At 33.0% G+C, this 72,089-nt stretch overlaps 3 protein-coding genes across 3 annotated transcripts; 2 read left to right on the plus strand and 1 right to left on the minus strand.

Annotated features, from left to right (window-relative positions):
- The first annotated feature begins 9,831 nt into the window (after positions 1 to 9,831).
- Positions 9,832 to 14,948, plus strand: LOC142629279 (uncharacterized). The gene is made up of 11 exons (XM_075803230.1): positions 9,832 to 10,049; positions 10,405 to 10,572; positions 11,318 to 11,704; positions 12,033 to 12,116; positions 12,220 to 12,492; positions 12,736 to 12,871; positions 12,973 to 13,135; positions 13,644 to 13,772; positions 13,856 to 14,050; positions 14,419 to 14,541; positions 14,704 to 14,948. Exons 3-11 carry the CDS (start codon positions 11,422 to 11,424, stop codon positions 14,815 to 14,817), a joined length of 1,500 nt encoding a protein of 499 aa, XP_075659345.1. The 5' UTR covers positions 9,832 to 10,049; positions 10,405 to 10,572; positions 11,318 to 11,421; the 3' UTR covers positions 14,818 to 14,948.
- A 3,813-nt stretch (positions 14,949 to 18,761) lies between these two features.
- LOC142629275 (putative WRKY transcription factor 3) lies at positions 18,762 to 24,660 on the minus strand. The gene is made up of 4 exons (XM_075803227.1): positions 23,910 to 24,660; positions 20,565 to 21,265; positions 20,309 to 20,467; positions 18,762 to 19,436 (listed from the first exon to the last, which is right to left on the minus strand). The coding sequence occupies exons 1-4, from the start codon at positions 24,498 to 24,500 to the stop codon at positions 19,154 to 19,156; spliced, it is 1,734 nt and encodes a 577-aa protein (XP_075659342.1). The 5' UTR covers positions 24,501 to 24,660; the 3' UTR covers positions 18,762 to 19,153.
- A 10,724-nt stretch (positions 24,661 to 35,384) lies between these two features.
- On the plus strand, positions 35,385 to 41,927 carry LOC142626820 (isopentenyl phosphate kinase). Its single transcript, XM_075800533.1, has 12 exons — positions 35,385 to 35,540; positions 36,696 to 36,929; positions 37,198 to 37,295; positions 38,050 to 38,092; positions 38,629 to 38,690; positions 38,827 to 38,883; positions 39,350 to 39,385; positions 39,468 to 39,545; positions 40,406 to 40,472; positions 40,585 to 40,650; positions 41,373 to 41,476; positions 41,565 to 41,927. The coding sequence occupies exons 1-12, from the start codon at positions 35,480 to 35,482 to the stop codon at positions 41,658 to 41,660; spliced, it is 1,002 nt and encodes a 333-aa protein (XP_075656648.1). The 5' UTR covers positions 35,385 to 35,479; the 3' UTR covers positions 41,661 to 41,927.
- The last annotated feature ends 30,162 nt before the right edge of the window (positions 41,928 to 72,089 follow it).

Consider the following 72,089-nt stretch of genomic DNA (forward strand, 5'->3'; position numbering starts at 1 on the left):
TCCTGGTACAACCGACATGATTTGAGCACATATTCAAAATTGGTCATGTGATATGTATTTGTGCATTGAAGCACTAGATGATAGTTTCACATAAAGCAAATGAGCACATTGGATAGTTCATAGGCTAACTCATGATTGATTTTCTTATATTTTTTCAACAATTTTTTTTTCCATGAGTTGAAAGAAGCGGAAAATACTTATAATCACACAAACGTCATCCTTGAAAACAAAAGAATAATGAAAAAAGTCCCCCAGAAATCATATACAAATCGCAAGACTTAAGCATCTGCATTTAAATTTGGATAAACCCTAGTATTTTTGGAAATTATCTTATGGTACAGCCTTATGAAGTCATCCTCTCACATTATATGAATTAATTCTACATATCGTAAAAATTGTCTTATGGAGCCACCTCATAAGATACTTTTTTTTTTTTGAGAGAGTTTCAACCTATGACGTCCACTCCTGATAATAGTTATTTATTATCAGACCAAGACACCAATCAGTTTTTGGTGTAGACAGGGATTGAACCTCAGATCTCTTATACAACTATCAGAGACTTTACCAGTAGAGCTAATTGAAACCCACATATACATTCTTTTTGGGAAGAGGGCATTTATAGTTAGAAATTTTGACCAATCAATTTTTTTTTTTTTTTAGGAAAAACCAATCAAAATAGTATTAATATATGATACTCATAAGTGACCAATTGCTTCTATATATATTTTAGTATTTTAATGTAATGTAGCATAGGTAACCCAATTATTTAATTAAACACCATCATTTGTTACTTCAACTTATAGTATTTGATTTGGCAATTCAATCCCCTCAAAAAAAAAAGAAAAAAAAAGATGGCAATTCAAATAATGCCACTTGACTCTTGGAGATTAATACACGAAGTCACTTAAATTAAATTATGACACCTTCGTGTTGCCAATCTAAACTAGTTGTACGTTATTAAACCTCTTTAAGACTTTTATAAATAAAGGCATCTACTAATTTTGTGTTGTAGACTTGTAGGTCATTTATCAAAAGTTTTTGAGGGAATCAAACTCAAGAACTTCAAATGTCAAAGCTCTACTGGATTCGAGCCCAAAGAACTTCCACATCCAAATCTTTAAATTAGAATAAAATTAAAATAAGGCTCAGTTATACAAATTTTCAAATATTAGATTTGGTGATTTTGGAAACTCCAAGAATTTTAATCATCGAAGTTTAGTTAGATTCAAGCCTATAGTCCAAAGAAATTCCACCCACAAACTTTCGAATATAACTATAACGATCATTCAAAGAACGTGAAGAACGCAAAGAATAAAAAGTTTCTAACAAGCTAGTGCAATTAAGAGCGCGTTTGGATTCACGTCCAGCCCACGTCCACGTTTTGGAGACTTTTTTTTTTTTTTTTTAAAGCAGCCGCACATATTGACTTTTAGCTGTGAACAGTACACAAAATTACTGTTCATTGATCCCAATTTCATTGTAGAGATCGTTCTATTTGTTTTTTAATCAAAGTGAGGAGATTTTGTGTTCAAATGATTGACACAATTTGTGAATCAAAGAGTTTTCAAGGAGATTGAATAAGAAGGTAATTATTTTACAACATTAGCCAAATATAAAGAATTGTACCCACTAATTTATTTGCACAAAATTTACATTTGTAAAATTATATTTTATGGTTTGATTTCCAAACTTATATATTATTTTTCATTTACAAGCATTATTTGGGGTATTTACATCAATAAGCAAAAACTAACGTGTTCCATGCTACCTTACATATTACCAATTTGTAAGTTGACTATCCAGTAATTTTAAATAAAAAATACAAACATTATAAAATGTATTTGAATTACTAAGTATGGATCCCAATTTGCTGTTCATGTGGTTCCGATGCCAATAGGCAGCAATTTTCGGGCTTTAGGCTCACTACAATAAAATGTATTTTTAGCGGTAAAAAATTTTTGTCACTAAATGTCCAGTTTTTTGTTGCTTAGAACTTCTAGCTACGAAATATGTAACACAAGCTATATGAAAGACTTGTTTGGTTTTATTTTTTTATTTTAAAAGAATAATTAATTTATTTATGTACAAATTTTTAAAACTTCACTTTTATTTTACTAAACTTACATTTTTTTTTCACTTTATTTTAGAAGTAATTTTTTTTAAAAAAGTTATACTTTCAATAGAGACGTTCAGTGTTGAACAGAGACATTAAGTATTTGAGCCTTGTTACTTAACTAGTGTCTCCTAATATTTTCAATAGAGACATTCAGTATTCAAATTTTCCTACACCCAATTATCGATGTATCAAAGAGAAAGTTAAACTATTTAAATTTATGAAATGCTAACGAATGCCCTTAGGGCATTGGTTAATAATCCATTTAAAAAAAAATTTTACGGAAAAAGGAAAAAAAAATTAATGTTTTGACAGCTTTTTTCATTTCCCATAAAAGTAATGTCAAAACTTTCCTAAAATGGATTCTTAACCAATACGTTAAGAGCATTAATTAGCATTTCTCTTTAAATTTTAGAGTACATATGTAACATATCCTAACATAACCTAATAATTTGAAAAGAGATCTCCCTATATGTTACCAGATAGCTATAAATTTCAATGATATGAATAATTAAAGTTTTTATTCTTATCATCAATGACGTCACCGTGCTTTAAATGATTTTGTTTTGAGCCAAGACCAAGAGTCTTGTAATTTAACTACCTCTTTTGGTGTTTTCAATGAATACTTCCAAAGCTCAAATATTTCAACGCTTAATTATTGATGTAGAAAAAAAATAGTTAAAATTATTAGAAACACATAGTACAAACCCTAATAATTTGAAAAGAGACCTACCTACTTATGTTACCAGTTAGCTATAAGTTTCAACTACATTGATAATTAAATTTTTAATTCTTGCCATAAATGAGGCCACTGCGCTTTAAATATTTCTGTTTTCTAGGTTTTGATTTTGATATTTATTATGCCAAGCTCTTTGCCTAGTGATGGTAAATCCATTGACCCTACATTTCTATATGCCAAAATCGAAGTGTCCATATTTTGTAATGTTGCATTAATCAATGAATCAAGTACTTGCTTCCATTCTAAGGGAACATAGTTTTTCAAATTTTCAAATCAATATAGATCAGAATTTATACTGTAAGAGATTTTTCTATTGCTTATACATATAACCATTGGACTTGGTCATAGAGCTGTATTATACTATTATTAAAGTGCCTCGCATTTTGTCACAACAAGAATAAAGTTAATAATACCTCTAGGACAGTCTTCATTTTATTACCAATTAATTTATTAGTGGCAGGTTACACTGCAGGTTATGAAAATTACTAAATTAGTTGATTTTGCAGCACCTCATTTAATGACTTTTGATGAATAATTTTTTATTTAAGTGAAATGTAGAAATTTTATTGATTTGAAAAATGTATACAAAAGATTACTTAACGCTCTAAATTGAGTGAAATTCTATGATGCCATTGATGATTGAATTCCCCAAGTTAAACAATCCCTACAGATGGAAACTTGGAGGTACTAATCCCAACTCAGCCACTCAATTAGTATTTTATTAGATGAAGATAATATTTAAAAATTTTATTAATGTATCATTTGAGTTCCTTATTGGGAAGGAGGAAGTGGATGCAAAATAAGTTACATAGGGTTAAAAAGATTGTAATGATTTTTTTAATTGATAATTCGATAAATACAATAAAAGAGAGAGATTTGAATTTAAAACATCTCCGATAAAAACTCCTGAAATGCAAAGTGCCCTATAAAGCTCTCGGCTAAAAGATAGTGATGATTAACACAATTAGACAGATAAGATATATGTATTTCTTCTAAGAACAAAGAGTTAAATAAAATCTCTTTCCGCAGGAGGTCGTAGTGGATGTGCAGGTAACAAGTTTACAAGTGGTCGAGTGTTCCAGAGGCTGAGTGCCAAAGGCCCAAAACACAATGATTGAGTTCAAAAAAACAACATCAAAGTGTAGTTTGGTTCACTTTATGGTTCCTAATATTTAAGGATACCATGTAACAAACACTAATAATGAGTTATGAGTTGACACTCCACTTACTCCTCTCAATAACATTTAAAATTTAGTAGAGCTAATCTTTTGGTTTAGAACTCTAAAAAGTTCTTGCGACAGAAGATTAAAGAAATATTTTCAGATTCTTCCCTTGAATTTTATATATACTTTGTCCCCCAAATGTGTTTGGACATAGCAAGGATTTTATTTACTTAATGATATCTTTTTCATTGGATATTCGATCGCATAAACTAAAGGTGCACTTGAAAAAGAGAGAGTATAAATAAATGGGATAAGAAGTGTGTTTGTTGAGCTTATTTTTATTGATTTGTTTTGTATAAAAAATAAGTAATGCCAAAATATAATTGTATCTAAAAGAACGAGTCTTTTAAGAGTAGGATTTAAAAAAAAAAAATTTAAACCCAAAGAATTAAGGTCACTTAATAGAAAAGTGAATTTTTAGAGTTGTATCTAAAAGAATGAGTATTTAAGGTAGGATTAATTTTAAGTTAAAAAAAAAGATTAAACCCAAAGAAATTAAAGTGACTTAGAGTCCGTTTGGGATCTTTTTTTTTTTTTTTTTTTTGCTGAACTGAAATTTTTTTGCTGAAAGTACTGTAGATAAAAGTAAAAGTTAGCTGGAATAGTATAGTAGAGCCCATGAATAGTATCAAAAAGTGCAGTGGAGTCATGAATATTAGCAAAAATAAGCTGAATAATAAAATAAGTTGTCAAACGAAATTTTTGCCAAACAAACACTTAATAGAAAAGTGTAATCATTGTTTCATTTCTAGTGGAGTTAACCTAAATTTTTGTTATTAGCCCACAATCATTTAGAAAAGTTACAATCAGACAAACCCTTAGGCCTTAGGTATAATATATATAATATATAGCTGATTAATTATTTTGTTTGACTGTATTACATAGTTGAACACTATGAACTTAAATTAGTTTGAAAGCGATGAAATAAGTGTCTAAAATTTCAATACCTAATCTAGTTGCTATGACTTATAAGACATGTATGAGAGTTGAGTTCTTCTTCATTTGATTCTTTCTTCATTTGGTTGGTGGGATAGGGACAAACCAACCTTGACCAATACCAAATCCCCTTATTGCCTAACCACGAAGACCACACGGGTTCAACCAGTCTTCAACTATAATATAATACAATGCCTAATCTCAGCCTAAAACCTCCTAACCATTGTCTTCAAATTTGGTGGACTCAGAATATTCCTATTCCAAGGACCCCCACTTTATAACATTGCATTAATGCTTATTAAAGTAATCTTGTATTGTCTTATGTTTATATTTAATAGTCTTGTACCACAACTTGCAATTTTTAGTGTTTACAATAAAGATATTCAGGGTTTAAATATTCTGTCACTTAGGTATTGAATTATAAAAAAATAAACTTTAAGAATCATATTAGGGACGTAAATATCTTTTTACAACTGTCAACATGACTTATGTTTGTGATTGAAACGTCACTTTGTTTAACCAAATTCACTACTAACACAATTTAATAATGAATCAATCGCAACTGATCATGTCAACATAATAAAATCAATTGTTGTAAAGAATATTGTATATTGTATACCAAAAGTTGTTATATATATAAATATGCACACATGCACCATTTATGAAGAAGAGGGACCATTAGTTCACTTGTTCACAGACAAAGGGCCATGCTTTTCGTGCTAAACATTTTGAAGGGCCAAAAGCGAAAGCTATGTGATTTTTCTAGTTCTTTATTTTCTTAGGTGTTCAATGATGCAAAAGCACAGCTATAAAAGAACTTTATCTTCATAGAGATGAAAAGTTGATAACAATGGACGTGTGCGGTGTCTATTGCCATGCAATCTTTATATTATATTATATTTAAAGTGAAAATTTACTTAAAATTTCAAATTAGATTTTAATTTTATAGTGTCATTCTAATTATACACTAATTTGATGTCAAACGTCTTTAAAATTAAAAATATACCCAAATTTTATGTCAAGTATCCTCTAATTAATTACATTCTAATTTTGTGTTAAGTGTTTTTTTTTAAATATTAAAAATATAAAAGACTAAATTAGAATTTATTATACTTCTATGTAAATACTATAAATGTATACAATTCATTACTTACAAAAGAAAAATATTTCGTTTATATATGTATATGATTATGATTATTCTTTACATAAGAATTATAAACTAGTTATGTGTTAAATGATGATTAAAAATATCAAAACCCAAAAGATTTCATGATTCCATGAGGTACTCAAAAGTCAAAACCCAACTTTACAAATTTTATTTCCTCTCTTAATTTCCTCTCTTAATTTTCTCTCTACCATGAATTGATTTAGATTTGTGTTTTGGGGGGTTTTTGAAAGCAACAAATATGATGAACTGAGCTTAATTACAAAAAGAAAGCAAAAGTACCTCCAAATGGGTAATGACAAATAGATACATATATATCTAATCAGTAATCAGTAATCAATTCACATTTTTCATACTCCATATATATCAGATTATGAATACAAAAATAGCACTAATGTTTTGTATTTTTATGGCCTTTATTAGAAGTTGTGGGATGTCAAAATCAATAGGAATTCTTTTATTCATTGAGGGAGCCACATATTGAGACAAGCCGAGTTTAATTTAGTCTGATGCCAGCTAAAAGATCATTGCCTATAATTCTCAGGACGAGAGGTTGAGGGTGCCACTATATAATCAAATCAAATTAATGGGTCTTTAGAAAGAGACATTATTGTCACCTATCTGCCGCAAACAGAGAGAACTGATTTTTTTTTTTTGAGAATCAGAGAGAACTGAAGTTAAAGTTTGATTACTTGCCACCTTGCTATGATGGTGACCTTCAATGCTTATTGTTCTACAAATATTTCATGGCTTGTTGAGCTAACTTTTAATTTTGATTTGTTCATGAACTTTCTTGGAAATCAAATAATTGTATAAGATACAATAGTTTTTTTTAGGTGGAAGATACATCCACTAGTTTGTTTTTTTAATAGAAAAAGATTTTTTTTTAATACAAGATAGAATTCTTATTCTTGCTTAATCTAAGTGTATATGTGTGTAAAACTCATTTCTGAAAACTTGAACTCCGGCCCTTATCCCCTATATCCCACAAGCACTTATACTTGTGAAGTGACCATTGTATCAAAGGTGTGCGGTGATTGATAGAAAAAAAAAACCTTTAACTTTGGTGTAGATGTTAAAATTTATTTATTATTTTATGTAACAGTTACATGCAATATCACTCTTATATAAATATAGAATTCATTGCATGTGAGAGGAATATTGTATATAATTTATTACTATACTCTTACTATTTCGGCTAAAAGTTGAACAAATTTCGGTCCATATTTTCAAGCAAGAATACGCATTCAGACTTTATGTAGACTGTGTTCTTGTAAGGGTATGAGCCCAATTTTGTGGAATTTTTTTTTTTTTTTTTCCAATCTGTTGAAATTTCTCATCTCCTCTTTTTTTGGCTTCTTCAATAGTATGTTACTCTCACACTTGAGATATTCTAATCTAATGATTGTATGGATGGAACAATTGTCAATGACTCACTTTCCACTATAAGACTCTCTATACACTAGTTGCAAAGCCCTTAGGAGACACAGTGAAACTTTTTTTGTTATCATTTTCTTTGTGTACATTAAATCAACTTAGTCAACTTTATTCTTCTCAAAAAAAGCTTAGTCAAATTTATGCAAACCATCCTAATTAATTTCTCTTAGTGCACTTCTTTTCTTCCTGTATTTTAGGTATGCAATTGATTGAATTAATTACCAATAATTCAGCATAGACCCTTTCATTACACAATCACTAAAATATCTTATTTTATTTATTATTATTATAAAAGAAATCATAAAATATCTAAGTATTAACATTTATGGCTCAGAGGTGGATGTGTGGTTATGATTTAGTGAAGAAAAAAAAAATTATACATATAAATATAATTTGTGGAAGATGGCAGTTTCTTAGTTTTTACATTGCTAATAAAAATGATAAAAAATTTAATAAACTTTGTTATACAATTTGGTTGAAGGTATCATCTATGTATTTGATATAATTATTTTTAAAGGCAGACGACTAGATGAGTTTATTACAAATGGCTCCAAAAAGATAATCCTAATGTAATGGGAACTTTTTTTTTTTTTGGTTGAAAATATATGCAATGGAAACTTAGTTGTGAAGGTATTATTACTATTAATCTATTATTATATATATATATATATAGTATAATGAGGAACAAAGAAAATATTTAATAAAGTTACCATGGAATCAAGAAGATAGTATAAAATCGTGTTAATCATTATTCAATGAACCTGGCCTCAGAATCGAAAGTACCATTCTACACGTTTAAGAATACGAGCCACGTGTGATTAAAATACTACAACTAGAGTATAATTATAATTATAATCTAATTAAAAGTGATTCTTAAAAAAATAATCTAATTAAAAGAAAACAATCATGATTAATGAGTGAACCGTCTCTAATTCTAAACTTCTGTTTTCATAAATGTAGACACATGGGAGGAAGACCATGAGTATTATACACAAAGTTATATTCCTTATTGAAAGTTGTTCCAATTGGATCAAGAGGTTTTTATAATATCTATTCAAAACAAATTATTCAAAGCTCATAGCATCAACAGTAATAGCACCAATATAAAAATTCATTTAGTCATTACATTAAAAGAAAACAAATGAGGTCTTTTAGATATACATTATACACCACGGTAAGTTTCTTTAAAAAAACATTATCTTTTCTTCCCGTGTGTATTAAAAATACTTAGTATTTAAAAAAAAAGAAAACAAATGTGTTTCTCAAAAAAAAAAATAAATAAATAAATAAAGCAAATGCATGTCTTTAGGGGAAGGTAAAATTACAAAACCTTTGTATTGATTGGTATGGTAAAAATTTGATAACTTTGAGTGTACATAGTTGTATTAAAAATAAACTATGTCATAACGTCATTTACCTACGCAATATCTCAGGTGAAATAAGCAACAAAAGCAAAGAAAAAAACAAAAACCTAAAATACAATATTTGTCATGAAATTTTATTACATTTCATATTTTACCCTTAAAAAATTAATAAAATTATATGTTAGGGATAATTCTTATTAATGAAAATATAAGGATAAATTGCTTAAGATGATTAGGTCATGTGCAAATAACAATGATTTTGATTTAAATCAAGTGAGCGAAAGCATGTGTAGTAGGATAAAACAGCAAAAAAGAACAGACATGATCAATCTTAGTTAGAAGATTAAGGTATTTAGTTAAAAGAACCCCAGTTTACAACTAAAAATGTTAGATCCTTTTGTAGTTATACTCTGATTATGTAATGTATTATAAACCCAGTTTAAAACACTATTATTATTTTCGTGTGTTTTCTAATAAGTATTACTGTTTACTAAAAAAAAATGTTGGAGCAATACTAAAATTTATTTATTGCTTTTTTTTTTTTTTTGAGAAAAAGTTATTACATTATTAGTTTTAAAACTCCTTAAAGTATTTCATATGGTAACATATTAAAGAGAGATTTGTAAAATGCCATGAAAATGAAATACCTCCATTTAAAATAGGAACAAAAATCTTTTCCATTCAAAACAGAATAATCTATTTTAAGACCCAAAAAATCAAAGTTATGTTGTCCTTATAAACCAAAACAAATTTCTACCTAAAACAGAGAGAGTTTTAAAAGGAGCACGTAAACTAAGTAAATAAGCAAATAGGATCCCATATAAAACGAAGACTTTCTTTTGTCTGTGTGTGTCTCTGCGTGCCTTTCTCTCTCTTTTTCTCTCTTCATTTTCATTTCTCTCTGGAATTTGTTACCACTTTTCCTGTTTTCCATTGACTTTTTCACACAGACAGAGTGGAAAACAGAGAAAAACAGAGTAGCAAAAAACAGAGAGGAATCCGAGTTCCTGAGTTGGAACGACGATTCCTCTATCATTCACGCATGAATTGCCACCTTCTTCATTTCCCTCAGGTGTCTCTCTGTTTATTTTTATCTTTTTCAATATATACATACATATATTGGCAATGATGCAAAAACAGAATCAGATAGAAATGTTTTTGTATAGAAAGTTTTGTTTTCAAAGTTTGTTGACGTTTTTAAGTTAAAATGAAAATTTCTTTCAGGCTTCATTGTGTTTTTTTCATTATAATTGGTTTTTCATTCTCTTGTATGCATATATTTCAAGGTTCTGTTTGTATTTTTGGTTATGTTATTTACAAGGTAGTGACTTGTTTCTCATATTAGACCTTGCATAGCTCTTCAACCACTTGTTTTTCATTTGATTTAATTTCATTATTATTAAATTTTAATGTTTGGGGTTGTTCAGGTTATCTACTCCAGAGTTGGAGTAGGATTGTGTGATTTGATGGAGGGGAGTATCAATGTGATATATCGTCCATGAATTTTGTTTTTCGCATCTAAACGGTGATTCTTGTGCCAGGAAGCCAACCAAATGGAGAGTCAAGAACTGTTTCTCTCTAAGAATGTGTTGAAGGTTTGTGCTTGGTTTCATATAAAACAAAATGGGATTTTGATTTTTTAGTATTATGTGTAGTCTGTAATCTTCTATGGGAATGTGAAATTCACTTGAGAGGTTGTAGCACTAATAACAAAGGTTTGGCTATATTGAATTAGTTAATCACTAGAGCAATAAATTGATCTGGGGCAATTTTTTGTATAGGTAGCTATGGTTTGAATTTGGTTTCTTAATTGAAGTATGCTAATTTCTTCAAAGGAAATGTGTTAAGGATTCCAGCCTTTTAGCATTCAGTCCAAAATTATACCTATTGAGGAATCAATTTGATGATCCTGTATTTAGGATTAGACAGATTAGTTGGCATTTGAACCAATGAATTTTGTTGTTTTTGCTTAAGTTGATGGTCATTGAGACAATCATGAACTGCTAGTGTGTACCCTTGTTTCCAATTATTTTAATATTTCTTCATGTTGGTTAAGCTGAATTTCTCATGTTTCACATTTTACTAAATTGTTTATCCACTTGAAGGTTTTCCATTGATGGCTTGTAAAACCCTATATTTTGTATGTTTTTCAATCAGCTGGCCTTTCTGAATCCTATGTGCGTATTTTTCATTTCCATAGCTTATTGATTTAATGACTGATATTGTCACTTGTGAGAATGTGGAAAGATGAAGGTTGCTGTGATTTAAAATTGACCAAGTTTCCTGCTTTTCTTTTTGTTCATTATATACTTAATCTAAGATTTTATTGCTGGAATGCAGGGCAGATTTTTGGTTTCACATGGAGTTATCCACTGTGCCTGATCTATCTGTGAAGTTGGCAACTTATACGAATTTATTTTAAGTTGTAAAGTATAGTTGTCACAATGGGTAGCTGTACCTCAAAGTCAAATAGTAGAGTTAAGACGCCGAAGAAGTACTTTCGTAGATACAGAAAAGGCCACAGCAAGGTTTCCACTTCCATTCCTGATGTACCTTTGAACGGGATTGTTGATGCTGGAAATTGTGTAGGAGACTTTGCTGTTGGCAAGTTTGTTCATCTCAATTTCGAGAATGGTGCTGCAACCACCCATAGGATATCTGAAGTTTCTAATAAGGCATTTCATCTCACCCAGCTCCAATGGAACCAAAGTCAAATTGGTGCAAATGGTACCTTCTTTTTTGCTCTCTTAGTATGGCAATTTAACAACCACATAAGAAAAGGAAAAGATGAAGATATCAAGAATGAGTACCTAAACTTCTTTGAATTTTAGTGGAGAGGTTTAGGAGTTGGTTCAATTATTAAGGATAGAAACAAATAAGTTAGTTTAGACTTTACAATGTGAGTTTTTTGAGAGAATTTGAATTTAAAATCACATAAATATGTCAATGGTAGTTCTTGCTGGTTTAGGAATTTGTGGAATGGACTATTTGCGTTCTTCCCTCTAGTTGACGCAAATGCTTTCATTTCTGAGCACAAATAATCAATTAATTTCAGGAATATGCCAAGAAGAAGCATGGTTTGACTCAGTTAGTGTTCTAGAATCTGATTCAGATGAGGAATACAGTAGTTTACATGGAGGTAATAAAATTGCATCTCATCAGAGCAGAAGGATTTTTTTTTTTTTTTTTCATTTTTATATGCTTTTGTTTGTGACTTTGTCAATGGTCTTTTTGGCTGCCAGATTCTTTTCATTCAGCAGGTAATGCAACTCAATTGCTCCAGTATGAAACTGCATCCTGCTTTGTAGATAGTGAATGTAGGTATGAGGAATTTTACGGAAGCTACCTGAAATTAGATGGAGGTGCACATAACCCTGGAGAGAAAGCACAAGAAAACAATTTGAAGTCTTGCCAAACTTTGTCAAGTTCCCCTTCACTACAAAGAAAGCAATCTGCAGTTATCATGTATTCTTTTAAGACGAAGTCGTTAGATAGAATTGAAAAGACAGAATATTGTAAGTACAGAAAGCTTTTAGAGTTAACATAATGTGTCATTAATCAAGAAATTTGGTAAAGAATTTAAATTTCAGCACTATTTTAGATGTCTTGCCAGGAAAATGTAATTGTGCTTCGGCATGTGATGGAGTTTTTTGGCAATAGATATAGGCGTTTTGGTTGTTGAATGTGTTTTAAGTACATGTGTTAATATGTATGAACTGCTAGCTCCTACAATACTAAACATCAAAGCGCATTGGCAGGTGCATCTGAGAAATTTCTATATGGTCCCAAAGCTGGACTGCAGATTCCATGTTCACCAGGAGAGAAGCCAACTTCAGGATGCTGGTCTCCGTTGTCACCTTCAATTTTTAAGCTCCGTGGCGAAAATTATTTCAGGCATGTTAATCAGTACTTCTTTCCATCAGTTGGTGATTTGATCCATTCTTTGTTTTCTAGTGAAGGTTTGACGGTTTAAATATTAACAATCTATTGTGCAGAGATAAACAGAAATTCCCTGCTCCAGACTGCAGCCCATATGTACCATTTGGAGCTGATTTATTTGTCTGCCCTCAAAAGATAAATCACATTGCTCAACACCTTGAACTTCCTTCTGTGAAAGCACACGAGAAAGTGCCTGCATTGCTAATTGTTAATATACAGGTTCTCTCTCTATTTTAAAATACTCTCTGGTGTAACTACTTGAGCTGGATGAACGGAAACTTTCACGTCCGATTTTGAAGGGGGATATCCTATAGGATCCTTCATATGCTTAGTTTTTTATTCCTCAGAGTCGCTAAGGGTCATTGTTAATAGATTGTTTTATAGTTCATTTATTTTCATCTAGGACATGGACCATGCTTGTAATCTAGAGAAAGGGAGGAAGAAAAGACACAATAATACCCTAGTGAATTCGTTTAGATCCTTGTAGTATATGTATAAAACTGTGTTGAATTTATTTTTTCAATGAATTGTTGTGTTTTTCCCAGTGTATATTGCTATGGAACAGTGATAGGGAACAAAATTTTCTGTAATATTGGCAATTGTAGGTTGGTTTGCTAGAGTGGATACTCGGTTTGTAGTGGTTAAATTCAAGTTAAATGCCATTAACTTACGCATACAATAGTGGATCTCAATTGTTTATTGTGAATTGCTTTTGGTGTTGTTACAGCTTCCTACTTACCCTGCTACCATGTTCCATGGTGAGTATGATGGGGAAGGCATGAGCCTTGTGTTATATTTCAAAGTATCCGATCATTTTGATGAAGAGATCTCTCCTCATTTTCAGGAAAGCATCAAGGTACTTACTCATCTTTACATATAATTTCCATATATATGATTTTGATTATCCAAAATTAGTGCTCATGTTGTGTTCTTTCACAGAGACTTGTTGACGATGAGATGGAAAAGGTTAAAGGGTTTGGGAAGGAGTCCATGATTCCCTTTAGGGAAAGACTAAAAATTTTGGCCAGAGTGGTTAATCCTGAGGACCTCAAATTGAGTTCTACTGAAAGGAAGCTTTTACATGCTTATAATGATAAGCCAGTGCTTTCACGCCCTCAACACAATTTCTTCAAGGTAAAGAGAAGTTTCTTTTGTACTTCCAAGTTCACTTTCTTTACCAATAGCATCATACCATTCCCAATGTAATTATTAAGACCTCAAGTACTGTGTTAGATTATGGAATTCCAAGCTCTACTATTTTTCTACTTACAAGTTATAACGAAGTGTATCTTTTAGTTCTTATTATCAGACGTTTTGAGGTGATGAAAGGACTGCTGTAGCCGTGAGTCATTTTTAGACCCTTTAATGTGTCTAAAAAAGTTGAGAAATTTGACCTAACTTGTGCTAATGTTTCAATAGAGAATCATAGTATCAAATCCTATACAAACATCAGGTTCTTAACATGGCATCAAACTAATGTTGCTGTGTCTCTCATTATCCAGGGGCCTAATTACTTTGAAATTGACCTTGACATACATAGCTTCAGCTACATATCTAGGAAAGGATTCGAATCATTTCAAGACCGTTTGAAGTACGGGATACTTGATATGGGTTTAACCATCCAGGTAAAGTAATTGTCTTACCAATTACGTATTGTTGAACAAAATAACTCCAAAATTTGATTTTGGTTATTGCATACCAGTTTAAAGATTTGTTTTTGAGCATTTGATAGCTTGTTCAACTGTTGTTAAAAAATGACCAAGTTTTTCTCTCAATATTGATGACAGGCACAGAAACCAGAAGAACTGCCAGAGCAAGTACTCTGTTGTGTGCGTTTGAACAAGATTGATTTCGTAAATAGTGGTCAAATACCAAAAATAAATTGTAACTTTGAAAGATGATTGATTTGGATAGGCACATGCAGGATAATGCATTTAGAGCCAATGATTTCTGTAACAGAAAAATAAAGAGGCATTTATGATGTAAAAGTTTACCACACATTTAAATGAAATGAAGAGAGAATTAAATAAAATGGATGAAAAATCAATTTTTTAGATGCACAAAATGAGCTGTTCTTAAATTATGTTCAAGTTGGAAACTACATTCTTAGTTATCCGTGCTACAAGATTATTAGTGAGTTTGTTTTTTGGTTTTACTATTGACATACAGTGATTCTAATTCACTTTTACAAATCGCCCAGGGCAGATTTATTTATAAAGCTTAGGAAATTTACTTTAAAATTTTCAATTTTATACTTTTAAATTCTCAAAGGTAAATCACTTATTTCATGATTTATCAATAACTCTAATCTATCTATGAAATGTTAATTAAGCGCCTGTTTGTTTCCCTTTTTTGAACCAAAAAACAAAAAAAGTGAATAGGTGTAGAAGAGATAAATTCGGGGAAATCTTTGTGTTGCTACATTTGACATTGAGGATTGAGTTTTAAAGTGAACTCTGAAATAAGATAGAGAGAGAAAAGAGCGATCAGATCGAAGGGGTGTTGTGTTTGTGTTTGTTAAGTTACTGGTTGTTCTAAAAGCTTAAATTATTGAGATATGATAAATTTAATCATTTAACCACATATTTCTAACACTCCCCCTCACGTTTAGCTAGCTAGTTAGTTGTGAGTTAGTTAGTTGAATACAACTGTCAAGTCTATTAGGGTAGTTACAATTTTCCCGCCCTGGTTTGTGTATATAAAAGGGGCTGAGTTATATTATTGTTTATACCTTTTCATTCAATACAGAATTCATTCAATCCTTTTCTCTATCTCTCTAAACTGCAATTTCATTATACCATTGTTGAAGCTGTGTGTTCTGTATTCTAACAATGTTTATGTTTGTTTGGTTTGGTGGCCATGCGCAGTCAAGCTTATAAATGAAGAATTTTGTGTTTGGTAGGATTTCAACATCGCACGTTTTGGTCTCAAGAAACATAATTCTCACGTTTTCACATTGTCCTTTTTGAGTTGCAATTAGTCGAGTTCTCATTTGATGTGCGGTGCATTTTGTTAATTTCCTCCAATATTTCAATAATTTTACTTGTAAAAAATTGTAATTTTTAGTGTTCTATTTTATAGACAAAATAAAAAATTGCTAAAAACGTACATGAACAGTGCGCGCTTGTCCCCCGCAGCAAAAAAAAAAAAAAAAAACAATACGCAGACGCAGCAATAATAAGTTTGATCCAAACCAGTACTATATGTGTTTACAAATTTGAAAATTACGTGATATTATGACTGATATAGATAAGCTTGTTTCATGCCTATTAAAAAATATAAATGCAAATATCATATTGATAAATAAAAGCATCATTCAATAATTGTTTTTAAAAGCTAACATGGACCACACCACATCACATCAACACTTTGTAAAAAGTTTGCAAGATTGTTTGGGTCTCTCGCATTTACTCTTCTTTTAAATATGGTAAGAGGATGTCACAGATTGAGAAAACATGGGAGTTTTTTTTTTTTTTTTAATGGTTTAGCCACATAAAGAAAATACTAAAATATGATAGAATTTCATAATTTATGGTAATAAATAAGAGAGAGAAAACTAAAACATTAAGTAAGATAGTGTTTTTTAAATAGTTAGATTGCTTAGAGATTTACGATAGATAAAATGTGTAATTTTTGTAAAATTACATCAGGTATAACTTGAATCTATCACTATATATATATATATATATATGTATGTATGTATGTATGTATAAAATTGCTTTTTACATTCTTGGTTTTGTGTAATTAATTTTTTTTCCCATTGTTGGACTTTGTTTCTACTAATGCAAAAGCAACTAAATTTGTGCAAAAATACCATATTTATAATCAATTTTTTCTCATATAAATCTTAGAAAACTGACATCAAAATTTCATTATACTTGAATAATTAATTAATAAACCACTTAAAATAAATAATTTTAAAATTTATATTTATTTATCATATTAGCAATCTTTTTAATTATATAGAATATATACCACAATGTAGGTTATAAATATAATGTTACTACATTGATTATAAATATGGTATTTTTGCACAAATTTAGTTACTTTTGGATTAGTAGAAACAAAGTCCAACAATGGGAAAAAAATATTTTGGCATGTGTATTAAGAGCATGAAGAACATGCAATTCAACGGTTAGATTTTCAAAATATGTAGTAATGTTTATTTTATTGAGTAAGGATGTAATCTTAAGTTACAACCAATTTTGTAATTAAACTTTGACCATACATATATAATTTCAACCAAATGTAATTTACTATTCGATTCATAAACTAATCTTTTATGCATTATTTTAAACTATAAAAATTTGAATTTAAACAATTTATTGATGACATAGCTATTAATTTTTTATCACCTTGAAATTTTCTAAAGTATGGAGAATATACAAAGATAATGTTATCTAACGGTGAGTTTGACAAAACTTGCAGTCAATTAAAAACTATTTGTTTGTGTAATATTGTTTAAAATTACACTAGATAAAACTTGAATCCAACATTTTATATATATAGAGAGAGAGAGAGAGAGAGAGAGAGAGAGAGAGGACTTTTTCAAAAATTCCGAAACATAAAAGATGAACCAAACTTACTTGAAGTTAACTTATATACGAATTGTTTATGATTTTTTTTTTAAATTTTTTTTTAAAATTTTTTTTTTGGGTATCACGCGTAGTGGGTTTACAGCACCCCACTGGGCCCACTCTCGTATGGGTGGACAACCCCTATGTGAATGAGGTGTAGTACATCCCATTGATACGAACTACCACCTCCTAGTAAGTGGGATTTAGTTAATAACTACGATGGTCTTGTAAATTGTCGCCTTACCTAATCATTTGTTGTATGTGATTAGAATTTAGAAGCGATGCATTGGGGTCTATTGTATCAAGTTAGCTCTAATGAAGCTTGATTTCATGTAAAAATATAATATAATATATAATATATAAAAGTTGAAACGTAATATTTATTATTATTATACTCATTTTGACTTTTGAGTCACATCAACATAGAACTTCGGTCTACCTTAATTTATTTTAGTATTCAGTCCATTTGATCAACTTTGATCCATTTCGATTCTAATTCGGTCTATTCAGTCCATTTTGGACTAATTAGGTCTTAAATTGATTCTTTTTGTAAATTGCATCATCAGTTTTTGACTCAAAAATAGCATTATACTTACATTTAGAAAGGAAAAAATATTCTACAATTCTAAACAATAATTTAAACTTACTGTAATATGGAATGTGGGTGAACTTTACATTACATTCTTATAAAATAATTATATTACATTTTTCCCGTCCATTTCCGATTAGTAATAATAATAATACCACCTCCTTGTTAACAGACTGTGCATCACATATTTTACTATCATCTCTTCCCTCACCAGCTTAAGGTCTCATATAATGCAAATGCCATATACCAAAAGTGAAATAATGACATTTAAAAAAAACAATCATATTCAAACAATTGCAAAGAGATATAGCTCATTGTGACATCCAGGGCTTTCGTATTGGTCAAGTGTGATGCAGTTCGGCCTCCTGTTGATCCTTGAATCAGCCCAAAAATAAGATTTATGCATCTTATGGTAAAAGAAATGCAAGATTATGCTGCTGCAGCGACTCACCTTGTTGCCTGAAATTAAGCTGGGAGGAGATGAAGAAAAACATATTGCAAAATCAGTCTTTTAACTCCTCTGTGCACTGCACTCCATTAACTAGTCTACAATTTCATCTTATCCAGTCAATTTAGAAATGAAAAGATTGGAGACCATGTAGATCAAAGGGAACACCAAACAGTCCTACAAACTCACAACAAACAGGAAGCAAAACAAATTTAAGGACACACACTAAAATTTTAAAAAGAGGGAAAAAAAATCCTTGAACATTCATTCATTAAAATATCAATAATGCACAGGCAACTATATGGAAGAAAAATACTTATATTTTCATGTACAAAAGAATGCACGGAAATATAGAATCGCAATAGAATACTGCTGCTTACACTAGTTTACATACAACAATTACAACCTCAACCCAAGTAAGTCTTGTCTTCAACCAACTTCTCTGTTTTCTTTCCATTATCCTCTCTTTCTATATGGCAGTTGGAAAGGTGGGCCTTCATCAAAATTATGGCCTCAAAGTGTGAAAAATCAGATCTAATAAAAGATAACTTACAGCTTTTGCCTGAGAATGGCAAAATTTCATGTTATTTGTCGCCCACTGCTCTCCATGTTCACGAGAAAAACTAAGTTATCTGTTCTTCTTTCAATCGTAAACGTGCTATAGGCTGTTGTTCATTGTTCCCAAGACCCATATTGTTAATTAAGGAATGCTTCTCAGGCAGAACTTTGTCTGGTTTTGACTGTAATGCAATGCTGTTGGCTGTGTTGTGGCTGCTACTTTTAGCAGCTGGTATGTCATGATTATGCTTGCCCTCATATGTTGATATGACAACTTTAGGATCTGATGAAGCCCTCTCAACGTGTTTACGGACGTTGCATCCTACAGTTGTGCATTTATAATACCTTCTGTAGATCAGAAAAAAGATGCATAAGGAATTTCTGGAAAAACAATCCAGGTAGCAAGGAAATAACACAATCATTAAGGATAAATTAATTAGATACAACAGAAGCACACTTCACATCAACAGAATACAAAAAAGCAACTAAAGAGCTCTTATGAAACAAAAACTACATACTCTAGAAGAATCCAAATTGTTGTTTTCCTACGTATTTAGGTAAATGATTTGGTTGAGACATTGATCTGAGTCCCACAGGCTGAGGTGATGCACATAGTTTGCAGGTTACACATGCATCCATGGGGATTAAACTCAAATGGGCCAGGAATAAATACCCAAGCGTACACAACAATAGCCAAGCCTTATTCTCAACTCCCAAAAGTTTTTGGGTTGACTATGGATCCTCAACACACACATGCGGCGCACTAAACAAGCATGAATAATAACAGTAATATAAATTTATGACTAAGAGTTCTGAAATGTTAGGGAGTGGAGTGTAAGAAAGCAATCATAAGATCTCTCCCTCCCCCACCCCACCCTCAACCGTCCCTAACTCCCTCTCTTTTCCCCTTCCTACCACTGGCAGTCCCACATATTCCTTCTCTCTCTACCTATTGTTTTTAAGAAAGCAATCATAAGAGTTGATGAAAGAGAGGCAAAGTGATATAAACTTGTGGCTGAGTTTTCAGGAAGTGTTAGGGGCGGCTGAAAGCTTGAATATATTATAAAAACCATTTTTTTCTCATTGACAATTTTTAACAGAACATCTATACTATCAATTTATAATCATCTTCAGAAGGATGGTGTGCACAGATCTTAGAATCAGCAAACACTAGAGTTCTATCAAGAGATAGCAATCAAAGATAAGACAAGTAATATTACCTTGGATTAGGATTTCCTTTGACAACTTTCTGTCCATATTTGCGCCACCTATACCCATCATCTAAAACATCCACTTCACTAGTTGTCTGCACCATGATCCTAGGCTCTGTGACAGTCCTATGTGAAAAAGCTGGCTCTGAAACCCTGACCTCTGTACTCCTGCATAAGGAACAAAGATCTGTTAGAAATTATAAAAATTGCCAGTTAGGCAGAAGCAGATAGATATTTAGATTTTTAAAGAGAGAGTTAGACGTACTGTCTCTCTGCTTCAGGTTCATCTTCATCTTTTTCATCTACTCCAGTTTCAGCATCATCCACTACCTCGCTTTCAGTCGTACCAGATAAGTGTTTAGGTGTAGCTTGGCTCGATTCCTGATCCTTCTTTGACATTAAATAAAGACCTGTCTCTTCTTTCAACTTGTTCAAATTCCCACTTTGAACTAGGCTAGCAAAGTCTGGATTTCCCAGATTAGAATTTCCAGTATCTTTTGCACGCTTCTGAGGTAGTTCATGGTTGTGCTGCCCCTTGTAAATTGTTTTAGTTACTTGGCCATCAAGAGAGCGCTCAACCTTTTTCTTGACGGGACAACCTAAAGATATGCATTTGTAATAGCTTTGAAGAAATTCACTACCTTTCACTTGCTTCAGCCCATATTGCCGCCAGTTGTAGCCATCGTTAAGAGGATTATCAACAGCAAATGTAGAAGGTTGGGATCTCTGATCAAAATGAGAGAAATCAGATGATTGATTCACAACGCCAGAGTCTGGTATCGAGGGTGGCACCTGCTGATGTGCAGTTGTATTGGTAGTAAAGGCTGGAAGCTGTGTTAATGATGTAGCAGGCGCTGCCGATAATGAAGATGAATAATCAGCTTGAATATGCACATGGGTATGAGCTTGTGCAGCCTGAGCTGTGACCTGAGCCAGAGCTTGCTGGTGAGTCATCCCCAAGGGTCCCTACTCGTCTCATGAATCACAAAAATAAGAAGCCACTACGAGAATGAGTTTTGACTTCTAAATAGTAATATATTTGGAATTGGAGGTTATAAAGCACAATCTAAGAAGCACATACTTCAAAATGGCCAAAGGAACTTGTATTTGAAATTTATCTGGTATGGAGGTGTATTGGATAGATATCAAAAAATAAGAAAATTCTCCTTTTTTATCCACAATAAAGTTGGGATGCAGCTTAGTATATGCTTGGATATGGGATGACTACATTTGGGGATGAAAAGTGAACTTTCTAAAGGACAAAAAGGAAAAAAGAATCCAAAAGTAGAATACAAGATCTAGTATTTTAGACAGCTAAAAACCTTCAAATTTCTACAAATATCAGGCATGGATCATGGGCCATGTGCTCTTTTTAACTTTTTAAATTTTAAATTAGCTTGATTATCTTATGCCTTTTTTATTGATGAGTTACACAAGCAGCCAGTGGCAATTTTCATACCTTTTGATCTTCATTTATCTTTAAACTAAAAATTAGCAGAATACATGCTTTAAAAATTATATATTAATTAATTAATGTGTCCCTTTCAGAATATATCCTCGATATTTCCAAAATTGCAGTATCATTTTATCTGTATCATATTGTACCTTTATACCATATCCATGCCAGTTTTTTGTACAACAAATTAAACTGCTTCATCATGAAAAAGTTTTTATTTTTTAATTTTAAGAAAAATAAATTTATCCTTGTTCAAATTGCATTGATATAAGGGTTTTACTAATATAAGCCCTTAGGCATACATTAGTAAACCATTTTAGGTAACTATTTAAGGGAAAATGAAAAGGTGGCTAACTTTTTTAATAGCTTTTTCAATTTCTCATAAAAAGTTTTTTAAAATAGACCGGACCCTTAATATAAACCATACAAACCTCTTACCCATGAATAACTTCACAAACATTCATTTGAATTCATATGTTCCTCTTTTTTGGTAAGGGTTAGGCATTGAGGATTCTAAAGAAAACATCTTAATCCTTAGAAGCAAAATCAATATAAGCCTAACTATCACTCGTACTCTCAAATATCAGAAGAATATATTGGAGGTTAGCCTCTTCAGCTTAAGTTGGAGTGCTTATCTTGGGAGTTGAAAAAACATCACAAAGAGATAACTTAGGTTCATTTACTAGAAAAAAAAATACCATTCACTAAATTAATGAACATGCTTATTAGCTAAGAATTCAAATTTTATTCAGATTCCATATCAAATCCTCCGATGGACACCTTCAATAGGATCTTTGCAAAGAATGAATGGCTATGATAAAGTAGCAAACTTAGGATTTCAAGGACATATTAGAGACCCCCATTACAACGTCACATATGTATATGAAGCAAAAACAAAATAACCCAATCTTAATTTGGACATGGAAATAGGACTCCAATATCTGCTTAGAGTTATACATTGCAGTGCATTTCAGTCATGATTTCAATCACAGTAACTGTTTTATAGCAAGAGTTAAAAGTGCTTAAGTTTGCGGCTAGTGCTAAAGGTGATTAGGCAATAGGTAATAACTGTTTCTGAAATGCAATTGAGATTATTAGAGTCTAGAGAATATTTTAGATAATTAGTTAGGTTAATCAATTATAGGATTAGTTCAATCAGTTCACAGAGTTGTGTGTATAAATAGGACTTTTGAGCCTCTGAAGTAATTCATTCTGAGTTTTCATGTTTTGTTTTGGTAAAAACTGAGTGTGAATTCAATTCCTTCTAAACTCTCTCTCTCTCTCTCTCTCTCTCTCTCTACAACTTTTCGAGGTATTAGAGCTAGAATAGGGCAGGCTAGAAAGTGATGTCAATCAACACAATGGACCAAACATTGTTGGACTGACTCAATGAAAAAATGGTGACACAAACTAACTAATATCGGAAGCTTTCCATTTTCCTCACTATTAATATTCATGCTCCCAACAAATACTAGAAAGCGAATAAGGGGAAAAATGTTATTTGTTTTGCAATAAAATTAATAGTAGCTTTAGTATTTTTCTATAAAGACAAGAGATACTCAATAGTTGCAAATTAGTGTAACTCTACTGTCCAAGTTCTTACACTCCTAACCATTCATAGTTTAAATAAGGACGCAGCTTGGCTCTATTGCTCCAATGCATTGGACCCGATACGATATAGACACGTGATTACATCGTGTCAGGTCCAGTGCACAGGAACATTAGACCCAAACTTTTACCCTTTGAATAAAGGGTTCAGATTTTTCCACCTCATAATTATTTAAACAAAATTTGATTATCACACCACTATTTTGATTTTCCAGTTTAAGATGTTGATGATGTGACAAAATTTGAACCATTCATTTAATTACGAACGGATAAGATTTTATGAACTGATTAACGAATTGATTATCCTATACAATAATATAATAATAAAAATCCAATCCATTTCCCAAGATATCAAATTCCAAGAGGTTCAAATTTTCTCGGCAACCAAACAGGAAAAAGTAACAAACATACTAAAAAAGTACAACAAAAACCATTTCTACAAAGCCAAATAACTTTCCCAAAGTACCCTAACGAAAGTAAACTAAATTACACAAACTGCCACAAGCAACCAAAAAAAAAAAAAAACCCAAAAACACTGAGAATTACCTGACCCAGCGAGTCAAGGAAGCCAGCGGGGATGAGTCCGGGCGGAACTGTGAAAATCGACAACGGCGATATCGCCAAACCCGTCGGCCGGTTCTGCTGAAACCGGAACTCTTCCTCTCCACCGCCGCCGGAGAAGGACTTATCATCGTCTTTTCCACGTCCACCGCTGCCACCGCCTCCTCCTCCAACATCTTCGACAGCCATAGGAGGAGGAGGAGGAGGAGGCAAACTCGGCCGCTGAGCCGCCGGAGAAGTCATAGCTCCGGCGAGGAGCTGAGAGAAAGACTTGCAGTCATCGTTATCGTTGAAAAAGCTGGAAACAAGAGTCATGGGCCCCGGGCTAAAGCCCAGCCCACTTAGGCCCAAGCCCGACCCACTACTATTCCCACCGCCGCCGCCACCTCCTCCGCCGCCGTTGAATATAGTTTCCATCGAAGTTCGCGGCGGAAGAGTTATCGTGGGACGTAACAACGAAGAAGAAGAAGAAGAAGAATAAGACGCCGTTAGTTTTAACGGTAAAGAAGATGAAGAAGTAGAAGAAGAAAACGACGTCGTTGACGGTGGTTGTGGCTGTTCTTCTCTCTTTCCCATTTGATTTTTCCCAACAAAAATGAAAAAACAAACAAACAACCTCAAACAAACACAACAACTTTAATATATCAGAACTCTCTCATATCATACGTATGTGTCTGTTGTTTTTTTTTTTTTTTTTTTTTTTTGTGGGGAAAAGCTCTTTGCTTTTTTGGATCTGAATTTCAGCAAAAAGTCCACGCCGCAGATACGGGAAAAAAAATGCCATTTTATAATTTTTTTTTATTTTTTATTTTTTGTTTAATAAAAATTTAGTTGCAATCTAATTGGTTATTTAACAAATGGATTTACTCCCATCAGAAAAAAGAAAAAAAAAAAGAGAGTGAGTGAAATGACGGATTAGTCCTCAGAGACTTTATGGGAAGAGGAAGTTTGATGTGAAATTGCCAAGTGTAAAAATGGTATGGAGGCATGAAGCAGGTGAGTTAATTGGTGATGAAGTCTATGATGTGGCAAAAAAATTGTTGGGCAAGTTTTATATATATATATATACTATATTAGTTGTATTATTATTATTTTAAATGGTCATGATAGCTTGTGAGTTGTCACACTTTGCCTATTGTTTGAGTTTATTTATTTATTTATTGATTTTTTGTTTTTTTTATAGCTAAAAGTCACAAAGTGAGGATATAGTAGATGAGTAAATATTCAATCTTGTAATTATTTGGATATTTTATGGAAGTGTATAATTTTAGGTAACCTCATTTGCTTTTAAATGGGTATGAACAAACTTTATAAAAAGCATATTTTCTAAATACACTTATTTAACTCTCTCTCTTTTGGATTAAGATCCTTTAAAATTTTAAGATATTACTTTTTAAGGTGAAACTTACATAAATAATGTTATCTTTTTCTAAATATTATTGATTAATTTATTCGTATAGTCGAATTTAACGAGAGAATATTGTCTATACTATTTAAGGAGTTTTATCTAAGTTTTGTCATGTTTTTTCTTTCTAATTCTAAAACAAAGTGGGTGGGACCAGGCGAGCTAGTTTGATGCGTGGGGCAAAGGGCATGTACTGCTCCCTTTTCTTGATCTAGCATTTTCTTCTCCTTCGTAGTGAATCACCCACTCAAAGAAGAGGCAGGCCTGCACATCCTATTTGAGACTGCTAAGCATAAATATTCACCTGTTAAAGATATGGTTTTTTCTTTTTTGTGGACAACGGACAAATGCAATATATATAAAGTGATATGAGGAACATTGGTGTGGTGCCGATTGTTAATCCTCATATGCTTAAGTTAGTAATTACTATTTGTTCCGGGAACTAGTAGATTTTTTTTTTTTTGGTAATCTTAACGCGTACCTTAATTTGAAGTTTTTAAATCATTTTATGATAAAGAAGTAAAGAACTTTATAGGGCATCAATTTTTAAATCTTTGTTGTCATAGTTTATAAGAGATAACGATTGTAAATGTAGGCATGATTCTAAGAACATGATTAATATACGAGTTGATTGCTTTTTTTTTTTTTATGGGTAAATCAAGCTGAAGTCATTCTTGCTCTTTCTTGACCTTTCCAAATTGAACTGTTTCTATTAAAATTATGATCGAGCTAAGCAAGTGTTAGATGAACTGAAGCTATATCAATATGGGTTAGTATTAACTAAGAAAATCAAAATTTACCAATGTTTTCCAACAAAAATTTGTCAAGGTAATATTTTACAATAAACAAGAACTACTTAAAAATGTTCATATCCAGCTAATTTTTTGTAAGCAAAATTTCAAAACCCTTTTAACAGACATGAAGCAGATCTCAAGGACAAATCAATTACTATATAAAAGACATGTTGAGTTTAATAAATGAAACGGTGTGCTTCATTCCAAAATAGAACTGTTAATTATATAAGTATGGAGGGAAAATTCTCAGGTAGTTCCGGAGTATAGTGAAATGGTGCTCCCTCCTCTCACATTCATGATAAACCCTACCATAAATTTAATGAGCGAACTCCACCTTGAATGTGAGAGGAAGGATCATCATTCTCCGTGCTCCGGAAGTACCTAATAATTACTTAGTATGAAGCTCAATACCCTCTTATTAAGCAATCACAATCACAACGTTACACACATGTCAGAACTCAAAGGACCAGAAAATATCTGGTTAACTATTTTTTTGTCATTGTTGGGCAAACTATAAAAGCCAAAACTCGTGCCATGACTAAAGGCATAGTGGACAAAATGTCTTTGTGAATATACATGGAAAAAAAAACTATTTAATAATAATAAAATAGGGATATGACAAATATTATTTAGACAGAAATATAAAGGATTTCGTGTCCAAAAAAAACTTTATCAAGTAACACTATTTAAATAGACTAATCAAGAAGTTAGATCGAGTGGTGAGGATTTTGAGTGAGCAATGTCGTTTTCCTATGATGGAAGAATGTGATAAACAAATGATAACCTCATGAGAGGTATTGGACCACTAGGGTCTAGTACACGAATCCTTCATTTTTTTTTTTTAAAGGTGTTTTTTAGTTGTTGAAAATTTTAGAAAAATACTATAAGATGTCATTTTATAGTAGGTTGACAATAAGTTTTAGGACTAGTGTTCTTGTGTAATAGACATAAGAGAATACAGACATATAACAAGTGGTAGACACGAATAAATATTCTATTGATCGAGTCCAGTTTATAAGAGTACACAACTTAAGTTGTGTCTATAAGAATGTAGCAGATAAATCGATTGAACATGTTAACATTGTCATAACTCTTAGTAGAGTATTCGCATCAATTCGTGTAAAAATTCATGTTTATTTTAGCGTAAGAATTTATTTTTTCTATTTTACATATTTATTTTTTAAAATTTTCAATACTAAATTATCTATTTTATATTATATTTTATTAAAATATTAATTTTTTTTAATTATTTTAATTGTTTATTTTTTTTACCTACACCCTCTTTTTTCGTCTCGAAATACATAAAGAAAAAACAAACAATTAAAAACAAACAATGTCAGTGAAAATATAAAGACTGATGATTGATTTTTACAGTCAAAGTTGTAAAATATAATTTTCACCTATTAACACTTTGTGTATAGGACTAGGGCTAGGACTAGGACCATCCTATTAAGCTACAGAAGAAAGTACCAAACAAATAAAAAGTAAAGGCAAGCTTTGATGAAAATTGTACCGTATCATCGTCGGCAAAATAACAAGCACACAGTAAATGTGCCTCTTTAAAGAAAAAGACAGTACCAATGTGGCGTCTTGACTCTTTACACTGACACTTCTTGTTTCTAGTCCAAAACCACCCTCACAATGTTTCACATTTTTGTGGTATAAATGGTTAGCAAGGTGTATAATGCAAGGACAAAATGGGAAAGGACTATACTTAATTTTTAAATTGAGTTTAATACTAATATATATTTGTGTCATTGGGGTATGTAGCTGTAGACCCCAAGTGGTAGTTGCAATGGAAGTATTCGGTTGTCCATTGATGGCAACCTGCAGTGTTCGTGCTGTGCACGTTGGGGCACAGAGTCTTTGCGTGGGCCAACCGGCCAAGAAAGACAATGGAGAGAGAGAGAGAGAGAGGGGGAGACAAAGTATCAACTTTTTTTGTTTTTTTATTTGAGAGACTTTTATTTTAACCTACTCTTGATGATAATTCTTTATTATAAAGTCAAGATATTACTCGATTATTTGTGTAGACAGAGATTGAATTTAAAATATTTTATTCAATCATTAAATACTTTACTAGTTGAGTTAACTAGAACCCACTTATGATTCTGTTTAATGAGTTTGTTCCTTATCAACTTAAGTAAAGGGGGTATGGTGCTCCATAATTGTATTTCTTTCTTCTTCTTCTTCTTCTTCTTCTTTTATATATATATATATATTGGTTTGAAATGTTCCAAGCGTGTTAATAGATGCCCATCATTTTAAAAAATATTTTTAGAAATGTTTTATGGAAATTTTAGTTTTATATATTTTTCATGTAAGTGGTATTAAAATTTTCATAAAATGACTAATTAAAAAATGCAATCAGCCGTTAACGGGACTCAATAAAAAAAAAAATTCTACTGCTACCCAGAACCCGAACTCCTACCCCTTCAGCCCAGTCCATAGATTTGTTTTTTTACCTTAGGCCAATATAGGTGGCTCATGCAAAAATAATAAGACCAATATGGGGTGTGTTGTGACTATTAGTAAATTTTGCATTTAACACTTAATTTTGTGAGAAACTTATTTGTGAAAATTTCCTAAATATACTACATTACCAGTTTACCACCAGCTATCAGTCTATCACCAACAAAGACTAGTGTTGATGCGAGTATGCTCGAGTCACCATCTTAACTTGGATCCAAGAACTAAGAACTAAGCATCTATATACAACATGTGGCAAGACAACAAAAATAACCGACCGCAACAATTCGTTTAATTGCTAGAATCATAAATGTAAATGAATTGAGTTGTTTATAAATTGTATGAATTTGACTAAAAAGAAAAATTATTTTTATTTTTCTATTTGGTTACTGACTATATAACGTTAAGTTTTACCATCATTGCTTCATATGAGAGATAAATCTTTAAGTGCAATGATAAGACAGATGAAAGCTACTGAGACCAAAAGGGGAAATGGGGAAATATTAGATGCAGTCAAACAACGTTATATAGTTGTTGAGTTGATCACACATGGAATGATTTGGTTCACTTTTCTTGACCTTGTTTTGCCTATTTTTAACGAGATGTGAATGCCTCAGATCATTTTATTTATAGGTGAGGGTTTAAGGGATATGTTAGTGATCAAAATGACAAGTGTCTCATATGACCTTGAGACACATGTCATTCAACAAGGAAAGCATTTGTAGAATCATGATTAATTTAAGACGTGAATTTTAAACATCTGTAGACACAATGTTGCATTTGCCTCAATTTCCTTCAAACCATTTTCTCAAGAAAAAAAAATCCTTCAAACCACATTCCTCATATTCCATCAAAACATAATCCCCATGGTTAGATTAAGATAAACACAATTTGCCAAGTCCATGAATTGAATGTGACAAAATTGGCTTTAAAAGAAGGCGTCTAACATGTTTTATAACGAATAGAAATAATTTATTTCATTTCCATATTCCGCTTTATATTTCATCCATTATAGAATATTGTGTGTTTGCTTCTTCTTTTTTTCCCTATTTAAACTATGGTTATTTTATAAAGAAAAGATTGTGCTTCATGAAGTAAAAGTTGAATACAAAAAGTGTATTTTATTAACATTGTTAGAATTATGAAATAATTATGTTGTATTTTTTGAGAATAAACAGTACAATGCCTCTATATAGGAAAACATATGAGTGCATTGTAAAAAAAACTAAAGTGGGGTTAAATCCCAATAGGATAAATTGAGTAGTTAATATAATATATTAAGATTAGGGACACTACTTAACTCAAAAACTTAAGTTTATGAGTTTGGGTCTAACTATGTTATATAACTATATTAATCACTCTCTCTTTTCATTATTATTCAATATGAGACTTTACATACATGTATATACTAAACAATTTCTCTCTCATATGTGAGTTTTTTCCTTTACGTGGGCCACTAACAAGTCCTACTAGCTCCCTTTGCCTATGGCCTTTTTTCCATCAATCATTATGCATTCATGAGCCTTTCATAAGCCATTCATAGGGACCATGTATTAATCCCACACGCTTATCAATGGAAAGTTGGAAACTGACTTGCACGTCCATGCCCATGGGAACTTCACACTACACCATTATTTAGAACTATTGGTGATACTCATTTGTCAGGAGTCCAAATCTTCTGTCTCACTTTTTCTGCTCCACTTTATACTCCACCAATAAAAACTTGCCACGTGTTCACCTAATTAATTAAATACTACTATTAATTAATAACGGTAGCATTAATAAGTCAATAATGATAGTATTTAATTAATTAGGTGAACACGTGGCAAGTTTTTATTGGTGGAGTATAGAGTGGAGCAGGAAAAGTGGGATAGAAGATTTGGACTCATTTGTCAGGCATTTTTCCACCAAGATTATTTGTATGGGCTCTATGAGCTTGCTTAGTGTGATTCATACTTATGAGGGCACCAAGTATGTGTATCTTGTCCTTGCTCCAACCATGAAAGGACTCATCCTTTCTCCATCTACGAAAGAGACTTTGAACACCCTGCCACACACTACAATGGATTCCAATGCCACTTGTTGAAGAGAGAAATTTTGAATTAAATTATGTCCCTATATGTTATTTAAGTATTATAAACTATTCAATTTAAGGCTCCGAGGTGTTAATCTTCCAACAATATACACTAACAAACATTATTTAATTTGTTATCTAGTTCAATCTGAAACCATAGTGCCTGTTTGAACATTGAATACTAGTAATACCAAGAGAGTGAGAAAAATCTTGAACAGTAACATAAGCTTCTAGGCCATGGGCTAAACAAATTCTTAAAAAAGGGACATAAGATTGTTCATTATTGATAAAATTTTGTCTTACTCTAATTTTTTGGCCTAGTGCATGAACAATTTCCCTTTCTTGCTTAATTTATGTAGCCTAACCTTAAGGTGAGCCCACGTTCTTTCAAGTGATTGGAGGATAATAGAAAACATCATGCTCAAATTTTCAAATTTTAAGATTAGTTTGGTAAAATTGATTTGCTTTGACTTTAAAACAAGATGTTATAAATCCAGTCTGCATGTAATAATAGGTTAAATGAATTTGTTTTGAGTTTATTAACATATTCATAAATCATAACAATAATTCCAAATTGGTATGTATATAATATTTCGTTTAAGTTAACAAATTCAAATGATCAACAATATTTATAGCTTTGATTATGACATCTTGACCCCCATAGAAGATAAGATAGTGTGATAGGTGACCCCTTTATCTATTGCCATGAGAATCTCTGAGTTACTTTACCAACAAAAACCAATGGTACTCCATAAAACGTGTTTCATGTGAAAATCATTAATAGAAGTACAGCATGATAATTAGGTACTCTATTACACGTGACCATGAAAATAATACTTAATTTGTTTATCATAAACTTGTGAGTTGTTAGTTAACTCACATGTCTTTAAACTTTTAATGAGAGATTTAATAAGATTGGAAAAAACTGATTGATATCTTGATAAATTGATAAAAAGAAACCTCTAAAATCAAATCCAACCTTATAAGAATGGTGGAATTTAGACAATGTCAAAAATCTAATGGGTTTCTTAGACCACTCATAAAATGATAGGCCCCAATTCAATTCAATAGCTCTCCTTTTGAAGATGTGCTTAACTTTTCTTTTTATGGATACTTTGAAAATGAAAATTATGATTGTGTATAAACACTGAATTATTATTAAATGTAAAAAGGAGAAAATTCTAGTCTACATATATTAAGCTTCATCCAAAAAATTAACAATTATGAATTAGCTAAATTGATGCTTGTGATCAGTGGCGGAACCAAGATTTTAGTTTAGAGGGGTTAGGTTAAAAATAATAATGAAGAACCTAAAATTATTAATCAATGTTAATAATAAAATTATAAACAACAATAATTGTCATACAAAATATATTAAAGTTTAAACAATTGTAAAATAAATAAACAATTGTAAAACATTCCTAACGATCAATCATCAAAGTAAGAGATTAATTTATATATACATAAAGGTTAGACATTAAATTTGATTCCTCAAAATAAATTGAGAAATAAATTTTAACTTTTCTTTCTATATTCCTCTAATTATTTAAAATTTAGATTTATGACAAAACTCAAATTTTGAACTATGAAAATGCTAGAAATGAAGGAAAAATTAATAATGGACGTTTTACTACTTTAGTGTCATACAAGATATTTTATTATTATTATTATTATTATTATTATTTTGGATCAAGTTTGAATTCCACTTGCTTAACCTGAAAGAAAGGAAAGAAATTTGGATAAGTTAAAAAAGGAAAAGAAAAGAATTTTGGTCAAAAGTGTAAACAAGTTTGGTGGCATTTATTTCGTGGAGGCTCATTGTTTAAAGTGGGGTGAGTTGTTTGAGTAACACCACAAAATCTCATAATATTTATACAATAAATTGAGGTGTCAGTACATTATTGGTCAAAATAAAATAAAATAAATTTATTTTAGGATCTATTTTAACTAAAAATAAGAATGTTATGAAAATATTGTGAAATTTTATTGTGTCTCTAAATTTTTTCAAATAAAAATGTGTATTTTATTTATTTCTCATTCTATGTGAGAGTACAGTTTGAGAGAAGATGTTTCTTTTTGTTCTAACTTTAGGAGTATAAAGGACTTTTTGGGAGGACCCCCTGGCTTCCCCCCTGCTTGTGATCTTCATTTTTTCTTCTCTTTCTTATAAAATATCAAACACTCAAATTTGTAGACTTTTCTTACTTTTCTTACATAAGATGAAGGGAAAAAGTATGAGTTTTAACCCCTTTGCTCAAGTGTCATAGCAAAAGTCAGAATCTTTTTTCAAGGCTACAATACTTTTTAACCCCTTTGGTGCTGTTCCTTTAATTATGAAACTAATAATTTACGCTATCGAATATTACAATAAGTTATAGTATTTCGTCACTAACCATCCAAAATGCGGTCATCTATAGTCAGGTTAACGGAAACAATGAAAGACTGTAATAGAAGATAGCTTCATAACACGTGCATCGCACCTGTGATGAGACTTTTATTTATTTATTTATTTTAAGTTTAATATAATTTTTTAATTTGAATTTATCTATTATTAGTGAGGTTATATAGAAAGATATTTCTAATAAACTAAAATTTAGGATTTGAAATAGAGTAAACTACTGGGTTTAGTATGTGCTAATTTTTAGGAAAAAATTATTAGACATGTGTGAGATATATATTAAACAGAAAGTGTGCTAATTTTTAGGAAAAAAATTTATTGGGTAGTTTTTATTTTTAAAACTTTTTCGTTGAATTACAATTTTAACATTATTTTTTATTTTTTAAGAATAAGAATTATCTAATTAGTTTAGGGGTAATTTTAACATTTTCTAAAGGCATAATTGACTTTTTGAATTCTTTTAATATATAGAGAAGAGATGATGCATGTTAACATTGTTATAATGTGGCGTTTGGTACGGGGAATCCACATTACTCTTGACATCTAAATTCCCAGGAATGTGATTCCCAGGAATGTGATTCCTAGGAATGTAGCTATTCCTATATTTGGTTTTATTGGGAGATTCACAGGAATGTGAGATGATAATGTTTGGTGTATTCCTAGGAATCTTAAATGAATTATTTGTTTTTCCCATTTTGTCCTTACATTTGAATGTGAAGTACCAAGCCCATTAAAAAAAAAAAATCCTCCTTTAAATAAATAATGAAAAAATATATATAAACTATTAATTAGTCCTTTGAAAAAATATCTTACTCTAAATAGATAGATAAAAAACATTATATAAACTATCAATTAGCAACACATTTATTAAAACTATGATCCAACATTTCAAAATGACAAGAATAATACAAAAATAACTATTAGCAGAGTTATTTATCCTGTTTATGTTGTTTTGGCGGGAAAAGATAAAGACAAGAGAGAAGATATTGATAATTTGTTTTATAGTTTATATTAATTGCTTAAATGATAAGAAAAAGGGGTTAAAATTGTCAATTTATAAAAAATACAATTTCTTTTAAGTTTGGGAATCTGGATTCCCACCTGTTTTAAAGGGAATCCACATTCCTACTGAGAGGAGTTTAAGGATTCCCCTGGCATCTGATTTCCTAGCATAATTTGCAACCAAACATGGGAATCTTTAAACATTCCTAGGAATCTTAAAACATTACCCCGTACCAAACGCCACTTAATAGTTGTGGGTTATTGGTTTTAGCCAAATCAAAGTATTTTGTCATCAAATAAGAGACATGAAATCAAATCTCTCAAAAGGAGACTAATTTTTGTTTTGGCATGATGGTAAAGTACAATCATCATAAAATGGATACATAAGTTCAAATCTTCTTCTTTTTGTTTTGTTTTGTTTTTTTTTTTTTTAATGAGAGTTTAAATTATAAGTTTTTACAATTGAGATATTGATCCTAAACTTGGAGGACATAATGTATAGTAAAAAATATACTTTACACCCTATGACTTTGATCAATCACCATTTTAATCCGCTAAGTTCTTAAAAATTTTCATTTTAGTCCATTAACTTTGATGTCACGATCACTTTAGTCCTTCCGTCTATTGGCGCTAAAAAGTTTTAGTTGACCTGCTTAAAATTTAAAATTACATCATTTCTCATATTTTATTAATTCATTTATAAAAAGTCTTTTTTTTTAACTTAGAAAATTAAAATGATAAACATTCAAATTTAATGGACTAAAATGACAATTGATCTAAGTTATAGGGTGTAAAGTGTATTCTTTTCTAATGGAGTATATATTTAGGAATGAGTAAAAGAACATTTTTTCCCTTAAGTTTGTGGTTGTTTATATTTTGGTCATTTACAATTTTCATTTTGGCACTTCTTATTTAATTAATCTTTTGTATTGGTTATGTTGTTCATTTTTGTTAGTAATCACCATCAATTGTCAAATAAATAGCATCCTATAAGCTCTCACAAAATTAAACATAAAGGGTCAAAATTAAAATTTTAAAACAAGGATCAAACAAAGATAACACTAAAAGATAAAGTGTTCCTTGTCCTTCTCTATCAATAGGTAAATCTCTTGTCTTCGATTAAAAAATCTAAGATTTTATTCGCGCCTATACCAAAAATATAAATTGTTGTGTTGATTTAAAAGAACAATCAACAAGGTCTGGACCATCTCTAAATATATATATATATATATATATATATATATAATAGATAAAAAGCTCGCATTACATTTAAATTTTAAAATAAAAATCACGTTCTTCAACTCAAAATAAAAATAAAAATAAAAGAATCGCTTTTAGTCTATAGTTCAAGTGTTAAACACTCCCCCAACCAAAGATTTGCGCAAAGCAAACAGTAAAGGAGCTCAGAACTCAATGGAGGGAGAGAAGCAAGAAAAGCACCACACCAAGCCAATCCGTTGCATCGTCAAACTGGGTATGTTCTTTTTTTTTTCTTTTCTTTTCTTTTTTTCCTTTGATATAAAAATTAAAAATCCCATCTTTTTTCTTTCTTGTTTTTCAATATGAAAGTAACAAAAATTTTAAATCACTTGTACTGTGAAATATTACACTACAGTCTTGTTGCTCTTTCCACCTTTATATACTCACACTTAACTTCATTATCGTTTATTAGTTTTTACCAAGAAACCCAGAAAGCTAGTTTGGGCAAACATGTTTGTACAATTCCATTGGCAATAATAGATTAAAGGGTGCCTATTAAAACAATGTTTCACCCATGTTTAAATTAAATCCCTGCTTGAATACCCCGCAAGTTGGAGACTTTGATGTTGTGAGACCATGAGCAAGTGCCATTCCACCTCAAAAGTAATTGATGACGGGGAACAGACTTTCAAATCTTTTATGGTATTTGAAGTCGTGGGCTTGTTTTTAGAATAGCTATAGGGAATTGAATTATGGTTCCCCCAAAAATCACTCCCTCACAATGACACTCCCACAACTAGAACCCATGACCTTGGCTCTTATACTATTTATCAGACCGTGAGCTGTGCTGTTTCACCTTTCACCTCAAAATCAATTGGTAATGAGAAAGACACGCTCAAATCTTTTATGGCATTTGACATCACGCCTCACAAGCCTGTTTTTAGGGTGATTGTAGGGAGTTGAATTGTGGTCGCCCCAACATATGTGAAATGAGCAAAGTATGTCATGCAAAATGTACTTTATGGTTGTATATATTTAGAGGATAATCAAAAGGAATGAGAAAAGAATTATTATGTACTTTTTCTCTATAACCTTACCAAATTTATTAGTTATTACACTACAGTATTGTTGCTCATTTCACCGTGATTATCTTTTATTAGTTTTACCAATAAGCCAGAATGCTGCTTGAGCAAACAATGTTTATACAAGTACATTGGCATTACTATATTTTAAACATGGGTTAAAATTTCATTTCAACCCATGTTTAAAATAAATCCCTGCTTGAATACCAAGAAAGTTAAAGGCTTTCATGTAAAATGAGCAAAGAAATGTCATGTAAAATGTACTTCATGGTTAAATCGAGAATAAACAAAGGAAGACACAAATATTTTATGAGAAAATATTAAGAAATGTTCTTTATGTTGTGAAGGAGGTGCGGCAATTACTTGCAAAAATGAACTTGAGAAGATAAATGAAGAAAACCTTGTCATAGTGTCATCTCAGCTGAGGCAAGCAATGATGCCAGGGTGGTCTCCTTCTATGAAGGTTCTTGGGATGGATTGGAGCAAGAGACACGGGGAATCAGAGGTTTCATGTAACAAAGATGATTTTGTAGACAATGCAAATGTAGATTCTAGTTGTTTTGTTGTCGTTCATGGAGCAGGTTAGTAACATGGATCCATTCATGAATTGGGAAATGATTCTTTATGATAAGCATTGAAGACACTGAATTGAAATATGGTTATGATGCTAATTAATAGTATTGCATAAACAATGAGAATAATGTTTTTGAGTATAAAGAACACGGTCATTTGCTTTATACTGCAGGACAAGTTACCTGTATTCTTTCAGGATTTGATGCTTTGAAGTTGTTTATATAGTTTTTATAAAGCATGTGGCAGTTCAATTTATAATCTATTGTGGCGGTTTAGGTTCTTTTGGGCACTTTCAAGCCAGTAAATCTGGGGTTCATAAGGGAGGATTGGACCAATCTCTTGTCAAAGCTGGTTTTGTTGCTACACGAATTTCTGTAAGATGAACTGATTTTTTGTATTTGTTATTTCTTGATTTTTACTTCTTAGCTTTTGATTTCAGCAATTGTGTAGAACTTTTCTGCACTTTAGCCAATTGAGTTTGTGAATATGGACTGAATATATTTTTAGAATGATAGAAGTAAGTAGAAAAGAATTGGGCAACTGAGTGTAGTTGATATGGATGCTAATTTATATAAAACTTGGAATTTTGTACCCATGCACCCTTCCTTGTGTCTACCAGAACTGTTTCACCTGATTAAAGTTTTTGTTAACCCTGTTTAGATGCCATATTGTTTGGAGTATTTTTATATAAGGAATTGTTTGAGTCCTTGATTAATTGGGCTACCAAGATTGCAGTTCAACAATCAACATTAGGGAACAGAGATGAAAAAAAAAAAGATCTCCTTTTGAAGTATGATGCTGTATTTCATGTCAAACTACTATAGTTTTTTTGAGCCCTTGTTTCTTTTGGCCTGATTTTGTTTTGAAATTAGTTCAAAAGCTATATCGGAGCCAAATCTCAGATGCTAAGAAGATATTGACCGACAAAAAAGATTCTCCACATTCATTAATCTAAACTTATTTGGTGTTCAATTATATAAAATTAGGCAATTGTGATGTCAGAATTCTCTAGTTAGATCCTTTACTTCAACAATTAGTTGGCCTACTATATAGAATATTGGTGAACAAGGATCTTTTCCTTTACCTTATTTATCCTTTTCTTTGTTTTGTTTCCATTTTTTTTTTCAGGTTACAACCCTCAATCTTGAAGTTGTTAGAGCATTAGCCAGAGGTACTAATTTAGTTGTTACAATTCAACTTTTATGCATGTTTTCTCTTAGCTCTACTTATCCAAAAAAAAAAATTGTTCTCTCTTAATTCTATAGTTTATATATCTGCATATCTTCCTCTCCATCAAGTCTAGGTCTGTAATGCAAGTCAACGTCTTTGTATCAAAAGTGAAAGAATGCCATACATATTTCTTTATAAGCATTCCTTGCTCCTGACAACTTTATCATAACCAAGTTGGCAATTTGACAACCATGTCACCAGCATCCATAAAGTTCATATTGCAAAGTTATTGAGGCTGAGAATTTGCCAACTTGTGATAGTTTCTTCTTGCCTCATTATTTGTAATTCTCTTTTTCTTGCAATCTTTTGTTCATGATTGATTCTATCTTTTGAAGTAAGATAATATGGTAAAATTTGCATTGACAGAGAATAAAAAAATTATAATTTCAGCAGACATTTGAATTTTTGGCCTTGCATGTCTTTTAGAAATGGGAAGTAAAGCAATTGCCCTTAGCAAAGTTTTGTCTTTTCTTGCAGAGGGTATTCCTTCAATTGGAATGTCTCCATTTTCATGTGGATGGTCAACCTATGAGAAAAACGTTAGAGGCCTCCAGAAAGACTGTTGTTTCACTATATGCACCAATAATGGAGGCTTTTTTTTATTTTTTTTAGATTCATTCATTTCTGGAGATTCTGTCTCCTCTTCCTAAGTTTGAACTCTCATATCTTTTACAGATAGCCTCAGCGGACTTGGCTGCAGTGGCTAAGGCTATTGACTCTGGTTTTATACCTGTAAGTTTGAATTATTTGATTTATGATAATAATACTTCAAAGCTTGAAATTATAATAAGTCCTCATGTTCTCTTGAAAATCAACTTTTCTAGGCAAAGTGAACAATCATCTGTATTGAGTAGTTACTGGTAAAACTTATCACCACACACTCAAGTGCTTTACCTTGTTTGTCAAGTAAATAATCATCTTAAACATCAGCTATACTCAAAAGCTTAAGCCACTAAAAGGGAATTTTTTGAATATTATTAAACTTTTTGAAAACCTTTGTGTTGAGGAAGTATTATCTCGTTATTAGTTTTTATTTAGGAAGATATTAAGAGAAGTAGATGAAGATTACTAAAAGTGCAGAATCATATAATTTTTGGGATAAAGGAGGTGGCCTATGTCATACAGAGAGGATCATTCTTTTGCAACTAATAGTAAATGTTTTAGCTACTAAAGATGTTTACTCTTATCTGCCTTCTAGGTTCTACATGGGGATGCAGTGCTTGATGAATTACAGGTATGGTCCCTGTGAGACATGTCTATCACCTTTGTTAGTTATTAATTGTTAATAACCTCATTCATTTACTTTATAAAATCAGGGCTGCACGATATTGAGTGGAGATGTCATCATACGTCATCTTGCGGCGCACTTAAAGCCTGAATATGTTGTTTTTCTTGTATCCACTAATTTTTATAAGTTCTTTTCATGCTTAGAATACTATAAACATAAGATTCTTTTATTCATTCTAGCAAAATTAGAACCAGATCTTCAGTGTTTTTACCTGATAAATGTTATTGAAAGTGAATGGTTTTTACAGTCCTTTTTACTATCTTGGTATATCTTGTCTCTTCATCAAAGCTCCAAAGCACTGATGAAAAGAGCCTTCACTTCTTGTCATGTATAAATTTCAGTGAAACGATTAAGGATGATGACATGGTTTTTGAGGGGAGAAAATAATAATTGGCTAAAATACTTTAAACACCCTAAGTTTGGGGTTCCTTCTAAATCGGTCAATTGAGTATGAAAACCTGTAATTACAGTGTTAAGTATTACAATAATGTCAACGTGCCCCTTCCTTCAACATCTCTTAGGATCTTGTTATTTACCCATCCATAAACGACATTGTTTAGGATAGAAAAAAAAAATTGATGTTGCTTTTAAGTAGATTAACGATGAATATGTGACACACCATAATGGAAAAGGGAATATTGACATTGTTGTAATAGTTGAAATTGCAAATTTTGAAAGTCAAAGAACCAAGTTTGAAGTGACCCCAAAGTTAAGGGATGTAAAGTCCATTTTTAGCCTAAATAATTTGTTTCTGTTACTAAACTGATCTTTGGAATTATTTATTATGTTCTATTAAGAACACAGATATAACTTTTCTGACATTATGTATCAAGATATGTATGTGAAGTTGGTTTTCCCAATATTCACACTTGACGCATCTTATACTTAGCAAGAGTTAAATTTCCTCTCTGATTGATATGTATCAAATGACAATCTATGCTGTTATCCAATTAATGTGGGTTAAAGACAGATGTTTTGGGTGTATATGACCGTCCACCAACAGAACCTAATGCAGTACTCTTGAGGGAGATTGGTGAGTACTTGTTATAAAACCTGGATCTTATACATGCATGGTATCTTAACGAGTTCAGTTGGCTTGTTAAATGTTGACTGAATGGGCATGGAAAATTTTCCCATTATGGCAGCTGTTGGCAAAGATGGGAAGTGGTCTGTTGTGAAACCAGTGCTTCAGAACATGGATAAGCAAGGAGGTTAGTGAGAAAAGAATTGAGATGTTTTATCTCATCTTTACATGGCAATATAAGGTCCATTGTTTTATGGTGACAGTTTAATAGGAGGTGCATCTGCTTTGCCACTTGTTTTTAGTATCAGCTTATAGGATATTCGAGGATTTTTTTTCTTCCATCTACAGTGAGAGCAGCATCAACATAAAGCAAGATGAATCAAATTGATTTTCATTGCATGTACAAAGTTTCACTATGTTTTCAGTATTGGATTTTTCTTCAGCATGACTCATGTGATGGAATGTTAAAACTATAGCTTTAAATGCTGGTTGCTTCTACATGCCTTTATGTCTAGCTCAACATTAAAAAAAAAATCTTTTCTGTGCTGTGCTGTGCTGTGTTTGTTGATATAATGGTGGATTTAGATATACAAATATTGAGAAAAGCTGAGCATCTTGCAAAGTTACTCCTTTGTGTTAACTTAAACTGGGGAGATACAAACAATGGGTGTCAATATATATATACACAATAAAAAATAAAAAATAAACTTTTCTTTGCCGTGTTTGTTGATATAATGGTGGATTTAGATTTGCAAATATTGAGAAAAGCTGAGCATCCTATGAAGTTACTCCTTTGTGTTAACTTACCTTTAGAAACACAGAATTTTAAACAGGCATAAGAATATGGATCTGCTGTTTTAGACCAGAGCACCTAAATTTAATAGATGTTTTCTCATATTCTGTCAACAGTTAAAACAACTGCAGCTGCTCATGATACAACTGGAGGTATGGAGACCAAAATAGCAGAAGCTGCAATGATTGCAAGACTTGGAATTGATGTTTACATTGTGAAAGTAATGACTCCTTTGTTACAATTTTACTTAGATTGTTTTCAATTTATGTTTTGAGAGCTTGTAGTGATTAAAATTAAACTGGGTGCAGGCAGCCACAAGCCACGCATTAAGGGCCTTGAGCGGAGAACTAAGAGGCAACATTCCTGATGATTGGTCAGGGACAGTCATCCGATTCGTGAGCTGAGATTGGAAGCTAAGACCACCTTGTACAATGTTGTTGTAACATTCTGATCAGCCATTCTTACACTATGATATGAATGTGTCAGAAAATCTAGACCCTCAAATTGATTTGAGTTTAAAATTGTTTTAGCACAGGTGCTCATTGATAACCCAGGAAATGCTTGCAAATTGAAATTTGTAATCTCTAAATATTCAATATTTTTGGCCCTCGGTGGAAAACTGACATTCATGCAGGGCTTGATTATTAATCCTGTGGTCTATTTTGCTTGCCCGAGGGTTTACTATTTGCGTCATGTTACAATTGCCAATTGAGGCAGTGTGTTTCTTTAGAGTTGTCCTCCAGTTTTATCCTCCAAGACTCATTAGGCCTCATTGTTCATTCTGTTGTAAGAGGGCTCCAAGCCAGAAACAGTAAATTCTATGTAGGGAAAATCCAATTCAGCAATTGCTTATTTTGAAAATAGTTTGTTTTAAACCGATAAATAATACATTTATGAGGATACACCAGGTGCACAAATTACTTGTGCATGCTGTGCAATCACACTTGCATAATCAAATCATATCAAAAATACAATTTACCGTTCCTCCTTGGATTCTATTCCCGTTATCTAGTTTCGTTAACACAGATGTGTTATTTATAAACTGTTTCTTTCACACAAATGTGTGATTTTATAAACTGAAAATGTGATGTAAAATCATGTTTTCAGTTATAAAAACTCATACTAACATGTACAGGAGTCTTTTTTCCCATTCCCTAATATAGGCATCCTCTCTCTCACAATGTGTGGATTCCACACTTGTGTGAAATCTACATTGAAAAACAACTGATGCACGTGTTAAATGCATGAGATACCTTCTCTCTCACATGTAGATCCCAAACGGTTATAAAATTTACACTATGAGGCAAAATACATTTATATTTATATGAGAGATGATACATTTATACATTTATCAAATGCATAAGATACCTGTTACACATGAAGAAGCTATTCACTACTACAATATTTTTCCTTATCAAAAGAATAAAACGAATAAAACATTTTCATTTTTTTTAATTACCGTAAAAGGTCCAAAATGGATGGATCCTTGGATTCACTAACTCAATAAAAACCATCAAACTGCCACTGAAAGCGAGTGCAGAATGAGGTTTGAAAAAAATATAAGATACGTGTTATCAAGGGATGACAAAATCAGAAGGCCACCTAAAAGCCGACAGCAAAAACAATCATCCATCCATTAAAAGCACATAAATAGTATAAACATTTTCAGCACAGATAAAAATGTTCTTATGTTAGTGCTATGACATATAAAAATGTTCTTCATTCAGAATCCTGAAAATTACTAAAAATTGTCCCAAAACAAAAGGATTCCCTTATGCAAAACACCACAGATTATCCAAATTCCAAACCACATATAAGCTATCTACTGCGGCAACCACAAATGATTTCCAATGACTCCAAGCATTAACAAACTCATAACTCTCCATTAACAAAACAATTAATAATCATATAAACAAAAGACCCTTTCAATTTCAATACAAAAGGGAAGCCAAAGTAGTTTTATGGACAAAAACTAATGATAAAATAAGAATTGTACCTTCCAAGCTAGTGAAAAGCACCATAGAAAGCGAAGTGCTTTTCAATGTCAAGCAATCCCTTTCCCATTGGGGTATGAGGAAGCTTTTTTTCAGGGAAAGTAAAGCCTTTCTACTTCTCAGTATCAAATTTGATAAACTTACCCCCCCCCAAAAAAAAGAAAAAGAAAAAGAGAAACGGGTCTAATTGCTTGTCCTTTTGCATTCAGGAAATCAGCACCTGGATCTGAATTTCGTGGAATCAATTATTCTGTAGAAGTATATTTAAATGGGCACAAAAAGGTCATGCTAAAAGGGGTGTTTTGGAGGCATTCTCTCAATGTCACTGATATTGTCAGATGTGTTGCAACGTCTTTCAAAGGAAATATGAAAGCCAAAGGTATGCACACTTCTTGCGATTGCCCTCTGTTTGTGGTGAGGAGCCTTAATTTCCTGTGACTCTGCTCTCTCGGTGTGGTCACTTTGGAATGACCTCCACAGAGGGCACACTGGGAACTCAGGAGTTGGTGTGGCCATTCGTGACGAGAAGGGAAGGGTGGTAGCACCCTGCTGAATGGACAGAGCTCTTTGCAATGGAACAGGGTGTTCTCTTGGCCCAGGAAATGGAACTCTCCAATGTCATCTTTCGAAACAGATGCTCTCTAGGTCATTCAAGCAATCTCCCAGGACCTCAATGGTAGTGAAACGCGCGGGACACCTGATAAAGGCTTTGCAGCTTGCAAAGCCTTCCTTTTCTAGTTGCTCCTTTCATCACTTGAAAAGGGACTGCAACAGGGTTTGCTCACGAGCTTGCCCAGTTTGCCAAATGAAATCATGCCAACCAACTTTGGAAGGGTCTCTCTCCAGTCTCCACCCTTTGTAGCTCATCTGATTCAATCAGACCTAGGTTGATTCTTTGTACGCTTTTGGCCTCTGTTATAATCCTTTTCTTGTGTTAATGAAACATCTGGTGATCAAATATGGGAGGTGTATGCAAATTAGAAATAGAATAGAAATATATAACAACCACCCACTCACCTAGCGAGCATAGAGATTGAGACTAACATGGTTCAGCTTTATATGGAGAAAATTTCACTAACAAAGGTAGTGGCACAAAACATTCTCAAAACCTAGCCCCGAACACATCCAACGAGCTCTTTCTTACAAATAACAAAGATTACGGCTTCAAAGTCGGTTTGGTGACTTTTTGTGGAGACTACCCAACCAAATAGGACTAGGCTGGCAGTACTATTGGCTTTCTCATACACAACAAGTAGAGGAAAGACAAACCATACCAAAGTCAGCGAGTGTACTTCTTAGTGCACGTGTGTGGGTTGAGTTCCACACTGAGAGAAAATAGTAATTTCCAAAAGTATTAGAATATATTATAAATAATTAAATTTGCCATTTTTTTATTAAGTTTTGAGAACAGCGATAATTTATCAAAAAAATATTTACATTTTTTTTCCCCAAAGAAGGTACCTAGAGTTTTTCATGTACCTAATAACTACTATTCTTTTAAGTGTGTAACTAAAAGAAAATTACACTTTTTCGCTAAGCTTTCGCCCCATTTATAATATCTTTCCAAATTATCAATTTGCACAAATTAACACTCCAATTTGAACTGTTTTATTTGGGGGTTAAATGAGATATAATAGCAAAATTACACAAACTAATTGTAATGAAACACCACTGTGAGGAGTAAAAGGATCTAAGTGAGTATTTGGGTCTTGGGCTTTATTAATGGGCACTAGTTCGTTTTTTGGCTAAAAGCTTTTGTGGCTTCAGGTTGGCTCATAGGTTGAAGGTTTGAGGATTCGTCCGAGGACTAATTTCTCCTCGGACCGACCCGTGATGATCTTGGGATTCACCAAAAAGATCAAGGTAGAGTTCTGGAAAAACCATTGGTAAAAAAGGGGATCCAAGTATCCTCTAGACACAACGGTGTGAGAGAAATATTTTAGGAAAAGGCTGCTACCTCCACATTAAAGATCCTGCACCTACCTCTCTGACCGCATTAATGGGAAAATGACCCTTGAACAGTGGAATTCCCCCTTGCTATTGTCATTTAAGGACTTTAGGAAGGTGGTGGAAGAAGGGAGAGAAGGTTTAGGTGACACGTGGACAAAAGGGAACGGAGAAGTATTTAAAGAGGGGAGAGAGTAAAGAAAAAGGGAGGTCTTTTCTCTTAGAAAAAGAAAAAAACTAGATCTGTAATCTCGGGAGAAAAAAGAGAAGTAATACATAGATCATCCTCGGCTTACGTCCGAGGAGTTTCCTTTGTCACTTTTGTTTATTATTTGCAAATATTGTAGCACTTTAGTCTGCTTGTAAAACTTCCAACATCCCTGAATTAGATTTCAAATCCACACTCTACAAATTTAATTGTTTAAGGCTTATTGGGCCTAAGCCCACGTTTATCTTTGGGTCCAGGTGCAATTGTGCACTTACAACCACCATATCTGTCTCATCTAACACTTGGTTTAGATGGCAGGGTACATTGATTCAATTCTCTTAAAATAAGGTATCAATGAAGTAAATTGATAGATTGGAAAGGAGACATTAAAAATGAGTTTAAAGTTTAAGGTGAAAAAAAAAAATATCCTTAAAAAATAAATATTAAATGATTTTTGCTTATTAAATACATGTTCATGGGTGTCGTAGAGAGTTGGTTGTTTATCAAAACTCGAGTCAGATTGTGGCCAAAACCAATATGAACAGTTGTGTGAAAGGTCTAATTGAGCAGTTGAGCTTGGTTCTAATTCAAACATGGAACAACCCAACCATGCATATCGATAACATTGTTTGTCTTAGGCCTTTTAACCTTTTACTTATAATCCCAGCCATTACATGAACTTTTTAGCTATAAACTAAAACCCTAGAAGGCTCGAATAGGCTCATCCAAAGTCCCATTACTGAATTTAACAATACCATGTGCTATATATGCACGCAAACATCAAGAAAACAAGAAATGCAACAATACGTACATTGCAAGAAAAAAGACATAACAACAAGTATTATTGCAAAAAAAAAAAAAAAGGATGTAATATATATACTATTACATCTCTAGGTTCTTTTTTGTTATAATAGTAACTTAAATTTATTACATCAATATGAGATTGTAGCAATAATTATTATGTTACATTGAAATGTGTTATTGTAATAAGTAACTCTTATTTTACACTGAGATATATTGTTGAAATAGGTAATCTATTATTTCACATCGAACTATATTGTTGTAATAAGTTAAATATTTATTTCACAACAAATTTTGTTAATTTAATAGAGGTGAGTAATTGAGTAGTAGGAAAATTTAGGAAATTGACGCTATTTTTTTCATTAACTTTCTCTCTCTCACCCATGTCTATCCTTTTTTTTTCTCATCTCAATATTTTTGTCTCACCCATACGTCTTCCTTTTTTTTCTCATCTCAATTTCCCACTTTCTCTCATCACATCTATCTTCCTATTTTTCTCATCTCAAATTCAACTCACACCCAGGCCTAACACTTTATTTTTTTTCATCTTAGTTTCCCTCTTTATCTCACCCACCTCCATCCCCTATTTTTTTTGCTTTTTTTTTTTAAAAAAAAAAAAAATCTCAAATTCTCTCTCTCTATCTCACGCCTACCTCTTTTTTTAAATCTTAGTTCCCCTCTTTATCTCACCCACTTCAATCTCCTTTTTTTTTTTTTTTTAAAATCTTAAATTTCTCTCTCTCTCTCTCACACGCCTACCTCTTTTTTTTTTTTCATCTTAGTATCCCTCCTTCTCTCACCCACATTTATCTCCACGTTTTTCTCATCTCAATTTCTCTCTCTCTCTCTCTCTACTAACTACAAAACTTATCTCTCAAATTTCCATCTCACTCTCATATCAACTAACTTTAAATTTTCTCTCTCAAATTTTAGTCTCTCTTAATTCACTCTCCTTGGAGAGACTCTTTCTCATTTTAAAGATTTTCTCTCTAACTTTTAGGAAATCTTAATTTTAATTTGATTTTTCATTGTTTAATTGCACAGTCTTCAAGTAGTATTGTTTTATATGTGTTTTTTTAGAATCAATGATGGTGTATATTGGTGTCATTGTGTTGTATATATGACGTTTTTCAACTTTATACTTATTTTCATATATATTTTTTCCAAAATAGGTGGTAAGTCAAAGAAATGGTCATGAAGCATGCTTGGATAACACCTTTGGAAAGAAACTTTTCTTTCATGTTGTATTGATTTTTGCATACTTTTTGAAACTGTGTGATTGAATGTAAACAAGTTGTGTATATATTTGTGTTTTTTGACATACGTATTGAAATGAAGTATTTCAAAATTTTCATCTATTATGCATATCTTTAATTTATTACTATAGTTTCTAGATATGGTTTTTGAATTGCAAAACAGGTTAAGGAAAAAATTATTATTTAAAAAATAATTTATTTATTTTAATATTTTTTAAATCAACCTATTGCAACGAGATTTTCAACTAAATCGTTGTAATATGTGGAATTTATTGCAACGAAAATTTAGTATTGCATAAACTTATTTCCGTGGAATTTATTATAACAGCTTACATCGACTTTTCTGTTGTTGCAATAACACCTATTATAACGACGTTAGTTGTTATTGCAACCAAGTTTTTCATTGTATTAAGTCTTTTTACTTGTAATGATGAAGGCACTTTTAGGCCTAAACTTAATAATTAATGATATTATGGTGGTCACTAGGTTTCCATGCTTTCCTCTTGCTCTACTATATGTGGACTTTCCTCTTTGACCTTCTCGTACATTGCATATAACAGCATGTGGTGTAGCCCCAAGACCAAAATCATAGTATTTGGAATCAAGGCAATTTAGACAAGAAAGAAGAAATTAAACTAAATTTAATGGTTGAAACTATCTAAAACAGTGATAGAATTTGCAAATGGAATTACTTACAATAATAAAAAGGTCATGACTAAACCAATCATATGCAAACCACAATCGGGCATTCAATGTGTGGAAAAATGGTACATAAAAGGGAATAGACTCCACACACCTAGTTCGAACCTATAAAAAAGTAAAGAAAGGGAAAATGCTTACACGTAGTTTTTTTTTTTTGAAAAATGAGAGTAATTAAATCTCGACTTCAAATGCTTGTCACTATGATAACACTCAGTTCATGCTTAAATTTAATATGTCAAATGGCTTCATACTTTCATTCGTTTACAGAAGAAAACCAGAAGAGGTATGCAAAACTTGATGACAAATTCAAATCATCTCCTCTGCTCAAGGAATACCTTGAGAAATCCAAGTTGAACAAAGTAAGGTTTGTTTCTGGTCTATCAATTTTAGCATTAAATTGAGTGTCAAACAACTTCTGACTTATACACCCAGGATTGTACAGCTTAGTAACTTGTTTTAGAATATCATAAATGTAAGGCAGGTAGTAAAATTTATTGAAGTTAATTACCTAAGAAAAAAGAATATTTAGTTGAAGGAGCAAGAATTAGGTTTGATTTCAGTTTCTGAGTTATGTATATAAGGGACTTACTCCATTCTCCAGCTACCTTTGGGAAAGTATGACTTTCCAACTGATTAATAGTGATCTATGTGTGTCTCTTGCACATAAAAGATGCTAATTTTCTTACCATTAAGTTTTAGCTCAAGTGGTATTTTCTGCCAGAATAGATGGACAGCGAGATCATGAGTTCAAGGGCTATATACGTAACTTGCTGATTGAAAAAATGCTGGGTACTTATTTCTGAAATTGGAGTTACCTTATTGGTGTCCAAATGTATAAGTATTCAGCCATGCACTATTCATCATTGGAATGATATTGTTCTCTTTGGGAATGACACATAGCCTCAGCCCTCAAGGTTTTAAAAGGCCTCATACCAATTAGAATCTAAGGCATTTCATTTTGAGGATAATATCATGCCTTGTATGGAATCGCATGGACCCTAATAGGCATGAGGCCTTTTAAAACCTTGAGGGATGGCTGTGTCACTTCCAAAGAGGACAATATCATGCCAATAGTAAGTTGAAGCGTGACATACTCATTGAGTTGGATGTCTCCTTTATTATTAAGTTTGAGAACTTCGATTGTAATGGACTCATTAAGGAAATTAATCGCCAAGAAATTCACGACAAGTACTGCTTACGTGGGGCAGAATGGGGTGTCGGAGATTGTTCAGCAGAGGGAATGTCACCTGAGGATAAAGAGAAGTTCATTTCAGCTTTGAAGCAGAAGGCTGGAGTGAAATAAAAGGAGCTTTAGATAATGGCTTCTTGGCTTAGCATCATGGGTAAATCTACCATGTAAGATCACATTTTGAACAGTTTCTTTCAACAGGGTATCATTTGTAGCCTTTCTTCTTCCGATTATTGTTTTGAATGTAATATGCATTAGCCAGGCATATGTTGTAACAGGGAGTTCAGTAGGTAATACAGTAGTCAATTGGTATATTCAATTGTTTCTTAGTACGATAGTAACTATAACTAGGGCAGCAAATGAGCCAAGCTATTTCTGAACATATCGAGCTTAACTCAAGAAAATTGTTTATGCAGAGAAAGCTCGGTCAATAACGAATAATTACAAAAAACACATAGTTAAGTACTGTAATTGATATGTTTGGGAAAATTTAAATGATGGTTTACTTGATTCGAGGTGACTAATCTCTACCGAAGAGAGAAAAGAGAACAGAATTTGGGTTGCAATACTTGTTGTTCTTAGTATTCACTGCCCACTGATTAAATACAGTGCTTCTCAACGATTTCAACAGACATAAGGATAAAACAAGCCTAAACGAAACCAAACTCATAGGGACCTTCCTAAAAATTAAGAAGTACTTTTATTTGATAAAGTCTTGAATAAAATTTTCAGATAAGAGCATAATTGTCCATCTTCTCTTTTGCTTGCTACGTCTGCGAGGTTAGAGAACTGACAGATTCAATGATGGGACCAAATATTTCATCAACTTTCTCACTCTCAGATCAGTTCAGATCTGCGTTGTTAACTGAGGTTCTGTTACGTGCATGCATGGATTACTTTTATATATATATATGGGAGAACCAGATAAGTGTAGAAGCAACAGACACAGAGTTCGTACGTGGGGGACTCAGAGTGGGATTAGTTGTTATCTTATCCCAAAATTTTTGTTTCAGTATTTGTTTGATAACTGTAGTTTGTATTTGTTTGTTGGTTGAGTTGTTATCATAGCCTACGTTGGGCTGAATACAAACCCTCTGACGGCTGTTACTAGAGGTGTTGGTGGTGCTGGCGAATGGTGTTGGTGGTGCCGGCGATCTTGATTGTTGGCCTTCTCCTAAGTCCTAATTAATGCATAAAATTAGGATTTATTAAGTAGATGTATATTTGACAAGTTTTTATTCGTTGGGAGTTTTTATTTTTTATTTTTTGATAGAATATTTGTGGAGAGTAGAGAATGGAACCGAAGATTTGACCTTAACTTGGTAATAGTTTACTCTCAGGGTTATCTATAGTTCTATACCATTCTTCTATTTACACTACTTATTTAAGTTAAACTTGAACTTATCTCAGAAAAGAAAATAATAATAATAATTTGAACAGTAATCAAAGTTGTATTTTTTATTGCCTTTTGTTAATGAATGTCCTAATAGCCAGGAATTTAATTCTTTTGTACCACTTTTTGTTTCATCAATCATAATTTTTCATGTTTGGGTCCAGTTACTAAGTGTCTTTAAGACATTAATTAAAAAAAAATTATTTTAGGAAAGTTAATATACCACTTTTATGAGAAATATAAAAAAAATTCAAAAAAATTAGATTTTTTTTTTTCTTTCTCATGAAAAGTATTTAAAATTATTTCCTTAACTAATGCTTGAAGGGCACCTTATAACAAAATTCACAATATTTTTATACATTTTTCAAAAAATAAAGTTGAATTGTACATATATCCAAAAAATGACACATAATTACAATGAATTTATGGGAGCAGGTCCATAAATCATTAACAAGTATATTTTTTCCTTTGAAAAATGTGCATCACTTACGGCTCATAATTGAGCTTATATAAATATTTAACCTATGTTCTTAGGGCATTTGTTAGTAAGATTATCAAATCTTGAAAATTAGGCCACAAGTTTTTTGGAAACTAATCAATATTTCTTTTTCTTTTCTTTTTTTAAAGCAAACTTCAACAATTTTATTTGTTTGTAATCTCTCCAATTGTTGTTTACATTAATTTTACTGGTTGTCAAAGAAAATCCTTAACCCTGGTTTAAATTAATTTTATCCCTCGTTTAACTCTAACTTCTTCTATCACTAATTTTGTTACCAGGACTAGTATCGAAAGGTCTTGTAGTTAAATTAGTACCTACTCATGCACAAAATGCTTGAGAATCTAGAAAAAAAGAGCTTGAGCTAAAAGTTAGCAACATCTGTGATTATCTCTATAAAAAATGATCTAGCAGATTCCACGGTTGGTTAGGGTTAAGAGTGTCCAACCTTGGTAACCTGGGACTCTAATAAATTATAAATAATAATTAATAGTATCATTGGTGGTTTTTACTTGATAAGTGATAGATTGGGGCTGTGGAGTTTTGGAGTTTCGGGTTTCCTCGACTATTATAAGTCTTCTCTGAAGCATACAATAATATGCATATAGATTATAACGAGGTGATTGGGGTTGGGTATGGTATGGACCAGTGTGGCCGATACTGTACCGGTACCGGCCGTACTGGCCGGTACATACCGTACCGGCCAGTGCACCGGTACCGGTACACTTCTATATTATACCGAAAAAAATACCAGCCGTACTGGTCGCATACCGGCCAATTTCGGGCAATACCGGCCGGTACCGCGCGTACCGGCCGATACAGAAAAAACTTTTTTTTTATTTTAATTTTTTAGTTTTGTAATTTTTAAATTTTTGTAAAGGCATAATGGTAACTTATTTATATTAACTTCTTAGTATTATTTGTTTTCTTAGTATGCAATGAACAACTAAGCTTTCTATTTTTTATATTGTGTTTTTTTTTCTTTTATTTGATACTAAAGTCTAAAACTATGAATAATTTTTTCTGAATTGAGGTAATGTTTTATAATAAACTTTTATATTTACTATAATATAAGTGAAATATTATATGTTTATAAACATGGTTCTAGAGATTTTGGTGTGTGTGTGTGTGTGTCTATATATATATATATATATATATATATATATATATATATATATATATATATATAATAACGGTAAACCCGAAACGGTACACCGGTATTGACCTATTTGAAATATATCGTACCTTGCCAAACCTACAAATTTCTCCAAGATTTATTGACTTCCTTAGTATGGACTATGGACTAATTGGAGAAAGGACCCAGCAAGGTAAAAGATTCTAGTAGGCCCGGGTAACTTTAAAGAATGGGCTTACAACGGTCCACAATCCAATGACTCAAAATTTAAATATAGGAGGTGGGCCCAAATATGGTCGAAGGAAAAATATATATCCAAGAAGCAAGTGAATAGCAGACACTCGGCGTTACAACTATCAGGCTTGCTTTGCATTTTGGGCTTGCCTTTTATCAAATTTCTAATTCTTCTAAAAGTTTAAAATCAGTAGAAAATAATGAATTTATTCATTTAATTAAATACTCATTATTTGAGCAAGCCTCTATTAAGGAGGGGCTCAACAAATGAAAATTTAAATAGAAGACAAGGTAACCCTATTAATCTAGTTATGAAGAGATGAGGAATTTAAATTAAGGAAAAGTTAATGGATGCCTAAGGACATTAGTTTAAACAGAATACTTTTAGAAACTTTTTATGGGAAAGGAAAAAAAACAATTGATTTTTTGACATTTTTAAAATTTTTTTCATTTGAATTAGTATTAAAACATTCGACCTATTAACAAATGCCTTAATCTCTATAACATTTTTTCAAAAAAAAAAAGAAAAAAAAGAAGCCTTAATCACCCATTGGCAATACTCATTTAATTACTTAATCTAACCCTATAAATTTTAAAGTACAATAACGTATATTCATATAATTTCCATTTTCATCGATCTGTTATCTGGCACTCAATTTCATTCTAGCTCACAAGAAACTCTGTAACCATTTCACCATGATAACTATTTCATAAATGGTAATGAAATCATGCAATCAACATATGTGGAAAAACTACATAACAAATATCATGAAAAAAATTGTGGTTGTGGACATGATCTATTAACAAATGCCTTAATCACCGTTAGCAAGACTCATTTAATTACTTAATCCAACCCTATAAATCTTAGAGTACAATAACATATATGCATATAATTCCCCTTTTTATCAACCTGTTACCTGACACTCAATTCCATTCCATCTCATACAAAACTCTGTAACCTGACACTCAATTCCATTCCATCCATACAAAACTCTGTAACTGTGTCACTATGGTAACTGTTTCATAAATAGTAATAAAATCATGCAATGAACATATGTGGAAAAACTACATAAATTATATAACGAAAAAATTTGTGGTTGTGGACATGATCCCACAATGCAGAGCTTTTCTTGAAACTCCTTATTAAAAAGGGGAAAAAATTATTTACAAATTTTACTTTGATTTTCTCCCGTTGTAGTAGATAGTCTAATAGGTGCTACCGTGCTAGCGTAAACCTACAAAGATTCATATAACAAAATCATGTCCAAATATTTATGATTTGTTCCCATTCATAAATCAAGAAAATTAAGCTTTAATTTATTAATTCTCTTTCTTCACTTTATTTTTTTAGCAACCAAATAGAATTTAACGAAAAGAAAAACAAGAGTTCAAGGGCATGCATGCATGTTGAATCTCTTTTACCTCTCTCGGGTTGTATTGCACTGCATTTACCCAATGTCGTTGACTCGTTGTCTACAAATGGTCATTCATCTTCAGGTGGCAATGGTGGAGCGGCAATAGAGATGAAGGCAAAGGCGGTAGCGGCTAGTATGACGGGTGCCTGACAGCTAAAGCGGATGCAAAGGCAGCAACGTATCTCATGTAGGGGTGGCTTAATGTATTTGAGGGCCTAAGGTGAAAACTGAAATTGAAGCCTCTTATATGTTTAAATATGATTTTAAAAAAAATTAAATATTACTTAAACTTTATTACCTTATTTTAGATGCAAAAATTACCACTAATCAATATGAACTACATAGATTTTTTTTTTTCTTACAAAGTCTATACACAAAAAATTTGATAACATTTTTCACACTTGTTGATGTGGCAGATTGACAGCGGTACGTAAAAAAATGATGTTAGCGATAGACTTAGATACAAACTAGTAAAAATTTGTCAACTCAACTTGTGAAAAATGTTATGATTTTTTGTGTATTGCTTTTTTTTTTTAATTAGTTGAGAAGTGCTACACTCATAATATTTTCACAACAAATCTTAGGTGTTAAGTTGTAATTGATTCTAATTTAAATTCATCATTGAAATTAATTTTTTGTCATTAATAATAGCCTGCAACAACCTACCACATAGAATTTATTGTGAAAGTGTTGTGAACGTTGCATTTCTCTCTCTCTCACTCTCTCTCTCTCTCTCTCTCTCTTCTTGTTTTTTATTTGATAAAAAATATTATTTTATTTATTGACTAATATTAGGACTTAATTAATACTATTATAATGAAAAAATAACACTATTGGTTAAAATTTGGGGGCATTTTTTCTACTTGGGGCCTTAGGCGACCCAAACATTTGCTTTTAGTATAGAGCCGACTATATATGTATGTACGGTTTATATATATGTGTGTGTGTGTGTGTGTGTACACATTACTGTTCATATATATATATATATATATATATATATATATATATATATATATATATGCAAGATGAGTGGTAGAGATTATGAAAATTTGACAACTAATTTTGATTGTTTCTATTGGCAAAATTTTAGTATGAAAACCAAATTAATTCTTTGTTTTTTATTTATATTAATGACATTAGTTGGTTTACACAATACACATATTTTAAATTATACAAGAATTTTTTTATTTTAAATTGCATACCAAATACTAGAAAACATTATCAAGCTCACTTTCAAGGTTGTTACCAAACAATAGAAAATAAAATAGTTTTTCAGAAAATCGTCATTGGAAATGAATTATTTTCCAGAAAACATTATTGCTAAAACAAACAAAGGGTAGGTGTGTTTTTTTCCCACTCTTAAAAAGGCTTCAAATATTAGAGTTATGCTAGTGTATTACAAGTTTTATTATATAGGTCCTATAAATGGATATGTCATCAATCACAATAATTATTCAATAATCATTTATTCTTTTATTGAATTTTGTTGAAATGACACCTCATTATCACATTAATTTGTAAGTTTTTTGTAGTAAAATTTGTATTAAGTTTAGTATTTTCTCCAAAAAAAAAAAAGAATTAATAGAAATAAAACCCAATCACCATTGAGTAAATAAAAAATGCTAAAGCTAATACAAATTTGTTTTACCAGTGCTTCTTTCCATTCACCACAGCTATGATCAATCAACTCTGCCACTACTGAATTGGGTGAAAGCAAAACTGGTGCGGATATATGTTGAGCTGCCTCGATGCTTCCGCAAGAGTAGGAAGGTCTTTTACCAAGGGAAGCCTTCACAAAATCACACATAGGGAAATATTTGACTTTGAGCACCCTACATATAGTAAAGAATTAGGATCCATTTGCAATCTACATCCCTACTTTGCTAAAAGCGCTAATTTAAAAGTTTTGAGATTCTTAAAAGTTAAAACTCGTTCCGCCATGTGACTTAGGTACACATTTTTTCTCAACTCAACCATGGCATTTTATTTTCACTTTGTTTTTGTCTTTACCAAAAATTCCTTACCATGCTTGTTAAATCATTATAAAAAGAATCTAGTATCTTAAAGCAACTCATGGTATAAGCTAGTACAACTTGAGCAACTGTTTTTATTAAAATTTTCTTCTCTTCATGGATGGACTCATGACTTGCATTTTTCTTTACATCATATCATACAATTATAGCCCACATTATTTATTTATTTTTGACGGGACCCACATTACTTCTTGATTTCATGAATTCAATATAAAGTCCCTATTTTCTTTACAACAGAAATTGGGCTCATAGCTTACCATTTTTCCTTACTTAATGGAATGAGATTGAAACCCAAATCTCGCCACTTCACGAAATGGGTCCAAAGCCCGAATCTTATTATTTTACGGAATCGTTTCAAAGCCTACATCATACATGAAGAAACAAGATTTGGGTCACAACATGCAACATTATGCGCATCACACAGTGGGCTTATGACACTTATTTCTCTCACCTCATAGTTTGGATTCAAAGGTTATAACTTTATTCATCAAGAAATCAAGGTTCAAGCCCATTGCATCTTTTTAATGGCTTCATAATGGGACTTTCCACTTAGTCTTAGAGCTCATATTGACACAAAATAAATCTTACAATTCCCATCTTTAAAAGTAAGAGTTTTGTATTTAACACATTATGAGTTCGGTATCTACAAGAATGGGGCTTTTACATATTGTATCTTTTTAGTTCTTCTTTGGCAAGTCACAAGTGTAGTCTCCTCAAACTCAAACTCAAACTCAACCTCAACCTCAACCTCAAGAGAGAACCAAACCTCATCTCCTTAATGAAGCTAATTAACAGGTGTATACTAGAAACTCCTAACCACCACATACTCTTGGTGCAATGGTCACTCCACAAATATAAGTGCTTGTAAGGTATGGGGCGCAAGGGCCGGGATTCAAGTCTCCAGGAGGGAGCTTCACACACATATACACTTAGATTAGGCTAAAGTAGAATTCTATCTTGTATAAATAAATAAATAAACTCCTAAAGCTGACATGTAAAATAGTGAGAGTGATAAATAGTCAACCAAGAACATCCTGGAAAATGCACGTATAAATTGTTGCAGCTAGCACAAAATCAATGAATTAATGAGAGACTTATAAACATTTTTGGCCCACAATATTTTGCTGTTTAGGCGTATCTTTGTAGGAGCCATCCCCATCTCAGAAATCCAATCATATATTCAGGAGATCCGAGACAGAGAGATTTGTCTTATTTTTTAGTTGGTTTTGTTTTGTTTTTTAGCTTCTTCTTTTGAGATTGTTTTAGTTGATTTGTTAGTGTGTGTTAGATATACAAAAGTGTTCTATTTTTGTGTTTTAGGTGTACATACAAATGCGAATTGCACAACCTTCTCCAAATGGTGCAACAGAAATTCTATTAATTTAAAATCTATTTGAACTTCCCCCATTATTCTTCAAAAAAGAACTCACCTCCTTGTCCTTAAAATGCACTTCTTGGGCATACTTGGAGAATTTGTATGTCATGCTAATTCGTTGATACCCACATTTTGAGCTTTTTACAAGGCTTGCAAATACAATAATGATAATCCCTGTGTCCTATATTGTAGTGATATGCTTTTGTTTTTGAATTGTCCCAAAATAAATAAAAACTAAGACTAAATAACAAATTAGGGAAGCATATAAAAAAAATTTAACTTCAAAAAGTAAAATCAAAATTATTCTAAGGTTATTTAATCTAAAACTTTACAAAAATGTGGGATTTTTTAATTTCCTATTTAATATATAAAACGATTTTATTAAAATTTGTTCCACATATATAATATATATAAACAAAAAGAAGCCATTTTAGGAAGATTACTATATTTTAGGTCTTAACCTTCTTATTAATAATTACGTCATTTAATGTTTGAGCTTAATTATGTTATATTAACCACTCACTTTTGTAATTATTATCCTATGTGAGACTTTATCATTTAAGTAACCACACCACTCATAACTCACGTGGACATTCCAGCATTTTCTTTACAGCCAATAAGATGAAAAAGAATACAAACTCTATGTTTGGACTTTCAACTTTAGTTGGGAAAAAAAAACCGGATAGGAGAATAAAAGAAAATTGCAATAAAAATTAATATATTATAAAAAGTTAACAGAAATATTTTATTTTTCTTTGGCTTAAACAACTAGAAAAATACTAGTTAATTTCCGTTTGTCTAATGCTTTTTTTTTTTCACGTTTTCAATTTATGTACAATTTTTCAGTTTTTATTATTATTTAGATATAACAATAATTTGATTCAATTCAATTGGTTTTTTAAGTTCAATAAACCAATAAAAATAAAAACCACCCAAACACTGTGGTAGTGGGTGCAATTACCCTCTCTCCTGTCAGTTTTTTTTTTAATTATTATTAATTTTTAATTTTTTTTTCTCTCACTCTTTTAATTTAATGGTTAAGATTGAATTTTTTTTCAGCTCTTAATCTTTGAGAGTTGTTGCATCAAGTGCAATACCCTACTCTCATCCTTGAAGTAAACATAGCTAATCACATACAGGATTCTTACCATTCCTGTAATTTCCTAATACAAAAAATCTATTACCACAATCTTATGCGACACAACTTTGATGTAGCAAACTATGAGTAGTGATGAGAAAAATATTGAATTCATATAAAAGTGATAGACAATTAACCACACCATTCATGTAAATCGACAGGCAATTAGTCATACTTTACCACATCAAATAGTTGTTAAAAAAGTTGCGATAATTGTTGTAGTCATGGTTATCAAAATTCCAATTTGGATCTTACGATCCTACAATTTTATGATCTCACTAGCCCAAAATGATCCGAATCTTTTAAAGATTTTTGCGATCGTTCAAAATTAGTAGGATAGTACAATTCTGACGATCTCAAACGATTATAGTTTCTTGTAATCTTCTTTAACTTGATAGAATGCTCAGTTGGACCCAAATGAAAAATAACATCTCAATAAACCAAATTTTGCTACTCTAATGTAGAGAGATAGAGTGTTAGCTGGACCAAAATGAAAAATAACATCTCAATAGTGTCACGTTTTGAGGTTTTTGATCCCCTTAAAATGATGCTTACAAATGAATGCAAATTTTTGGTTTTTTTTTTTATTAATGTATAATTTATGTGATTATTTAAGATACCAATATGTTTTTTTTATCAAATAATGTAGGATCTTACGATCCACGATTCGATCCTACGAACCATGATTCCACCTACCTCTCACGATCCTACGTAACCAGTGGCGAAGCTAGGATTTTAGTCTAGAGGGGGCAAAATCAAAAGACGATATTAAAAGTGAAATTTATCTAAAAAAACATTAATAAAAAATAATAACAAAATAAATAAACAATTGTAAGCAAATATGAATATATTTCATATTATTAAAATAAATAAACAAAAACAACCAATTCATAGCTACTAAAAAATTTACAAACTGATGGAGTAAAAATATGATTAGTGTTACTTAAAAAATATAATGAATAAACGTTTGAAATTATTTTTTGTGATCGGTGACATGCCAATTTGTAAGACATAAGTAGTAAAATTTGTAATATCTCTAGCATCATTCAAAGATAAAATGTTGTAAAAATTATCATAAATGGTAAAAATAGTGTAAATAATTATATAAAATATAAAATAATAAAAATAGTGAAAAGGGTGGTTTAGTCACTTTCAAGTTTCAACAAGTAGAAGTCTTTTTTTTCCCCTCCATGTGACTACTAATACAAAAAAAAAAAAAAAAAAAAAAAAAAAAAAAAAAAAAAAAAAAACAAAGGAGTCAGAGGGGGCAGGTGCCCCCTTCGCCCCCCTCTGGCTCTGCCAGTGTACGTAACATCCCGATTTTGACAACCTTAGTTATAGTTCTAAAATTTATGATGTTGATAAAATCTTCCCATTCTATAATTTTGAAAAATTATTGCATAGTCCAAGAATATGCAGAAAAGTGAACTCCATAATAGATAGAACCCATCCTCTATGTGAAAGTCTCATGTTTCGCTAAACTGAATTCCTTTGTTTAATTTATTAATAAAATGATCAAATAAACTTCCTTATCTTTAGGAAGAGTTAGCCGACTATTGATTTTACTTTATTCTTAGCTAGCTAATTTTTTATTATTACTAGCTAAATTTCATATTATGTGTGGTGCAACTTATTATTAGTTTTTTTTTTCCAATATTTCAATAATAATTCTTGCCAAAAATATTGTATTTTAACCTGTTGGCACCTCATAATGTTTTCTAAAAGAGTCATCCAAGGTTTAAATCTCACCCCTAACTATTGGTGTATAAAAAAAATATTTCAATAATTTTCCTTGTAAAAAATTGCAATCTTTAGTTATTTTTATAAACCAAATAGAAAAATACTAAGAATAGTCTAGTAATTTGATCATACTCTATGTATATATGTATGTTGTATGTATGTATGTATGTATGTATAATTTGAAAATTTCATGATATAGTGGTTAATATAAATAGGCATGTTTCATGCCCACTACAAACATTCGTCAATTTTTTTTTTTTACACTCTTGATTTTGTATTACTAAATTTATTTTATTTTTCCTTTTTGTTACATTGTTTCAATTGTTGTAAAAACAACTAAATTTGAGTAAGAGTAACATATTTCAAATAAATTGTTTCTCGCATAATTTTTTTTTTAAATCAACTGTTTCTTATATAAATCTTAGAAGAATGATATCAAAATTACATTATGCTTAAAATAATTAATATAACAAATAAATGTATTTATTCTATTAGTAATCTTTCTAACTACATAGAATAAATACTATAATGTATTTTAGTGAATTTACAAATATTTAAATTTTTATGGTTTTTATGTCAATTGTTGTCAAAGCAACTAAAAATAAGGAAAAATGTCATATTCTAAATTATTATTATTATTATTATTATTATTATTATTATTATTCCAGCTAAAAATATTATCTTATATAGAGTTCATAAAAATAATCATATAAATTCATTTAATATAAATAACCAATGCACAACTATAGGTAATTAATATATGCATTTACTCTATTGGCTGATTTAATAAACTAATACTTTAGGATTCAATTCCTACCTGCATAAAAAACCGATTAGTGTCTTAGTCTAATGATAATGAGCTATCATTAGAAGCGCATGCCACTGATTGAAACTCCCTAAAAAATAATATAATGCTTTAATATAAATACAAACTTTGTTGAAGTAGAAGCCTAATTAAAGAGAATCTCCTTCCTCAAAAAAAAAAAAAAAAAAAAAAAAAAATATATATATATATATATATATATATATATATATATATATATATATATATATATATAACAAAGAATCGTGGAGAAGGTTAAAACTGAATTGACTGAGAAATCAAGGAAGATTTCGTGCAAATTCAACTTAGAGAGTATTGAATCTAAATTGACTGAGAAATCAAGAAAGATTTCGTACAAATTCAACTCAGAGAAAACAAAATTTTGACCTAGAATCAAAGGAATTCTGATCAAGAATCAAAAGAAATATGAAGAAGAAAGCAAGAGTTGAAACTGGGATAATAGCAATGAAAAACTGAACTTGCTGAGCCAGTCAGCTCTGATACCATGTCAAAGATTCAAGATTTGGATATGGAGGTCATAATCGAGAGAGAGAGAGAGAGAGAGAGAGAGAGAGAGAGAGAGAGAGAGAGAGAGAGAGAGAGAGAGAGAGAGAGAGAGAGAGAGAGAGATTGTGTTTGTGAAATGCTTGAATGAATATAATTACACTGAGCTCTGAGTTTATATACACTAATAGAGTGGGAAAAAGTTAACAAACTCTCTAACTAAATAACAATTAATCCGAAATCAATCATGAATTAACACCTATCACTATTAACCAACTTATTAAACACAACTAAACTACAAGCAACTTTACAAGTATTTACACTAAATGACTGTAGTTTATGCAGCACTTGATTCTACAGTTTAAGCCTCTCTCTTCACCTTATACATTACTTCTTCAAGCTATAGATCACCTTCACAGCACAGCATAGCTCCTCACATTTCAATAGAAATCATGCAATCATTAATCTTTCTTGAACACATATCTTTAATTAGTTGAAGTTTTGATGAACCCTTAGTTGATTGACAACTATTGTAGCATCAATTATGAATTATCTCATCTATGAGTCAAAAAAAATAAGGGAAAAAACCACTTTATATGATTATTTAAATTATTGGCTATGGTCTCTAAGATGTTGATCCGCGTTCTAAATACATTATACATATTAGGGCTGTTCACAGGTTGGGCCGGGTCGGGCTTGTGCCCAACCCGGACTTGACCCGAATGATTCAGGTGAAGGAAAATATGACCTGAAACTGACCCAGATGATCTGGTCGGATTTTTTGGTTTGCGTCTCATTAGTTTCGGGTTATTGGGTCGATCTCGAGTTTTATCAACAAGGCTGACATTTGGCCAAATCCAGCGAGATCTGGCCAAAATCTAGCCGGATCCGTCAAGATCGGACTGAAATTTGGCTGGATCTGTCGAGATTTGACCTAGATTTCGTCTAATAATGGTGAGATCTCACTGGATTTCGAAGGATCTGGACCAGATCTTGATGGATCTCGATGAGATCTCGTCGATTTTGGTCCGGAAGGCTTAATAATTCATCGGAAAGGTTAAAGCTTTCGGTTCGGGTCGGGTTTCACGGGTTTTGAAATGAAAATTCAACAATGGACCCATTGGGGTCAAGTTAGAGAGTTCGGAACCCGCGTCTAACCGCTGGAGTCGTCAGATCGGGTGGCTGTCAGTCGAACGTGGGCGGGATGGGCAAGTTGACGGGCCGCTTGGACACCCCTAATACATATGACTTGTATCTTATTGCTTGTCATCTCGCTACATTTAGTAGAGTTATAGGAAAATCTTGGAGTCCTAGTTTACCTAAATACGGTTAAATAAATCTTAAATTGACGTTAATTAACAAATTATAAAATCCTAGTAAAATTTTTAAAGCTCTAGGGTTCCTTATTAATTTATTATATGTGTATGCTGAAGTAGATTAGAGATGGCTCCAAACTAGATTATCAATCAGGTTAAATATAATAAGTGTTGTTGACTAAAGTTGTAGATAAGTGAAGTACTCTAGAGTCCATGATATGTTAAGTCTCCCTCAAAGCCATGTCGAACTTGTGGGATTAATGGTCAAAATATCGAAATTGGATCCGGTTCCCAGATTTTCCAGGTTTTTATTGAATCATATCAGGGTCTGGTTCCTTATTAAATTGACCAGTTCGATCCAATTTTGAAAACCATGGAAGCATGAATATGGTTTGTAGGAGGAAATCAAGATAGAAGAGTCCTAACAACTTGGAGCTGATCATGGATTATGTCAGTAGGGAAGAGTCTAGGATCGTGGGTATGGTTTAAATGAAAATTTTGATTCTATTAGTGAATTATCTTCTTGGTGTTTGGGAATCCTCTTATTGTCTTTTCCTTTGAATGCGTCCATAAGTTTTCCACTTCATCCCTAATATTTTCGAAGTTGTGGGTTTCTTAATTTTGGTTCGGTAGTCAAGATAATGATCTTCAAGAGCTAAATGCACAGTTTTATATATTAATTGGGTTTGAGAAATAGATGCCATTTTGATATATTCTCTCGTTTCAACCATATATAGCAAAAACCGTGTTCCATAAAAACTTGTGTTCTATAACTTCAGTTGCATTTGAGGAGTTAGTTTTAAGCCAATCTTGTAAAAGATAGTTGGAAAAAATTTAATTTTAGGATACCCGAGTGACTAATCCAAATCAATTGAGCCCAAGGGCAGTCCCTCAACAGTCAACGCATGCAATGACAATTGAGACTGAAACCATTTTTGGTAGTTTGCTAAGTATTTTCGAGTGGGTAATCTGCATGCATTGAATTCTACATAAAATACTGGCTTTTCTTTGGGCAAAGTATTTACCAAATCCGACTCCATTAGCTCTTGTCATACTGGACCTTTTTTCTGGCCGTATAAGAACTTTGATACTGATTTTACCTAGCACCGACCATTATCATGTAACCAAACTAGTTGATCTAGTGGAACTTTTTTTTTTTTTTTTTTAAGATAGTTTCAATTTATGACGTCTACTCTTGATTTTGTAAAACTTAATATATATTGGGTAATCATAATACCTTTAATAATTTCTTGTAATATATTGGGGAGCTAGATCGTCATATTCTCCAAATTTCAATTATGGCAAACGCGCGTATTTAGTATTAATAGTCCTATTTTCAGAATTATAATACCTATTTGCTAAAAACAATATTTACTCATTAAAAATTTCTATTAATGATAATGAATATTATCATCTTCTAATAATAAGGAACTAAGTTTTGCTAAAATCTTGTCACAATATTTAAATTTTTGCAATAAATAATGTCATATGCTATAATTGAAACTCTTCACCAAATACCTTCAACCATACCCAATGAAAATTTTGTCATTCATACTTTCTTCTTTATCATTCTACATGATTCTGGGTGCAATCTTCAACTTAATTCGTTTTTAATGAACACCTATTTTAGGCAAGAAAAAAAAAAAGATAACAAAAATCATTTGTCATCGAATTTTCCATGAGATAAATTATAAGTTTTGAAGATTTAAACCTAAAAAATCAATGTTTTTATAACAAATAAAACACCTTATATGATTATTCCAGCTTTCTAAGCATTCCTATCATCCAAAACACAAAATACGTGAAGAAAATTTTTGGAATGTTAAAATTTAGTGAGAGTATTTTAGTCACTACACAAAGAAATATTTTAAGAATCATAAGTTCTCATTAGAGTTTAATTGAAAGAATAACAATATGAAATATTTACTCTTTTCCAAAATATAAGGGGGAGATTGCTTGATTTTTAAATTTTAAGAGGGAATTATGAACCATCCCAAACATAAAGGATGAAAAGTATTGTAAGTGCACAATTGCGCCTAAACCCAAAGACAAACGTGGGCTCAGGCCCAATGAGCCTTAAACAATGGAATTTGTAGAGTGTGAATTTGAAATCTAGTTTAGGGATGTTGGAAGTTTGACGAATGGGCTAAAGTGCTACAATATTTGCAAATAATAAACAAAAGTGACAAAGGAAACTCCTCGGACGTAAGCCGAGGAAGATCTATGTATTGTTTCTCTTTCTTCTCCAAAGATTACAGATCTAGTTCCTCTTCAGCTAAAAAACCCCTCCCTCGTTTTTTTTACTCTCTTCCCTCTTTAAATACTTCTCCTTTCCCTTTTGTCCACGTGTCACCTAAACCTTCTTCCTTCTTCCACCACCTTCCTAAAGTCCTTAAATAATATCAGTAAGGTGGAATTCTACTGTTCAGGGGTCACTTCCCCATTAATGCGGCCAGGGAAGTAGGTGCAAGATCTTTAATGTGGAGGTAGAAGCCTTTTCCTGAGATATTTCTCTCACATCGTTGGGTCTAGAGGGTACTTGAATCCCCCTCTTAACCAACGATTTTTCCAGAACTCTGCCTTGATCTTTTTGGCGAATCCTAGGGTCATCGCGGGTCTGTCCGAGGAGAGATTCGTCCTCGGACGAATCCTCGGACTCTCAAGCTATGGGCCGACCTGCAACCCTAAAGGCTTTTTAGTAAAAAATGAACTAGTGCCCATCAATAAAACCCAAGGCCCAAATACTTACTTAGGTCCTTTTAGTCCCTATAATAGCCTCTCAAAACTTTATTTTTCCTCATCCGAGGAGAAAAATAGGGTTTTGATCCGACCAGAGCTCCCTCCACACGTTGTGTACATCACCACGCGTGTGGGAGTCGTTTCGTTCCTAGAAAATGCCGTTTGGCGCTTCAATTTCCAAAATGCGCGCATTTATGACCGCAAGTTACACCCTGTCCCCCACTTCAATGGTGAGATGAATATCCAACGGTCCTTGTCACCTCCTGAAAATTTGGGCAGGACGCATCCAATTTCGAGGCCGCCTCCCGCACGTCATAACGCTTGGAAATCTGTGCCTTCATTCATTTCTTCAGAATTCTATCACATCAGAGCATCAGTGATCATCTTTTCTCTCCAAAAACCCGTGGAAACTCGTATAACTACAAACTTGTAAGTTCTTACTTTCTCTGCTCCTTTCTCCTCGGATTCTGTCCTCAACTCCCTTCTTAACCACTTTCCTCTTGAAACTTGCCCTTTCCTTTCTCTTAGATGGGTAGATTTAAGTGCTTAGTTGATACCGCCGCTGGGATGGAAGGCTTTAGGGCCAAATATCAGATTCTCAGTGACATAGGATTGAAGTACTGTCTGGCGGAAGTCGTAGGTGGTTCTAGGAAGACGGGAGAGGTTATTATCCCTATGATTGCATTCATAGAAGGTGGGATGACCCTCCCTATGAGAAGTGTAACTAGGGAATACTTTCGCAACCACAGGTTGTGCCCAGACCAATGTGCACCCAATGTATTTAGGGTCTTAGGAAGTGTTGACGCTCTGAATGAGCAGATGGACTTAAACCTCACTTGGCATGATGTTGCCTTCATGTATGAATGCCACAAACTTAAAAGCGTAGGCTATTACATTAAATCCCGGTCTAGTGTAGTTAGGTTAATTTCTTCTCTGCCCAAGTCTAATAAAGGCATGAAGGACGACTACCTCATCGCCTCAAGCAACTGGCACGACGGCCCTCACTACCCAGTCGTATGGGGAGACCCAGGTGTGACTCTTTAGGGACATGGCCGAAGTGCGTCGAGCACCAGCTACTTGGTCTCCCGAGCTGAGACTGGACGGAGCACCAATCCCCCTCTAGTCCAACATCAGGGCGTTCCAACAAGGCCACATCCACCACCTAGCCGATGCGTTGGAACGTCCCCTTCTACTGCCCAAGGATATGGAAGCCTTGGAAAAAATGAGCCAGCCTCAACTGTTCCTTTCTTTGAAAAGGGACTTAGCCCTGGTAAGTTCCACTCCGTGTGTACACTTCGTTTTTCATGATTTCTGACTATTAGTAAATATTTTCATGCGTTTAACCCTCTGATGCTTTGTCACAGGTCGTTCAAGAGGTCTTTGCTGCCGAGAAGTTCGTGGAGGATTCTCGAAAGAAAGCCGGAATGGAGTAGGAGATTTGCTAGGAGACTGAGAAGTCCCTAGGCCAGGCCCTAGCAGAAAACGAGAGACTCTCTTCTCAGCTGACCAACCTAAAAAGAGAAAGAGATGGCACCGAGGCCAACCTGAGAACGATAAGGACTTAAGTGGAGGGGCAGCGCAAGCTTCTTCATCAAAAGGATGATGAGCTCTCCAAAGCTGAGAAGGAACGCTCTGACTTGGAGAAGGAGCTTGCAAAAATGAAGGAGGAAGCTCGCACCTTCAAGGAATCGTTAGAGGCTGCGAAGAAGGCTAGTTACAAGGAGGGGGTGGTGGCGACAGAAGACCAGTTGACAGAGGCGTTCGCGGCCTTGTGTCGAGAATACTGTCAACAGGTCTGGGGCGAAGCCTTAAACGCAGCAGGGGTTCCTTCAGCTTCCGAGCTGAGGAAGCCTGAAAACGTTTGGCTTCCCCTTGACATACATGAGATAGATAAGGCTCCTGCTGTCGCACTTGCCCCTGAGACAGCCACTTCTGCTCTCCCTCCTGCGATTCCTAAACCCATTCTGGATCCTACAGAACATACAGGTTCCAATAAAGAGAAGGAAGGGTGTGGAGGTGCCTAGAAAGACCCAAGCCAAAGTGTGGAGCCCATCGTCCCTCCAACAACTACAGCAGACAAAGGGAAACAAGTCTTGTCTTCCTTTGAGTTGGAGCTAAAAAACACTGAGGCTATCAGCACTTCTCAGCAAGACCCCCCTCCAAAAGCTTAGGGCCAAGCCTGGGGCTTCTTTTTCTTTGTAATTAAAATTTTCCATGTAATGTATATCAAAACAATTAATGAAAGACAGTTTCGTTTGATTTTCATTTGACTTGTATTTATTTCATCTTTGTGTTTACCATAAGAGTTCTCATTAGCACACAGCGAAAGAAAGAATGAAATAACTAAGTCCACTTTTAGCAGTTGAGCAATTAAAACTTTAAACAACAATACATATACTTGCCTTGTAAAGTAAAGCGTTCAAGAACCTGACCAAAACAAACTTGGTTTAGATGGTAAGTAGTGCCTCACTTTGCAAACCAATGTGATACTCTAAATTTGTATCCTAAAACGCTATTTTAGTAAAGTGTAGGGTCCGAGGACCCCACCTTACCAAATTTCTGCTTGATACTTAAAAATGTACAACTTAAGATTCTATTTAACCATGGTTCCGTTTAACAGATAATAAGATATCAATTTCCACTAGGTATGGGATCTGAGGACCACACTTAACCAAGTTTCTGTTTGATACTTAGGAACAGTAACTTAAGATGTTAATTTCCCCAAAGTAGAAGGTCTGAGGACCCGGCATAACTAAGGTTCTGTTTAACAAATGATAGAATATCAATTTCCACAAGGTATGTGGTCCGAGGACCACACTTAACCAAGTTTCTGTTTGATATTTAGGAACAGTAACTTAAGATGTTAATTTCCCCAAAGTAGAAGGTCCGAGGACCCGGCATAACTAAGGTTCTGTTTAACAAATAATAAGATATCAATTTTCACAAGGTATATGGTCCGAGGACCATACTTAACCAAGTTTTTGTTTGATACTTCGGGGGTCATAATTGGTAAGCCCATATACATTCATAATTTAAACTGCAAATCGAAAAAAGTACCTTTTATTAATAATAATACCTTTGAAGGTTATTTACATTCCACGGGCGTTGTACAACGTTTTCATCTAGATCAACTAGCCAATATGACCCTATGCCCGCTACAGAAACAATCCGATATGGTCCTTCCCAATTCGGTCCTAACTTAACCCAAGCTGGGTTTTTAGTAGTACCCACAACCTTTCTCAACACCAGATCCCCAGGCGCAAGTGGCTTTAACTTCACATGGGCATCATACCCTCGTTTAAGCTTCTGCTGATAATAAGCCATTTGGACCATAGCTGCCTCTCACCGTTCCTCAACTAAATCCAGGCTCTTCTCCAGGAGGCCGTTGTTATTTTCTGGGCTAAAATAACTCGTCCTTAATGTGGGGAAACCAGACTCTAAAGGTATCACTGCCTCGGCCCCATAAGTCATAGAGAATGACGTCTCCCTAGTGGATCTTCGCGGTGTAGTTCGATATGTCCATAAGACATGTGGTAGTTCTTCTACCCACCTGCCCTTCGCATCGTCCAACCTTTTCTTGAGTCTACTGACTATGACCTTGTTAACGGCCTCGGCTTGCCCATTTCCTTGAGGATAAGCTGGAGTAGAGTATCTATGTATGATGCCCATGTCACCACAATATTTCCTAAAAGCTCTACTATCAAATTGAACGCCGTTGTCCGAAATGAGTGTGTGCAGTACCCCAAACTTAGTGATGATGTTCTTCCAAATAAACTTCTTGGAATCGACGACCCTAATATTTGCTAAGGGCTCGGCCTCGACCCACTTGGTGAAGTAGTCGGTTCCCACAAGTAGCCACCTTTTGTTTCCTACAGCCTTCGGGAATAGCCCTACTATGTCCAATCCCCATTGAGCAAAGGGCCAAGGACTGGAGAGAGGATTGAGGACTCCTCCGGGCTGATGATATTGGGAGCGAACCTCTGGCATTGGTCACACTTTCTTGCATAGTCCTGAGCTTCCCTCTGCATATTCGGCCACCAATATCCCTGAGTCAAAGCCCTATGAGCTAGCGATCTTCCCCCAGTGTGACTTCCACAAATTCTCTCATGCAGTTCTTCCAAAAGTGCCTCCGTTGACTCGGGGTGTATGAATAACAAATAAGGTCCAGAGAAGGATTGTTTGTACAGCCTCTGGTCCTTGGACAACTAGAAACGCGGTGCCTTTCGTCGAATCTTGTCTGCGTCAGACTTGTCCTTGGGAAGAATGTCGTTTTTCAGAAAGGATATCACAGGGTCGATCCAACTAGGTCCAGACCTTATCAAATGGATACGGGGTGCACCAACGGTGGCAAGAGCTGGCTCTAGCAAATCTTCAACAAGGATAATTCTAGGTAAACCCTGAGCCGAGGATGTTGCTAAGGTAGCCAAAGAATTTGCATGTGTATTTTCACTTCTTGAAACGTGAGACAGGATGAAGGAATCGAACTTAGATTGCAAATTTTTGACCTGGGTCAAGTATTCTTGCATTCTTGAATCCCTGGCCTCCATGGTCCCTGTCACCTGGCTGACTACTAACTGAGAATCTGCAAGCATATGTACTCCCTTTCCGCCCATCCTATACACCATGTTCATTCCGACCAAGACTGCCTTGAACTCAGCCTCGTTATTAGTAGCCGAGAACGCCAACCTTAGAGATTTTTCGAAGATGATTCCCTCAGGAGATACCAGAACAAGTCCGATACCAGATCCTTTTTGGTTAGCTGCCCCATCAACGAATACTTTCCAAGTGGGAGGTCCTGTGCGCATGATCACGCCAACTGATTTTTCATCCATGTGTGATTCTATTACAATTTCTTCCAACAATGGTTCCGTAAACTCCGCCGTCAAATCTGCAAGAAGCTGGCCCTTCACTGAGGTGCGCGGCATGTATTTAATATCAAAAGCTCCCAAAATGGTTCCCCATTTAGCCACCCTTCCAAAGTAGTCCGCACTGCGTAACATTGACTTGAGAGGCAATTGGGCTAGAACTACGACGGTGTGGGACTGGAAATAGTGAGGAAGCTTCCATGTGGCATTAACTATGGCCAATAGTGCTTTCTCCAGAAGTAGGTAACGTACCTCGGCTTCATTTAAGGATTTACTGACGTAGTAGATCGGTCTATGCACCCCACCGTTGTCCCTTATGAGTACCAGGCTAACCGCATGAACGGCCACCGCCAGGTATGCAAACAGGACTTCATCTACTTCAGGCCGGGACATGATGGGTGGCCAGGAAAGATATTCCTTAAGTTGTTGGAAAACTACAACACACTCCTCGGACCATTGGAACCCCCTCCACTTATTCAACAGTTGGAGAAAGGCCAGCATCTGTCAGCTGACCGAGAGATGAACCTGCTGAGAGCAGCAATCATTCCAGTCAATTTTTGAACTTCCTTTGGATTCCGAGGTGGCTGTAAGGTTTGAATAGCCCTGACCTGCACCGGATTCACCTCTATTCCTCTATGAGTAACCATGTATCCTAGGAACTTCCCAGAACCCACCCCGAAAGAACACTTCGAGGCATTAAGACGCAACTTGTACTTTTTAAGTACCTGAAAAGTGTTGTCCAAATCCTTCACATGCACAGATATCGTCTTACTCTTAACCACCATGTCATCCACGTATATCTCTATGGTCTTTCCAAGCTGTAGTTTAAACATTCTGGTCATCATCCTTTGGTAAGTAGCCTCAGCATTCTTCAGTCCGAACAGCATCACTTTATAGTGATAATTTCCTGTTGGAGTAATAAAGGCGGTTTTCTCCTGATCTTCTGCCGCCAGTGGGATTTGGTGATAACCTTGGAAGGTATCCAAAAAACTCATCCGAGAATGTCCGACTGTGGCATCTACCAACTGGTCGATGTGCAGCATCGGGAACGAGTCCTTTAGGCAGGCTTTGTTTAAATCTGTGAAGTCCACACATACTCACCATTTTCCATTTTTCTTTTTGACCACCACCATGTGCGCCAACCACTGCGGGTAGAAAACTTCCTTAATAGCTCCAGCCCTCTTGAGCTTGAGCACCTCTTCTTTGACAGCCTCAGAGTGTTCCTTGGAAGAACGCCGAGGTGGCTGCCTTCTAGGAACAACAGCGGGGTTGACGTTCAAATGATGACAAATGAAGCTTGGGTCTACCCCCGGAGCCTCGTAGGGATCCCTCGCAAAAACATCAATGTTGTCTTTCAAAAACTCCAACAAATCCATCTTCTCCTGGTGTGGTAAACGTATGCCAACTTGAAAGAACCTTTCAAGATCATCCGCTATCAGAAACTTCTCCAAATCCTCGCATAGGGCTTCCTCTGCTGCCACCACATCGGGCGCAGCTAGAGTTGTTAATTGCTATAAGTCTTTCACGGCT

Source organism: Castanea sativa, chromosome 3 (genome assembly GCF_040712315.1).
Source record: "Castanea sativa cultivar Marrone di Chiusa Pesio chromosome 3, ASM4071231v1".
NCBI classification, from domain to species: Eukaryota; Viridiplantae; Streptophyta; class Magnoliopsida; order Fagales; family Fagaceae; genus Castanea; species Castanea sativa.

Coding starts and splice junctions, on each gene's coding strand:
- LOC142626820 (XM_075800533.1), top strand. CDS start 35,480: ATGGAGGGAGAGAAGCAAGAAAAGCACCACACCAAGCCAATCCGTTGC. Junction 38,884..39,349: donor TTGACTCTGGTTTTATACCT/GTAAGTTTGAAT, acceptor TCTGCCTTCTAG/GTTCTACATGGGGATGCAGT. Junction 39,546..40,405: donor CTGAATATGTTGTTTTTCTT/GTATCCACTAAT, acceptor TGTGGGTTAAAG/ACAGATGTTTTGGGTGTATA.
- LOC142629275 (XM_075803227.1), bottom strand. CDS start 24,500: ATGGGAAAGAGAGAAGAACAGCCACAACCACCGTCAACGACGTCGTTT. Junction 21,266..23,909: donor TCCTTGACTCGCTGGGTCAG/GTAATTCTCAGT, acceptor TGAGACGAGTAG/GGACCCTTGGGGATGACTCA. Junction 19,437..20,308: donor AAAGGAAATCCTAATCCAAG/GTAATATTACTT, acceptor TCTGATCTACAG/AAGGTATTATAAATGCACAA.
- LOC142629279 (XM_075803230.1), top strand. CDS start 11,422: ATGGGTAGCTGTACCTCAAAGTCAAATAGTAGAGTTAAGACGCCGAAG. Junction 12,872..12,972: donor CGTGGCGAAAATTATTTCAG/GCATGTTAATCA, acceptor TCTATTGTGCAG/AGATAAACAGAAATTCCCTG. Junction 14,542..14,703: donor ATATGGGTTTAACCATCCAG/GTAAAGTAATTG, acceptor TATTGATGACAG/GCACAGAAACCAGAAGAACT.